The sequence below is a fragment of the Pipistrellus hanaki genome (assembly GCF_964339955.1).
Source record: "Pipistrellus hanaki genome assembly, chromosome: 6".
In the NCBI taxonomy this organism is placed as follows: domain Eukaryota; kingdom Metazoa; phylum Chordata; class Mammalia; order Chiroptera; family Vespertilionidae; genus Pipistrellus; species Pipistrellus hanaki.
Window position 1 is genome coordinate 49,488,528 of NC_140508.1, and position 72,089 is coordinate 49,560,616.

The window sequence follows — 72,089 nt, forward strand, 5'->3', positions numbered from 1 at the left end:
TATTCTGCATTTGACCATCCTATCTCCCTCTTAAAGGACCCTCTGATAACATTGGATCCACCTGACCAAGCTCCCCATTCACACTTCAAGGGAATCTGTAGAGAACTATTTTTCCTCTTACCACAACAGGAGAGAATGATTAACATTGGGGATACTAATCCATGATTTAGATTCACTGTTTTGCAAGGATGCTTGGAACCCATCCTAAATGGTGTTCTGGGATAGCCCCTGAAATCTGGGTACAATTATGTCTTTAGTAAACAAAGTAAAAATGCCAGAGCTTCCTTCACAAGGTATTAAAGGAAAGACAAGGAAACTCAAGCTGTTATTTAAATTACATTGGAGATATTGACAGCAGCCAAAGGAAGCCTTACTTGATTATGCTCTGTGGCAGCGAATTTGCATCACAGCTGAGAAACTCAGACATGCGGGAACATAATGCCCAGAAGATGGCAGTACCTCATGGCTCAAGGTTGCTCAATGAAATCCCAGCCTTGAGAAGCAGGGACACTGGGTCCAATGGCAGGTGGCCCCTCTCAATACAGTGGTAGCTCCCTCCCAGATGCTGAGTTAGATGTAATCTTTATAACAGCCTCTGGCACTTCGTATGTGGCTTTTTATCTGCCAACTGCTTTCTTCTCTACAACCCTCAGCAGGGAGGAGTAGAACATTTGGCCTCTGAAGGGTAAGAGCAGCATAGCCACCATTTTGCCTCAGGGTTCTGAAACCCCTGCTGTCTTTCGTGATAGCACAAAAGAGCCTCACTAATCTTGACATTCTAAAGAACATCATGCTGGTCCACTCCACTGGTGACATCATGCTACTTAGACCTGGTAATCAGAACCTTGCAAATAGCCTAAATGTTCCATCAAACACACGTGTACCAGGAAGTGGGAGATGAAGTCCATGAACTTTCCAGAGAATGCCCTGTCAAGAAAATTCATAGTAAAATAACAGGCTCTCAGTCTTGCTGGGATATCCCCTTGCAAGGTAAAGGTAAATGTACTGTGCGTTGCAACTCCTACCACTGAGCCAGAGGTAAGTGAATGGTTGGCATCTGTGGATTTTGGAGAGAGACTTTCCCAGCTGGTGTTCTCTTTGCACCTGGCTGTGTTCCCAGCCCGTACCCTCCTGGCATTTTCACTTCCTGCATCTGCAGCTCTTTCCAGGCCTCTTCCCTGAGCCCCAATCTGGTTTCCATTTCACAGCAGTTCCAGGGATCCATATTTATTTTCCTAAGCCTCCATGGGTCTTGAGCGGGATGGTGCTTTTATTGCAAACCATCTTTCAGTTTGGCCTTATCAAATGTGAAGTTCATTCTGAGACTCTGTGCCCAAGAGGAACTATCAGAGTGACACCGTTCACTTTGCTAACTAGGTGAAATATTTTGCTAACTGCTTAAAATGTTAACATTGGCAAAGCATTAATCTCAGGGATGGTGAGCGTGCTTTTTTAAATGGCCATTGGCTTCACGATCATTTAATATCCCTGATTCAGATTTGAACCACAGGAAGGGAGTTTTTGGTCTTACCACTTATAACTGATAAAGATTAGCTACATGTTATGCTGACATGTTTAAGAAATTAAAAATAATAGAGAAAATCTTAAAAGTATCTTAAATGATGGAGATCTAAAACTCTTAAATCACATCTAAAAAATAGGATAGGGCAGGGAATGAACAGTTAAACATTGAGGCATTACAAAGCTAATTGGACACATCCTTTTATATTCTTGACGTTCTGCTACTGAACAGCTGACACTGAAAAATAAGTGCTGATTTTACTTACTGTTTTTATAAAGTGATTTTTAGTTTTCTGTTTGAAGTTCAGGACAATCCCATTTCTTTCTTGTGTACAATAATAGATTTTACTGTGCTGATTTATATGCCTATACTTGATTTGGGTTGTATACACAAAGTATTGGTTCATGTGTAGTGTATGATTCTATATAGGTTTTAGAAAAAACTGACTTCACTATTAATTTTTAAAAAATATATTTTATTGATATTTTTACAGAGAGGAAGAGAGATGGATAGAAAGTTAGAAACATTGATGAGAGAGAAACATCAATTAGCTGCCTTTTGCATGCCCCCTACTGGGGATGTGCCTGCAACCAAGGTACACACCCTTAACGGGAATCAAACCTGGGACATTTCAGTCCACAGGCCGAAGCTCTATCCACTGAGCCAAACCAGTTTTGGCGTGACTTCACTATTAATGCCTGCTAATATAAAGTCTCTTTATTTGCTAAAAAAGAAACATCTGTGATTCATTTATTGGACTAATAGATACCTTAAAGTTTTCGAAGGAGAGAGAGAAAGAGAGAGATAGAACCTAACAGGTTCAAAGTGCTCTGAGGAAGGTGTGATTAGGGAGGTCTGATAATGCTAGAGATATCAGTGACATTCCTCACACTGCTAGGCTCTGAAGCAAAGCCAGACCCTTCAAGAAGCAGAGTAACTAGCTGTTTGAGAGTATCTCTTCGTGTTTCTGGTCACTGATAGAGCTGAGCTGCTGCCAGTAGCTCCAGAAGAGAAGAGAATAGGCCATGTTCTCCATGGAGAAATCAGTGATAAAACTTGCACAGAGTGAGGACCTCTTCAGATAATAGCAGGAAGTCCACTCTGGTTAAAGAGAAGTGTTTATGTTGATGAGCATTGAGAGGTGGTGAGAAGTGTGAGTCACATGGTGGAAGATCCTTCATGGTTGCATGCAATATTGGAATTTTGTGGTGAGACAACCAGCATTTTCAACATGAGAAGATAATTAGAGCCTGATCCTGATTTGCTCATTGAACCTACAATAGATACAGATAGCAATCCCCCACCTTCCAGAGAGATAGTTCTTATTGAATTCTATGTAGATTTTAGAAAAAAACACACACATGACATCACTATTCAAAACTTGCCTCAAAATAAGAAAGTAGCCCAATAAATTAAATGAAAAGGAAAAAAAAGAACATAATCCTTCTCCTAAAATTCAACTATTGTTTTGCTCTTTTCATGAGTATAAATATTTGTTCTATATAAGAATATCTGGCTTTTACAAAATAAATTATATATAATTTAGAAAACAGAAATGATATGTAATTCCTAAACTATCTCTCAGTAGACTTTATCTTATCAAGATAATGAAGACTGAAAATAAAAATCACCAACTAGAATTTGGCGATTTTTATTTTCAGTCTTCATTACCTTGATTATTTTTTATTCCAGTATTATTGTCACCAGCCTTGTTTCTGGGGAGATACTCAAGGCCACTGTTTAAAACCTAGACTGAACCTGATGCATATTTTTTATTCTTTGAGACTGATTTCTTACTGTTACCAAGAATGAAACAGGGCAGAAGCTAACTATCTGTTTTATTATTGTAGATAGGTTAAAACTCTCTTTTACCCAATACAAATGATATAGAGGACATTACAGAATTAAAGTTCTTTCAAGCCTGAGAATGACCCAGATAATGGATGAATATTTCTTTAGAATGCACAGAACTGACATTCAGGTGCAGTGAACCATTTGTGAAAGTGCATCTCACGGGTGGACTCTAAACTGAAACCCCACTGGCCGTAGAGGCTGATAACATAGCTGCTAGTCTTCCACATGTGGAAGTGTTAGACAAAAGAAATGTGATATTGAGTACAAACAGGCAATCTCTGGCAGAGTTAAAGAATTAAGTTAATTAAAATTTCACTTTCTAAGGAATTGTTTCTTAATTTAAAACAACATGCACCTTTCCTTTTGTTTTATGTTTAACGTTTAAATAGAATTACAATAGAATTAATTAGACAGAAAAGGATGTTGAATACACATAGTGTGGCAAAACACATCAAACACTGGCTTTGCAGACAAATCCCTGTCTGTTAATTCTTAGCTATGATTTTCCATGTAACTTTTTTTTCCTGTGCTGAATATTAGCCTGAACTTAATCTTTACACTATTTCAAAAACAGAAGAAAAACACCTTGCATTGGCATGGCACTTGGGAAATCTGATGACAGTTAAGACTGACCATTCTGGTTCAGCCAGTGTGGCTCAGTGGTTGAGTATTGACCTATGAACCAGGTGGTCCAGATTCGATTCGGGTCAGGTCACATGCCTGGGCTGTGGGTTCAATCCCCAGTATGGGGAGTACAGGAGGCAGCCAATCAATGATTCCTTCTCATCATTGATGTTTCTATCCCTCTCCCTTCCTCTCTGAGATCAATAAAAATATATTTAAAAGAAAAGACTGACCATTCTCTTTTTATAAATTAAAAACAAAAACAAAATCAGACCACAGAATACAGAAGGAAATTTTGGAACGATTTAAGGCCTAACTTATGGCACTTCAGTTTCAAATATTTTAAGGATTTTCCTTAAAATAGAAGAGAAAGCCAATGTATATTTAAATATTTATTGTTAATAGCTATATTTCTTAGTAAATATACTGATATGCCTGTGCATTTTTAATACTATCAGATTTACTAAAAAAACCACACAAAACAACATGCATGTTTTACCACATTTATTATAAATTGTAGTTAAATAATTCATGTTGGGTTAAAAAACATTGTATTTTATAGAAAATGCATATCTATTCTATTGGGAGCAGTTAAAATGTAAGTTAGTGCAAGTCATCTCCCTAAACAACACCTTCAAATAGCTTTGTACCTTATTTTAAGTAAAAATCAAATTACTTACACATGGAAAGGCCATTCAACTTAAAATGTCTGAGCATTCCCAGTTAATGCCTGTTATTTCAGCATAATTGTTGGTAGTAGTCCTTGGATCCCCCTGTGTATGAGCATTTTATAATCTGACCCTGTTCTCTCTCAGATCTTGACCTCCACTACTCCACCCTTGCTTACTCTTTTTCCGAAGTTTAGGCTTTCTTGCTATTCCTCACCAATATCAGGACCAAATCCACCTCAAGGCCTTTGCACTTGCAGTTTACTCTGTCCAGCATGCTCTTCCCTCTGTGTTTGCAAGGCTCATCCCTCACTTCTCTCAGGTGAAGTCATTGTTGTCCATTGTGGTCACACTATTCAGGAGAGGGAAACTCATGTCAGATTTTTAAAGAGAAAATTTAATTGAAAAACGATTATATATAAAGATTTGTTAACTAGGTAACTGAGAAAGGTGCAGTAACACTGAGGTATCACAGAGGTGGCTACTGCAGGCAGTGCCTGTCACTACAGGTTGGAGAAGAAAGGGATGGATGGGGTTATCAAACTGCAGAAACTTGGAGGGTGAGCCTTCTGGAGCTTGGTCCCAGATGATTAAGAGAATGATTAACTGGTGGTGTCTGTGAGCTTGGAAGAAGGGGGTCCATGGAGTGAGGGTGAGGGGCATCTCTGAGGAGGAGTAACTGGCCCGTGTTGCAAGTACTTCTCTGTGGATATGATAAGACTGGGTCCCTGAGTGCAGGGAAAAAATAAAAACCATGTTCAAATGCAATGGTGTACCTCTGCTGAAGCTGAAGGCCACTGATGGAACTGGGAAGCTGGCAGAAGTAGAAGTCTCTTCTTCCTCCTCCTACCTTAGTTTCCTCTTAGCGCTCTCTATTGGCAGGGTCTTGTAAGGACCTGTTAAACAGAAGTGTGTTTTGCCAAGTTCAGCCCTAGCATTACCTAGTGCCCTGCATGAGGGAAAGGTGGAAACTGAGACATGAAGCTTAATACTTGACACAGCCATCCTTTCTAAAATTCTAGGACATTCCAACATTTCTCAGCCTGCTTTGTTGTTCCCTTTAGTGGAACAACTCATGTAAGTACTCTATATCTTCTTTATTTTCAGTGTTTATTGTTCACCTGTCCTATTAAAATATAAAATCCACAGGGACAGAAATTTATGTATTACTTAATGCTTTACACAACCTGGAAAAATTCCTGGCAGAAAGAAGGCCCTCAAAAAATATTAATAATAACATTAACATAGCAGTTGTTATGTATTAGGTTCTGTTCTATGTACTTAACATATATTTAGGCTCAAAGTAGAATTCTTTACTAATCTATTATCACCCTTATCAATAGCTAAATAAATCAATGTGAAAACTGATAAACATCTTGTGGTAGGTCACATAACTAATATGTTGAAGAGCAAGGGATGGAATTAAGGCAGATGTCTCTAGCTAAATTAAAAATACTAAATGAACTGTGTCAATTATCCACATTTCACAAAGTCTAACTAAAACATTGAAAAGCACTACCTTATGTCAACTATCTGAACAGGCTTAATGATTAAGAAGAGATATTGCTATTGGACTTATTCTCACAATTCTAGCCTTAACTAGATAAATAAATTGGCAATAGTGTATACGTTGAAAGATGTTGCTAACATTAGTGGAAACAGATTTTCTTGGACTTAAATAGGCTTGCCAGAGTAAAAATTTCTTTGGAACTAAGCCCTGACTTAGTTCAGTGAAACAAGAATTCAACTTACAACAGTAGTGCCTTCATTAATGTGATGTCAAATTGTTGGCATTGTTAGCCCAGTCTGCTCAGTATGGTGCAAAGATCTTCTGACCCAAACCTCTATTTTTCTTGTGATTAATATTTTATTAAGCATTAATAAATGCAAAAAAGAGTGCCTAAAAAGAATACAATACCATTCATCTCCACAGTCTCAGAGGGAGATAATCTTTCTTGATATACAGCATATATACACTACTATAATATTTATCTTGGAGATTTTTCCTCAAATTGTAAAACTGTCTCAGGAGAATGGATTTATTTAGAAATAGGGTGCATTTATTAAGCAAATGGAGAAAATAATTCAGTTTCAAATGACCTGAGATGCTTCTTAAAATCTGTTCAATATTTCTTCATCTTTGAGGTGAGGACAGGTTATCCTTGTGCTGTGACTACACTCTTAGAACTAAAGTAGGGCTCTGCTGAAGTGGTTGGATGCACACAGGACCAAAGAGCAGAGCCGAGTCAGGGATCCCCACTGTGGCTTCTGATGTCTTCGTGGGGACACATAAGTGCTGGATTCTCCCAGCACCTTTATTTGCATTTACACATCTGGGTGGAGCTTTTCTGAGCTATGAAGTTTGCATAATTTGCATTAAGTTGAAGAATTATAGATGCACAGATTACTCTGATTGCTCTAGGAATAATAGCTCCCCTTTTCTGAGGAAAAGATACGCACTTAGTGTGTGGATTTTCCATTTAAACTTCCCAATAAATCTGTGAGGGAAGAATCTGAGCTTGGTTGAGGACAAGAAAGTACAAGTTTGTAGAGTTGAAGTAAAGGACCAAGACTGCCAGACAGTTGCTGGTGGAAGTTGTGAAGAAGGCTGACTCCATGGCCTCGCTCTTAGTTTCTGTGCTTAAGATATAAGGTCAAGGGCATCAGGTTAGAGAATGGCAGAGAGAAGTGGAATGAAGGGTCATTAAAATTCAATGGTATTGATGGCATCTCTCTTGCTACAAATATACTCAATACCTCTAATGTAAAAAATATTTTTTGCAGGATGGGATTATTCTCTATTAGAGGAAGCAGATTAGATCCTCTGTGGCAGCTGCTGCGCTGTTTCTTGGGGAGGGATAGCCACATCAAGCATTCCCTGCCAGCACTCCCAAAATGTGGATTGAGCCTTACCATTCACTTTCAAGAAGGTGCCATCCCAATAAATTAACCTACTTTGGCTTTGATATTAGATCCCCTAATGTAATGTGTAGCAATATACCTAGGTGGGTATGACATCCAAAAGATATACATTCTATGGAAGAATCCCTTATTTTCTTTGGACATTGTAAACAACAGTTAATCTAGGCTGGAATAATGAGTATGTGGTCATGGATATATTGGATGGAAGGGAGGGAGAGAGGTATTTTAAAACTCAAATTATAAGGATAAAATGATTTATTCTACAGAATTGAATTCATTGAAATGCATATTTCCCCCCAAATTTAGTTTGCAATTAATATAGGCTTAGCTATCATCAGTCATCAGCTTTGTATATCCACTTCTGAGAAACAGGGTTAATCCTTTGTCAGTGGTTGAATCTCTCCTTTAATGTAAGTCAGAAGCCTTTGTCTTTGAAAATTAGCTCTGGTCTGCCAATTCTCTGTTATTTGTCCTATGGAGGTCTAGGCTGGGATTGAATGATTTTTCACTGGCATTCTGTTATCATTGAGTTCTCAGTTGTTGGAACTGCCCTAAGCTCACTTTACATTGGACTTGACTCCTGTCTGAAATGCTGAGTGAAAGGCTGATGGCTTGCTTTACTTCTTAAACATGGGAAAATGTGCCTGTTCCTCTACTTTCAGCTCTCTCTACCCCAATTTTTCTTTCTGGTGTTTGTGTGTATGTCTATGTGTATTCTCTATCTGTTTGAGAACTCTCTCAACTAGATGTAAAATTATGGTTTATTTGGCCCCTCCCCCTTGTTAGGATGTTGCCTAAGCATTGAACCTGAACTGAAAAGAGGTTCCCCATTATGCTAAGTCATGGCTTGTTCTATACATTTTATCACCATCCTTTGAAAGCAGTATCCTGGGAGCAGCTCTATGCTTACTCAAGAAGACAGCATTAAACAGTGTTATTTATTTTTCTTAAATTTATTTTATTTTGGGAATACCCTCATGTGTACTTTTCAAAATTCCTAAATAGTGTGTTGCAAACAACAGTGTCTTTTTTTTAGATAAAGTTAAAATTTTTATGGCAACTGAGATAGAATAAGAAAATCCAAAGACATTCAATAAACATTTTTAGTTACTATATTTCATCCTGTTTCCATTATTTGTAGAGTAATTCCTAATATATATGAAATAATCATAAATGCTTTGAACTACTTTTCTTGTGTAGATGAAAAGTTTTGTGTTTGGAAATTGTGCCTACTGAACTGCACTCAATGAGTCTCTATGGGCAGGTGTTGGCCCTCAGCCTCAGGTGTCAGCCCTGAACAGCGAGGTGGTAAGTTAGAGAATGTCTATGATTTATTTCACACATACTACACTTGTTCTTTAAGAAAAAAATTTGTGGAAGCCTGTAGAAGTTGTAATGCTTCCTTAAATGAAATCATAATGAATGTACTTGAAAGTATTTAAATGTTGCTTTGTTGAAGTTGAAGGAAACACAGGGTGTTGGTCATGTTTCTGGTCTTCGTGCACAGTGGCTATTTCATTAGTTGCCTTCTTGTGGCTGTTTCAAGTCTACCAGGTGTACCGGTTGATAATACGGATTTTTTCAAGAGCTGGAGTTACACATATGTTGATATATATGTGATTTGATATGTATGCTATTTTGTTGTATTGACAGCCAGTTTCAAAACCTCATAGGTAAAATTTTCTGAAAGTGTCAACATCATAGAAATTTTTATCCTTAAAAATGTCAAATTTCATGCCAAAAATAGAGTATTTGAAAGTTTTTAATTCATTCTTTATTTTGAAGAAAAATGATGCTGAGAGTTATTGTATACTTCAGGAAGCTTAGAGTGAACATGCTCCATTTCAAGATACTTGTGAACACTGGTTTAAACACTTTAAGAGTGATGATTTCAATGTGAAAGACAAAGAACGTTCAGGTCAACCATAAAAGTATGAAGACCAACAATTATAAGCATTATTGGATGAAGATGCATGTCAAACTAAAAAAAAACTTGCATAAAGATTAAACGTTGCTCAGCAAACAATTTCTGATCATTGACAAGCAATGGGAAAGATTTTAAAGGAAGGAAAATGGGTGCCACATCAACTGAATGAAAGACAAATGGAAAAACGAAAAGTCATCAGTAAAATGTTGCTTCAATGGCACGAAAGAAAGTCTTTTTCACATTGAATTGTGACTAGCAATGAAAAGTGGACTTAATTTGAGAATCCCAAATGCACAAAATTATGGGTGGATCCAGGTCAACCATCAATATCGACTGCAAGGCCAAATCGCTTCGGAAAGAAGACAATGCTTGGCATTTGGTGGGATCAGGAAGGTGTGGTGTTTTATGAGCTTCTAAAACCAGATGAAACCATTAATACTGATTGCTACCAATAACAAATAATCAATTTGAACTATGCTTTGATCATAACCAGAATGGGCTAGGAGACATGGCAAAGTAATTTTGTTTCCTGATAACATAAAATCACACACTACAAAATCTGTTAGACACATTAAAAGATCTTGCCAGGGAAATATTAACCCATCTGCTATATTTACCAGACCTTGCTCCTTCAGATTACCACTTGTACTGATCAATAGCACACACACTTTTTGAGCAGCACTTCAAAACATAAGAAGAAGTGGAAAATTGGGTCTCTGAATGGTTTGCCTCAAAACAAAAGTTCTTTTGGGACGGTATCTACAAATTACCTGAAAGATGGGGGAAATGTGTAGCTAGCAATGGCCATTACTTTGAATCAAGCACTTTTGATGTTTCTCTTGAAATTTTGGTGTTTTCTTTGATTACAAAATACGCATTATTAACTTGTACACCTGGCAGTAGTGGCTCTCCCGATTAGTCTGACAGCTGCTGTGATCTTCTTGAAATTGAGAGGATTTAGCCTCCTCCATAAAACCATGGGTGCATTTTCATCACCAGTATATATGTGTAAGTCATGAGAATGGAGTATGTGAAATATTATCACAAGTTTATTTGCCTAACTTTTCATAGGAAGGTGAAAACTTGGTGTTCAAGATGGATCATCTCCAACTTTGTTGACAAACCTGGTTAACATTGTCTTATAGCAATGCTGTAAATATTTCAAACAAAATGAAAGGCTCAGAATTTCTGATAATGTTCATTAAAATTTCTAACCTGATGTATTATATCGGAGCCTCAAATACAATCTGTTGCCAAAACAAGCTTGATAATCTCCTTGGTATATATACTATCCTCTCATAGGAGGCTGCCTTTCTGGGCCTTTTGTATACATGGCCTAACAGACTTCGGTTTTATGTTAAAAATGTAAGGTTAAAAGTCTATTTATCCATAATTGATGCCCCCTTAGCAGAACATTTGGTTAACATTTTAGAAATCTGATGAGCTTGAACATTCAAATGAATATTTCAGTGAATTTTGATCTTGATTTAAAATTCTATTTTGTACATGTCATATTCTCTGAGACCATCATTGCATCTCTGCTATGTTTAAGTCAGAAGCTGCAAATAATTTTGGGGGAAAACCCATGTCCAATTATATATAAAATATTTTCTCATAAATTTGACAATTTTGGTAGATGAAAATGTTATGCTTTCAAATGATGTGATATGCATTATTTATTCCCATAATACTTGTGATAATTTATACATGTAAATGCATATTTGGATAATTCAATAGAAGAAAAAAATAAACATCTGTCAAGACTTGTTAATGTTGTGTAACCCTTGTAAATATTTCAGCATGTCTTTCAAATGTTTCAAGAATAATTGTGCCCATGTTAGGTTATAATGAAGGGTATCAGTAAAATATCTGTCAAGATGAAGTACAGTCTATTCTTCAATAGATTATGGGCTATTTTATGTTGCCATGGCTGATTCTCTACCTTCTTTCTAGTGCTATTTGGATAGACAGTTTCTTCAATGAACCAGGAAGTATAAATTGGAAATATATTGAGCAAATTGTTCAAGGTGTCTTGTTCCAAAGAGAGAATAATTCCTCTGTTAATATTTTATAGCTTCATGCTAATGAGCAGATCCTTCAGCTGGCAAGAGAGCAATTTTGGCCACAGAGTAAGAAGTAACTTTATAACTAGCAGAAGAAATGAACACTGAAAGTCTTTGCAGGAATGTTGTGGGCTTTTTTCATGTTTTCAGTCTGTGCTAATAAGGCCTCCCGCTTGGTTATCAATCTCCTCAGCCCTCACTAGCTCAAGGTTTGATTTTCAAACCTGAAAATCTTCCTTCGTTAAAGGAGAGATGGGATGAGGCGGAGGAACATTAAAGGAAACAGTACAAATGAGGACTGTTAGCAATGATCAAAAGCAAAATGTGAAGAAATGTTAGCAGGAAGAGGGTTATCTTTTTCCAACTCAGGCTAATGATTCCACCCCTCACCCCTCCTTTGGATTCAACTAAGGATTTCACCTCAAAGCCCACGAGGGGGAGGTTTTTATTCTTGTTTTGTTTTTAAATTTCATCTTTAAAATCAAGTTTCTAACATATATTAACCATGTGGAAAGAATAGTGAATTAAAATTCCAAAGGCTGAGCATCTATTTGAGCTGTGCCCCTAACCAGCTGTGTGATTTTGGGAAGTGGCCTGAATTCACCCACACAAATAGCATCATCCCCAGAATGAGATATGGTCACCAGGGTCCTTATCTATAACATGACTTCAGGTTTCTTTGGAATTATGTAACCCTATTAACTGTCTTAAAATGTTGCATTTTCTCTCTGGAGGGTTTATTTACTTATACTTTATTTACTTATGGCTTGGCAAGATGATATAGGATCACTGTCGATTCCATTTAAGTAAATATTTCTTTCTTTTTTTTTAATCAAATGGGTAATAACTCTTCAGCAGTCTTTGCTAGTCTTATGAGCCATGCAACAGAGGCACCTGTCATCAGTCACACTTCATATGAATGCAAATGTTGCTGTTTCTTTGCAGACTTTTATGCTCTAATCATGACCTTGAAGAGAAGTAATGCAATATAACTTTTACATGCTGGATCTTGACCTTGAGAAAAATAAACACACAAAAGATTGATGTTCCTTTTCTCCAAACTTCTTTGAATATGTAACCCCAGATAATCTTGGGAGATCTACTACTAAATATGTCACACAAGATTTCATACAATCTTAATATTTGAGTACTAGTATTGACACTCTAGGGGATGTGAAGATATAGGGCTGCTAGAAGAGTGCAACCTGTGAAACAATATTATACTCTGCTGTCCATCAATTGGATTTCTTCATACTTGAAAATTCTCTGTATATTGGATATTGTTTTATGGTACAGGCAAATTTTATAAAATATATATTTTTAATTGAGGTGCCTATAGTTCTAAGGGTAGATTGAATTTTCCAAAAAATACATGAAATAGGGTTGCTTTTAGGGAATACATTCTTAAATCAATCTGCTAGTAGATGTCAAATGTACATGCAGACCTCAATTCAATTTCATCTGAATAGAATTAGAAAGGCTGAGCATCTTTTTTAACTTTGCCCCTAACTAGCTGTGTGACTTTCGGGAAATCTTTTATTTTATCTGTGTCCCCAAGAGCAGAAAGTGCTGACAGTTGTTTTATTGTTATTATTCTTTAAGGTGTCATTAAAGGCAATGCGTATTAAAACAGACAGCTAAGGTATAAGATAAACAATGACTGTATAGAATAATAATTATTAATATATTATGAATTTATTATTTAACACACCACAGATTATAGAGGACATTTTATAAAGCATTTAGCTATTTTTATGTTTCATTTGTATTTTTTTGCTCTATCTTCAAGTTCAATAATATTTTTTTCTTCTACATGCCTAATTTGTTATTAAACCCATTCAATGTGTTTTTCATCTCACATATTTTAGTTTTCAGCTCACATATTATAGTTTTTCATTTCTAGAAGTTCATTTTGGGTCATTTTCTATCTTTCATGACGCTCCCTAATTTGTTAAGAATCTAAAATACAGTTACTGTGTTAACATTCTTACTTGATAATTCTATGATGTTCCATTCTTGATCTGTTTTTATTGATTGATTTCCCTGCTCACCATGAGTCATATTTTCTAGATTTTTTGCATGTCTGGTAATATTTTCCAGAATTCCAAAGAATGTGAATTTTATACCTTTAAATGCTGGAAACTGTATTTATGCAGAGATTTTTGAGATTTGCTCGGGAACAAAGTTAAATTCCTTAGAAACAATTTTGGTTGTTGAGGGGTCTGGGTTTTAAGATGTGTTTAGTCTAGAACCAATTTTCCCCCAGTCTTGAAGCAAGACTTACCTTATTATAGTATTGTACCAAATGTCTTGGGACTTAACAATTTTCTACAAGATTGGTGGAAATAGACATTGTTGCAATCTCTGTGTGAGCACTGGGCACTGTCATTCCTAATGCTCTCATTTGGTTCTTTGATCTTACGTATTTTTTTTCCTCATGAATGCACTGCCCATTACTTTGATGAATATTTGAAGGATTCTCAATTGATCCTTAGAATTCTCTCTGTTTAGCTCTCTGGAAACATGTTCTGCAATCACTAGCCATCTTAATCTCACTGAACTCTCAGATCCATCACCTCAAGTGTTTACCTTTTCAAGAGAATTCTCAAAAATTATTTGATTGTATAACTGGCCTTGCTCATATTGGTGCCTGTGTCTTTGCTATAAACATACCAGGTAACTGAAAAACATTTGGGACATAACTGAGTTGTTTCACTCACCAAGACCAGACAATGAGAAAGAACAGCACTGTCTAGCATCCATTAATTCACCTCTGGCCAGGAGGCAGCAGACAGTTATTGCTGAGTGTCCTGTGGTTGTATGACTATGGTTGGTTGGGTGGCATTACTGTGGCTATCAGTTACTGATCTACCCTGTAAGAGGATAAAGCAGTTAATGGAGGCAAATGCTATGTTCATAGTACCTGGTGAAGCATAATTCAACTTACATCACACCTTTTGGCACATTTGAGATGATGCACTGGAGTTTTAGAAAAATCTGAGTCATAACTTTTGTAAAAATAAGTGAAGCTGTAACCTGAATCATTTAAGAATTTGTTGACTTGCATGTCTTTGAAAACCAATAATGCAAAATTATTATAAGTAGTAGTAGTTACAAATTAATACAGAATCATATGCAGTTTTTAAAATACTAGAGATCCAATGCATGAAATTTGTGCAAGAGTAGGCCTTCACAGCCTCAGTGCCTGCTGGCTGCCTTGATCTCTCGCAGCCCTGGCTTCATCTGGAAGGTTGTCTAGAAGGACGTTTGGAAGGTCGTTTGGCTGTCTGGTCTAATTAGCATATTATATGCTTTTATTATTATTGATTGTTTACTATGTAAACATCACCACTATGTTTATATGGGGTGATAATCTCATTACCTCCTGTGGAATTGCTACTCTTCCCCTGATTAATAGGACTAATTCATGAAAATTTCTCTTTCTTTGCTATCATAGAAAATAATATAACATATTTCCCTTGCATTTTAAATAGGACCATGGGATATGACAGTTAAGGAATCTGATTATCAAAATGATTTAGTAATTTGCTCTAGGTTTATCTTGGTGATAAAGTCACTGCAGCCAAGTTTTTGTTTATTTTTATTATTTGGCTTTTTCATGCTTCATCTTTCTACCATTTCTTTTCTGTCTTTCTGCCTATAGCATTTTGGAGTTGTACTTTTATTAAACAGTATTTAGCTTTGGGTAATGATTTGTTTTTCATATGTTCTTCAGAAACTCTTTAAAAGTTTTCTTTATTTGCATAGACTCTTATTACCTTACTCCCATATCCCATTAAATAAAATTCTTTTCTTAATGTATTCATTTAATTGCCAAGAATGTTAGTAATATTTTGTAAATGTTCTCAGTATTGTAACAAATTTGATTTTTCTTTAATTTTCACTGCCATGTGATTAATTCAATTACCGCAACTCACAACTAAAATGCTTTTTAAAATACTAGTACATGCTGTGTATTTGTTTTTAAAAAGTTTTAAAAATTAGTATATTATGCTATAAAAATTGCATATATTTTAATGAATATTGTGTTCTCATCCTCATGTGTTCAATTACATTTCAAAGTAGAAAGCCCTTATAATGTTACCAGGAGAAAACTCAATCTAAAAAACTTATAAAAAGTGATGGATAACATAAGGTAAACATTATTTGAGAGATATAAATGAATTAACAAAAGAAGTAAGAGAAATTCTCCAGAGCCAGCAGCAGAGATGAGCTAGCTAGAAAGCCAGAATGGGAAGAAGTCTCAATGACTTCAGCTATCCTGGGGCACTGCCAGGCTCAGCATCAAAGAGGCTGTCATTGTCATATGATGGGGACGTGGGGAGGGGCAGGCAGGAAACAGGCTTTGAACTTTTGCAAAGAATCAAGGTTTGACTGAAATTCTCTCACACAGCCAGTCTCACTGAAGGGCTATAACTTCAGTGAAAAAAAAAAACAAAAACAAAAAACGAACTTGAAAATCATTCTAGTCACTGTCAAAGACAGACAGTATGAAATCTTTTCTGACTTCAACCGACTGCTGAATGGGATAAAAATCACACCTAAGAATTGGTAACAACAGGTCTGCTTTCAATTTAATGTTGAAATATACAGTTTCTCTGTGTTGCAGGAAACTTCAAGCTAAAAATGTAATATGAGGGATGCTGGGTTTCAAATAACCTTAGGACCCCTGGCAAAACAAATGTAAAATTATGTAGAGAAGCACACTGCTTTCTCAGGCTAATTCAAATCCCTTGAGAAGAAAGCCTCCAGGTTTAGGGACCAGCAAAACAACAAATGGCAGAAACAACACAAGTTCTCAGTTGTTGAATCAGGACCTATAGATGTTAGTTCATATGTTTAAATTATCAAAGATATCAAAATGGAACTGAGCACATAGAAATAGACCAGATCAAAAACAGACAAGGCAGAAAAAAGAATTTATAAAATGAAATAATTATGTAATATAATTATATGTTACTAATTATCCTATCTAATAAAAGGGTAATATGCAAATTAACCATCACTCCATCACAATGATGGCAGAGCCCATAGCCACAAGATGGTGGCGCACAGTCCCCTCAGCCTCGCCTGAGTTCCCCAGTCCTGGGGGGCTGCTGCTGAGATCAGGCAGCGTGATGGCCTCGCAGAATGCTTGCTTCATCACCACAGCAATGCCCTGGCTATGCAGGGCCTCTGGGGATAGGGGGGCTGGCCCACAGCCTCCATGGCTGAACACAGGCCCAGAGAGGTGACGGCCGGCCCACCTCCCACGGAAGCAGCACAGCTCCCTCCTGCCTCCCATGGAAGACACACGGATCCCATGGAAGCAATGTGGTTCTCAGTGGTGTGCTGCAGTTCCCGCTGGCTCCTGCAGAAGCAGAGGGAGGCCTACAGTACGCAATATCATGCAATAGGCTACTAGAATCATTATAATTATACTAAAGGTTCAGTGCATGAAATTCAAGCACTGGTGGGGGGTTCCCTCAGCCCTGACTGTACTCTCTCACAGTCCAAGACCCCTTGGGGGATGTCCACCTGCCAGTTTAGGCCTAATCCCCCAGAGGGCCTAAACTGGCAGGTAGACATCCCTCTCGCATTCCAGGGCTCTCACAGTCCAGGACTTCTTGCTCCTTACCACCTGCCTACAGCAGAGTTAGGAGAGGCTAATGACACTTCAGCTGTTCTTACCAGCCATGAAACCAGCTTCTGGCTGAGTAGCACTCCCCCTTGAGGGAGCACACTGACCACCAGGGGGCGACTCCTATGTTCAGCGTCTGCCCCCTGGTGGTCAGTGTGCATTATAGTGACCGATCATTCTGGTCATTTTGCTGTAATGGTGGCATAGGCTTTTATTATATAGATATGAATGCTTATATAATTGTATAATTATTATTTATGTATATTTACATTCTTTGAAAGATATACTCTTTCCAATGTAGTGGCTGGATTAACCAGCAGATTAGATAGTACACAGCTAAAAAGTGAGTTGGTAAACTAGAAGATAGACAGAGACATGATAAATAGAAAAGTAAGTTTAAAAGATGAGTACAAATTTAAGAGTGTTGCAGAAAGGAAAGTATGATTCAAAAACACAATGTGTGAAAAATTTTAGAAGTAATGAAAGGCATGAATAGTACTTGATTTTTAAACTCTTCACAAATGAAATACTCAAAAATGTGTACAAAATTATGCATAAGATGCCAAATGCACATAGATGTAATTATATGTACATTAAACATACATATACACATTAATGTACAAATATGTACATATATGTATTCATATATATATATTAAATACCTGTCAAAAGAAAATGGCAAATTACATGTGCTATGTTCATAAAGTAAACATACTAGAGATCAATGGATTGATATTGGATTTATAGGAGATATGTGACTGCATGTATCAACATGGCTAAAGTGTAAAAGATTATTGAAACAAAAAAGAGCAAATTGCAGACACTATGGAAAGGAAGACACTATGAAAATTTCCAAAATTATAATATCCTGTTGTCTTGTTTTGGAATAATATATGTGAATTAGCATCTCAAACATATTGAAAAGAAGGACAAATGCCAAATTCAGCACCAGTCCTAACCTAATATGTGGTGTGTGGGGATTTGTGTTTACTGAAATAATCAAAGAATAAAATCACAGTGTTTTTTAATGCTCTCATTCTTTTCCTGGTAGAGAGAGAGAGTGTGTGTGTGTGTGTGTGTGTGTGTGTGTGTGTGTGTGTGTATGTTTACATTATCTTCTATGCCGTTAGGTGTGACATAGTTAATCACTTTATACAGTCCTGGAGATAGTAGCTTGAAGTAGACAACACTTGAAGTTTGCTCCAAGAGGAGGATATGAGATAGAGTAAAAAACAACAGAGGGTTGTTGTTTTTAACATGTCTGTATGAAGGGAATGGCCCATTTCAAAACTGAATTCTTGAGCATGTGGAAGAATCCAGAGCACAAGGGGCTCCTCCTTTAGCTAGGAGCTCTCCCCTTGACTAATTATCATGGCAGCTGCCATCCTGTCTGCCCAGGGCCTCTCAGTTTCACCCAAGGGCATTTCTGTCCATCATTTTGTGAAATTCTGGTAAGGTAGCCAATGTACATGCATTTCATTTGATATTACAAGCTGCAAGTATACAATCCAAGTTAGGTCGAGTTTTTAGGCTAAGGCTAGACCTACAATGATTCAACTGTTTACAAAAACATAAAGGTTTTTTTTTTTTGTTTTTTTCTTTTTTTCTCTCCCACATAAAAATCCAAGCTGGTCTGCTTTGCAAGGTCATTCAGAGACCTAGGGTGTTTGCCTCTTGTCTACCCTCCATGAACTAGGGCCTTAACCTTGCCTGTTGGAAAAAGCTGAGTTTCAGACACACTTACGTTACAGCTAAAGAGATGGTGGCAGGAACAGGAGGCATCAGGACAGGATGGGGAAGGTCCAGATCACTCACCCTAGAGGAGCATCTTGTCGGGTGGCCATGTGCGGCAGGTAGAAATAGCTGAGTGCTGCAGTCAGGAGTTTGAGAAGCAGATCTTTGTTGGGCAACTTATGCTCCTCATCTCACTAAGTCCATTCAGTTTTCTCCCGGACTATAAATCTTGACATCATGACAAAGCAGTTTAGGAGTGCTGAGAATAAACGGAACTCAAGTTTCTGGTTCATAGATCCTTGCAGAGCTCTGATTCCAGTCTTTTCTGATGTGAGGCATTTCTGCTTTCCCTAAATTCTTTTAGCCTCGTCAATATGTACTTTCTATTATTCAAGTTAGTCAGATTTGCTTTATGTGGTTTATGTAATAAGAATTACAAACAGAACATAAAAAGTAAGTGACTCTTTTTAATGTACAATGTATTGGGGTTCTATCTGTAGACAAAACATTTGAATGTACATATAGAACTTCCAATATAAAAAAATGCCCCATTAACTAAATACTGCACTTGTTTTGAAATAATAGGTTTAAAAAAAAACAAAAAAACCCACAAAAACCAATGGTCATTGATATAGTTTTATCACTTTCTACTGTGTTTGTGTTCAGTTGTAACTTAATTAAACCTCTAATTTATATATATATATATATAAACTTAAGTGTATGTGCAAACATATTTTAAAAATGTAACGTAAGTAACTTTATTGCCAACTTAATTTGACTTTCAGCTTCCATGTTACTGAATTACTGTATAGCTTTTTGTATATCAGATCTATTGGAAAAGAAGCTTTCTTTATAGAAAACTTAATTATATATTTTTAGTTCGGGTATTTAAGTTATTCACTATAATGAAATAGATGTCTACTTAATTGCCAAATTATAAAATTTATACTTACATTCTCAGAATAAAAAATATAGGTCCCTTAGGACTTGTATGTTGTATATTTTGAAACACAAGCATTTTACTTATCTACTCTAAAAATAAGGACCTTTATCATTGGGGGATATATACTTTTTATTTATGTATAATTTTTATCATCAGATGAGGAATGATGCTACTTCACTGAAATTGCTCTAAACTGACACATATTTCAATATTAAGTGATGTTTTAATAATTTGTAAATGGTTTATACCACAAGAACAGTAGAGGTTTATTGAGTCCTACGATTTATGATTTATGTGTTTTTTTCTGGGGAATCTGCCATGATATTGATGAACTAAAGTTCAAAGATTAGATAAACACTAAGAAAATGAGCATCTAGACATCTAGTAAGGTAGGAACATATTTTCTGTTCTAAAATAATACAGTTATTTGAATTGGAGAAGGTTAAGTTTAATTAAGAAAAACAAAACCAGTTATTTTCTGTCCAATTCTTCTCTAAGTTAGAGAAAAAATAGTTTCTGAATTCTTAGCTAAAGGGGGTTGTAAATAAAGGCACCAATAAAAATAGTTTTAAAATGAATTAGTAATAATTTTTCTCCTCTCTTCAAATGATCATAGTGAACTAAATTATGAAAATATCACTGATCTCTACAAACTCAGTTTTAAACTAAAATCTAAAAGTCTTTTAAGCAATCACACACGAAGGGTTACAAATATAAATTCTTTTGTTAATTTCAATATAAGTTGTTATCATTTGATTGGATAACTTTATAATTTTAGTATATTAAACCACTTTAAATGCAAATTCAAATGACTAGATGCAATTATTTGCATGCATTTATTGTTATTCAGTACATAAATATGTGGAAACTTAAAAATAAATATTAACCTACTTTTTAAAATATTTTTTCTCACTTTCTGATATTAAAAAATATATGACCCTTCAATTTAAGCTATTGTTTGGGAAGGGGAAAATGTGACCATATTAAATTTGCTCAAATTTGGAATTGCATAAAAAATAAAATCCAATACTGATGTGAATATACTTTGAATAAAAATACTATTTACTTGAAGGGCATTTGGCTGAAGAAATTGATAAATGAACTTGTTAGACATACTATCAACAGCAGCTTTTACATCCACTTGATACAAAGTTCTTTCAGGAGTTTTCTAAGAAAAGTAAGATGCCTTTTGGATGGATGGGTTCATCCAAAATTTTTATTTTGATTCAGAGTTTCAGTATTATAATAAGCTGAGCGCATCTTAGGAACTTTATATTTTTCAAATTGTGGCTCATATTTAACATGAATCTTGGCTTACTCCCAATTTCTGACTCAATATATTAATAAATCATATAATGTTCATATATAGTATATTTTTCCCCAAATCATTAATATAATTGACAGCACATTTTTATATGCCTTCCTGTCCTCTTCTGGGAAGTATACATGAAAGAATGTCAAGAATATGAGAAGCTTGAAAAGTTCAATGGTGTCTTAAACTCACTGTACTGAAACTGATCATTGATAGAGAACAAGGTATCTCTGCAGTTAATATCATGAGTTTGGCATGAAATTCACCTTCTATTAATAATGAAAAAATGTCTTTGTTGAACCAAATTCTGTTTAGTAGGGTGTGATTTATATGCCTGGTTTAAAAGAACACCTTAGTGAGTGCAGTAGGTTATCATAATAGTTGAGAATAGTTTTTGCTTGCTTTTCAGAGATAATGCCAAACAAGTTTTAAATTATTTTTCAGGAATTTCTCATGGAAGCACAGATAAGGCCTCCTAAATAAGAACACAGGACTAGTGAAATTTAGGAGGAATATTTTTGTTATTGATGGGTAAAGGAAACCCCAATGTTGTCTCCAATAATAAAAGGCACATCATGGTCTTTGATAATTCCACCCACCAAAAATGTTTGCAGTGATTTCTTTATATCAAGGATCAAAGCTCTCAAACAATATTCAATTTTCCCCAAATGTGTTTCTATGTGGTCCTTCAGAGCATTTCTACCTATAACCCTGGAGGTTACCACCTGTTCTCCACTTTTTCAGATTTTATCTTAACAGGTGATATAGCGGAGAGGTGAGGCTGCTGGATCACATTAGGACAAAACACCATCACTTGTGGTTTTGAAGTTCTGGGTAGAAAACCAAAGACATGGAAGTAGATGGTCCTTTTGCAAAGACTTGGTTTTGTAAATGATAAGTAATAGTAGTTGGTTTTTAGAAACAAATTTATTTTAAGTAGAGAGGAAAATATCTAATGATATAATAGCAAATACCTTCATTGTCCTGGTATCTCCATGCCAGGTAAATATCTAATGAACAAAATGAATTTATCAACAAAATAAGACCTAAAGTATGGAGGAATGGGACAAACTGACATATCTCGATGCGGGGTTGAGGGGATGAGAAGAGATAAACCAAAGAACTTATATGCTTATAAGCATAGACCATGAATATGGGCAGTAGGATAGTGGATACCTGAAGTGGTAGGTAGAGGCTGGGAGGAAGGGGATAAAGGGGGAAAGTAGGAGATATATGAATTACTATCAACTATAAAAATACATTAAAAATATTTCAAGTACTCTGGCAGTTTCTCAGATGTAGTCACTATTCCCCTCTCATTTATCTCTCATCTGATATAATAACTAAGCCATGTTATACTGAATTTTTCAGTGTTAAGAAAAAGGTGAAAATACAGATTTTTTGGATGTTTCCTAGTAAATGTATGAGATATTCAGTTGTACTTAAATCTGAAAAATACATAAGAAATGCTGTTTCCCTGACATAATTCGAGCATGTCCTTTATTTGTGGTTATATAGATTTGGCCCCTCTATATATTTATTAGGATTTTATAATATCTTGGCTTAGCATTTAGAAAGCAAGATTACTGTGTTATTATTTGAGGATTGTTTGGGAATAATAATAACACTCTGTATGCAGGAGCAGCATTTAAGGCATTTTATCACTATTTTCATTGCAGTTATGCTTTCCTTTAATTTCCCACTAGAAATAAGTTTTTCAGCTTTAAAAATTACAGAGATATAGACAAATATATGATGACATGTTTTGCCCAATTATTTCTAGGGTTTCAGATGATAATTTCAAGATAGAGACACATACGCACACAAGGAATGAATTCATTGGAATAATTCTTCCATGAGCTTTCTTTTCTGGCACCAACAGCTAATTATTGCTTCTATTCAGACTGATTCCCTTAAGCTAATAAAGATGACCTCATGCCCTTTTAGATATCATCCCTGACATAAATTTGACTCATTTAATTGCAAAAATAGTATTTTTGCTTTTCCTTAGAAAACAGTGTGATTTTATATTTGCATATTTACCACTTCAAGGATTTCTGCAGCGGAGGTGAAGATTCTGCATAGACATATAAAAAGCATCAGTAACAAAACAAGAAAAAAGCATCTTAGGAGCAACCAGTAAATGTCTTGGTGTTTCTAACAGGGCAGTGTCCAGAATATCTTCATAAACACAGTTGTGTTGAATCACACTGAGTTCTTCTTGGATTCTTTCTTCATGGTCAACATGAAGAAAGCTCATGGATTCTTTCTTCATGGTCAATATGTCTGATGCCCATTGTGTTGCCCAAACTCTAGGATGGATGAGTCAGTGCTGAAGTGGTAGGCTAAATCAGACTCATTGGTAACCTTGCATCTCTTTTTAGTTAAACTATTTTCATAACTTCACTTTTGCATCGTCTTTTCTGAAAACAGTCTTAATCTAATAAAATTGTTTTCAAATATACTTCTTGATGTTTCTCTAAAGTCTATGTACTTTTATTCTTGTTGTAAAGTATGTATTGCATTTAATGTATTTCTCATCTGTTAGCATTCGATTAAGCTATAGCATATTCTGACTTCCGTCTTTGATATATCATGTAGGTGATGCAATAATAACAAATGGGGTCAAATATATGGTGATTATGGTAACTAGACTTGGATGGTGAGCACACTATAGTATATACAGATATTAAATTATAATCTTATACACCTGAAACTTACATGACATCAAACAATGTTACCTCACTTAAAAAGGGAACAAAACAAAAACTGAAATAACAACAGAAAACCTTAAGAGAGGAAGTGTAATGATATCAGTGTTGGGATCAGTGGGGCAGAACCACTGATCTTAGAGGAATATTAAGCAGGTCATTCAGAGCCTGAGTAACTACATCAAAACCCACCCACTCCTGCTTTCCTCTTGTCAGGTACACCTTGTTTTGTGCTCCTTCATGGACATTTTGTACTTCTAAGTCCAGTCCCACCTACATTCTCTGGTTCACCTAGTATCCTCCCATGTTCCAGGTTTCTACCTCACCTACTATATGCCCCATTCTTCACTGAGTGATTCTGCTCCTCTCTCACCACTTTTCAGGAGAAAGACTGAGAGACACACACTGACTTCATGCAGCCACAGTTTGCTTCTACAGCCCCAGCTAATGGCTTGTTGGAAATCCTGCGCTCGCGCCACCCCCACTTTCTGCCCCCACCCCCGCAGTAGCCATGATTTGCATTTTTTGAATAGAGCGTTCTGCTCTCTATATAGCCTGCTATGTGCTATCTATTGAACAATTTCAAAACCAGGCCAGATGCTTTGTTTCTTAATAAAGTTGGATGAATATCATTGATCCACATAAGAAACCCACATGTCAAGGGCATACAACTGTACTAAGTGCTGAAAAGAGAAAAAAAATGTACATATACTTGCCTCCAAGGGTTTTACAGTATGCTGGGGGTTGGGATATCAAATATGTATCTGCTCTTTCATGTCCTATTCCTCACTGCCCCATGAACACCAAGTTCTGTATCCCGGGAAATATTTTTCAAGGCAAGAACTACCAGATATTTTTTTCAACTTTGAATATTGACTTACAATAATCCATTTTCCTCCAAGGTCTGATACATGATCTTGCTAGTATTTAAAAGTTTACAAGATGGAATTGGTTGAGTAAATATATTCTATATGAAGATGATATCATTTCAACATTCCTGATCATGGACTTTGGACTGTTTTTTGTAGTGTCTAAAATATTAGGGGGAAACAGAATAAATATTAGAAAGAATTGAATTTGCTCTACTTAATAATATCATATTTATTTATATTTTATAGATATTAAAGTTCAAATTTCATGATCAATGACTTAAAACAGGGGTGGGAAGTGTCCGGTCAGCAGGCCATATAAGACCCTCAAAATCATTTGGTCTGGCCCTGCATTAGGGGTGAGATAATTAAATGTTTGACCAAATAGGGCAGGCTAATTTTTAAGTAGATGATTTTGTATGGCCTGGGAATGATGTGGTAAATATCCATATGGCCCTTGGCAGAAAGAATGTTCCCCACTCCTCTCTTAAAAGTACTATTTCCTTTGCAACCACTAATATCATGTTTACTAGTAATGTGTAGCAGTTTATAGATACTCTGCAGTGAGAGTCTGGGCTCATTCTGGCTCCAACATTGACTGGTGTGTATGCGCTCTTAGTAAAAATGCTTCCTTTTCTCCTTGATTCCCTCATATTTAAAAATCTTAGGTAGATTCATAACCTAATTGATCTCCAATGCTTCATCAATCAAGGACTGAACATCAGCTTCACTGGGTTATTGATTGGATGAAATAAGAGGGCACATGTTTTCTGCTCGGAAAGTGCGGAAAGCATGGCACATGCTTCAGAACTTCTGCAAACACATCCCTCTCCCCACCTCCTGTCTTCCCTCCCCCACTTTGCCCCAGCCCAGCGTGTGGCATTTTTGAAGAGAGCTAGAAGCAGCTAAGACATGGATGTGTGGCGTTTGCACAAGCCTTCCTCACATGTAATTACCACGCTTCCCGATGGGCTTGCTTGGCAGCTTCTAATGCACAGAGCGGCTGGTTTCATTAGGGTGATATTTTCCCTTCCCCTTTCCTCCTCATCTTTCATAAATCCTGTCAAGATGCACAGGAAAGTTTCTGTGGACTTCCCTGCGGATCCCGAGGGTGTCAGAGGATTAAGTATGAAATAAAATTGCTATTTTTCCCTTTTCAACACAAGAGCCATCCATTCAACCGAGAGAGACGCAGCCGCCTCTCCCAGAGCACCTCGGCGTGCAGAGAAATATTGGTATTCGAATTAGAGCCTAATCAGGAGAAGCAGAGCAAGTGACGTGTCTCAGCCTCGTCTTTTCTGCAGCCAATTACCCCCGACTCCCAGTGTTCATGTCTTCCATGCACTTGCTTTAATTAGCACTTTAATAGCCCCGGCTTCGGAGAGTGGGTCCGGGAGAGAACTTCTCCCAAAGCTGCCAAATGGTCACAAGCAGGAGGTGATTAAGTCGAGACTGAAGCAGGCTTCTCTGTGTCACGGTGCTCTCCCCAGGATGGGCTCCCCATAACTCCTGACCGCAGGGATGTGATCTGTCGGTAAATGCATCTGAGCAACTTGCCTGGCACCATTAACCACTGTCTGCATGCTGTCGATTGGATCAATTTCCATAATAAGGGTATTGACTCTCCATTAAGCACTGGTTTATGTTGGATGGGGAAGAGAAATATTTGTGCAGAGATTATTGTTTTATTAGCCTTCAGCCAGGAAGGAAAACAACACACCACTGTGCTTCAACTTTTTTATTAGCTCTTCACGTCTTAATTATGGATGGGGCTCACTGGAATATACTTTGTTTAGAGATTTAACCTTTTTCATCGCATACACGGGATTCAATTTCATGCAAGTTGTGTTGATAGCCAATAATTAAAACAAGGAAGAAAACCTTATTTCAATGCATCTCATGGGAGTTGATGTAGTAACTTCCTTAATGCAGTGTTAAGAAACACAGCTTCTATGGAAATTTGGTGATTCATTCTTCTAAAACTGGGTAGGTTTATTTTATTTATTTTTGTATTTAACATCAGGAGTTATATTACAATAAATGTGATAAGAAGTCACTATTGTGGGTATTTTTTTTTTGGAGGACATAAAATAATGATGTACTTCACTGTCAATGTCATTTTATATACAGGAGAGAGTCTTCTATTTAATACTTGTTTCTCCATAAAATACAACTTGCATTAAACAACTGCATTACTCCTTTGGTTTAAGGAATTATTCTACCTAACTTCTTTGAGTCAATTTTTTTTCTCCTAGTCGGTACCAACAAAATACAACATATTTAATTAAAAATGTTTTGAAGTGGGAGAAATATTAATATACTAAAATCCTCTCAGGCAAAGTTCAAATGGTCCAATGGAGATCTTTAAAGATTAATTACATTCAGTACCTGCTAAAAACAAATCAATTGCTTTGCCAAAATGAGAAAAGCCTGCAAGGTGGGTGGTTGAAAAGTGCTGTCATCAGGGCTATCCCCTGCCTCGTGGCAGTTGTAGTTATGGGCTGTGTGTGCCCTCCAGATCCTCTGGGCAGGAAACATGGGGGATGAGGTTCAGACAAAGGGGTGGAGTTAAGTATTGGTCATAGTAAAATCTTTTCAATATAGACTACTCTCCTGTTTTTCCTGATTTTGAAATTACAACTTGTTCACACAAAACAAAACAAAACAAAACAAAATAAAAAACAGATTTAAAGGAAAGCATGAATATGATGTGTTAATGTTTAGTGTAGTCAAGAAGATATTTTCATGGACATGTATACACAGAATATGCACACATGCACATACACATGATTCTGTGTGAATAGAATATTTTCTTTTGTGGGGAGGCATTATAGAATCTGTGAGGAAGTGTTCCCCTTACAGATTTGAGTGTTTCTGCAAATGAGGATATTTTCTTAGCATAACCATTGCATGCTCATCAAATCAGGAAAGTGGATATGATACTATGAGCTGATCTGCAGACCACACACAGATTTCACCCACTGTTCTGAGAGTGTCCTTCCTAGCAAAGCTCCAGGTCATTCTAGCATTCAGTGTCAGGTCCTTGTCTTGTTAAATCAGAAACAGTTTCTTGGTCATTTTAAATATTACAAATAGTGGCCATCTATTCATAGAAAACTTTTCAGTTTAATTGAATTTATTTTGGCAAGAAAATGCAGAAGAATATGTTCTTCTCAGTGCATTATTTCATGAGGTATGAGGTCAACTTGCTCCATCACACTGGTGATGTCAGCTTTGGCCAAGGTGCTGAATGTCAGGTGTGTCCTTTGACAAGTTAACACTTTCTCTTTGTAAATCGTAAGTTGTGGGTGATTTAATATAAAGTCTCACCCTTCAAACTTTCCTCTGTCTTTTTACCATCCATTGAGGATTCTTGCTTTAATTATTATTGGGATGATAGACAGATTGTGGTTTTCTAGTTATAGTATTCTTCCTCTAGTTGTCAGTTGGTTTTTACTATAAGGAAAAAGCTTCCATTCCCTCTACTGCAGGTAACAGCCCTTTGCTCGTTAAGTAAATTAAGTTACTAATTAAGTGCAGAATCATGGGTCCTCATTTTTGTGATGTGCTGTCACAGATGTGGCTCCTGGGAGCACATTCAGTGTGGCTTCTGCACTGTTGGGCATGTGTCTATGAACATGTAACAACATGTTTTGGAATCCCTGTGTATTTTCCCATCCTATTTGAAATTGGTCATTTCCCTGAGGTTCTTTTGGTGGAGAATGAAATTAAGAAACCAAGACCTGGGCTCTGGGTGGATCATTTGCACTTGGGTGTAATTGTTTCTAGGCCCTTTAAAAAGCTTACAAATCCAGGGGGAAAAACGATATATGTCTATTCATATACAGAAATGAACATTTTACTGGGGTTTATGTGTTTCTGCAACATACAATCACAATATTCTATTGATAGGTACTGAACACTATGCATTCAAACAGATATCTCTAATTCCAATCAAACACAAGGTTGATTATAGAATTCCACATATCTATCTATATTTGTTACTCTCCGTTAGTGAGGAGGAAACTTGCTCCCAGTATCAACAATATATATAGTTACCAGTATTGGCTTAATTTTAGGATACACAAGGAAATATAGTTTTAGGATTGGCAGCCTATGCCTCTGCAAAATAAATGTATAGGCACTATTTTAAAAACTGTATTTATCTTTTCAAATTGTAATAAAATTACTATTTTGTAGAACATAAAATGTTTAATATGGAAGAAAAACTTTAAGTTATTTGTGGGAAGAGATTAGTTTTTACATAATTTGTATCCCCTAAGTAAACAGACAGAATCTTATCTAATAAAAGAGAAGCATGCAAATTGACCGTGCCTCCATTACATCTACCAACCACGCCCACCAGCCAATAAGGAGAGAGTATGCAAATAAACTGAACCAAGATGGTGGTTACTTTGCATATCCAGGCACAGAGTAAAGACTGAAGACTGGGTGCAAGGAAGCTAAGCACTGCAGAAGGGAGCGAAGCTGTGGAGAAGCAAGGAAGGGGGGTTGGGAAGAAGAGAAGAAAGCAGGTGGGGATGGGGAGAAGGCAGAAGGGAGGCAAGCAGGTGGAGCAGGGGAGAAGGCAGGGCACAGAGACCACAACAGGAAGCCCTATTACAGGGATCTTCCTGCAACTGGCCTCTAGTGTTATATAACAGAATTTGTAGAAGAAAGGTTGTTTTTCCAATATAAGTCTAAACTTTGTGGTAGAAGGTTAATCTCTGTTTTCAATGTAGAAGGCTTTTAAGATGTAGAGAATCAAACTGGAGGGATGTTGGGACAGGCGATGAGGTTGATCCTTTTGGGAAGGGACTTTGCATGGCTTGCTCTCAGCTGCCTCCTATGATGATGGACCAGGCTTGACTGCCAGTTTGCTCTGAGAAACTCTTACTCCTCTGCAGCAGAACAGCCAGATAAGGGTCATCACAGACACTGAGTTATTTAAAAAACATTCTACACAGTGCCCAGCACATTGTACTTGAGATATAAGCTTCTGTAACATAAAAATAATAAATACAAGATACAATAAGGTAAGTATGCTCAACTCCTTAAAAGAAAAGGAAACAGAAATAAAGACAAGATTCAAACTGTACAAAATAGATGTTAGAATTTACTTAAATTTATAGACTTGGGAAAAAAATAGACACTGGCATAATTGAAACTTCAGTGATTGAATTAAAGTCATTTAGGAAATGGAATTACAGACTAGCAAATTGGAAAACAGCACTGAAGAAGCCACATAAAATGCACAACCTGGGGAGGTCCATTCACACTCAGAGATTTATATATTTATCACATATTCTGGCAAATGACAGCCATATATCTTGTTACAGCAGAGCCCTCACATTGTGACAATGTTATGAAAGGAAAATAAGTGTTTTGAGAAATGGATGCCATTTAAAATTTTGCACAAAGGTAAGTTGGAAGTGCTGTGACTGGGGAGCATGAAGCTCATTAAATAATATACCCATGAACATTACCCACTGTGCTCCTAGGCAAACAGGATACTTACCTAATTAAAATAATTGCCAGGTTTTTTTTTTTTTTTTAATGACCCCAACTCAAAGAACTCAATATGAAGATGTAGCAGGAAAAATATAATTAGAAAGGTATAAGGTGGGAGACAGAAGTATATGTTGGATCATATGCAGAGGGAAAAAAGGGTAAGGAAAATAAATAGCTAAACATGAATATATTTTTAAAATAGAGACTGTGGCCAAGAATTTTCTTTCCGTTATATCGTCAGCACTTTGAAAGCGAGACTGATAAATAAACAATCCAACATTCACGGCCCCCTGTTTTGAGAGGAAGCATTAAATTAGTAAAAATATTTTTCACCTCACATAGCATTGTTTTTCTCTTCACATGAAAACCTGTCTGAATGTTTTATTTTTAAGTATAACTATTTAACTGTCAAAGAAAAAAACAAATGTGCTCTAGCTAAAATAAACAGGAAAAGGGAGCCTTACTTTTCAGGGAAATTGCACTTTGCCAGATGTCTCCATAAATGGGGATAGAAAGAGACATGACTTAGGGTGGTGAGCGTGCAGTGCAGTGTGCAGATGATGTATTATGGAACTGCGCTCTTGAAACCTGTGTGGTGTTTTCAATCTGACCCTAGTAAATTCAATTAAAAAATGATCTGTGTGACAGTACCCATTTCAATCAGGGTTCTCAAATGTGACTAGTTCATGGAGAGCTTTGGGGAATGCATGTATGGGAAGAACAAGTCTCATGGCCATTGGCATTAACATATACAATGTAAATTATGTGGGTATTTAGAGTCCCATTCTAATGAATTTAACGTATTTAAAAAAAGTGTCCCCAGTTACAAAGGCATTATCGCCACCCCACCCCAAGATGCAGTGTGCTACAAATCAACAACATATCAACCAAAAGGCTAAAATTAAGTTTCATTACTGCAACTTATTTAAGTTGACTCTTTGAAATATATTTTAATTTCTCTTTATTTCACATCCCTTTGTCACTAACAGGGATATCATTGCATTAAGTAAATTAGTGAAATAATTAATATTAAATGATTCAGTAGTGCTTCTCAAATATGAGGAGTATTATTGATTAATAAAGAAATGGCTGCCTGGCCACTATAGTATAGTGGTTGAGCATTGACCTGTGAACCAGGAGGTCACAGTTCGATTCCTGGTTGGGGCACATGCCTGAGTTGCTGGCTCGACCCCATGCAGAGGACAGCTGATTGATGATTCTCATCATTGATGTTTCTCTCTCTCTCTCTCCCTTCCTTTCTGAAATCATATATATATATATATATATATATATATATATATATATATAAAATGGTGAATAATATCTGCTTTGTTTAGGCATGATTAAGAGAGTTTCAGAGACTCATGCAAGGATCTAAAGCACATGACATGATATCGATGTCAATGCTGAGATTGGTACTAAAGAAAGCACATTTACTTCAATTCAATTAGGTGTAGTCTGTACTCATTGTGATTTTCCCATAAAGTTGAGCACCATCCTATGCATTGGACAATATTGCTACTACCCTAAGGAGAATGTTTCTCAAAATTCCATTAGTATCATAGATGTGCTTTTAATGGTCTAATTGAGAAAGCAGTGTAAGTAGAAACTGACACATTTACTCCCTGAATACCTATTGCTTGTCAGTGTCTAGGTACATTACTACTGCTGGAGAGAGAAAAAAACAATATCCTGTCCTTAAAGGTCTGTGTGAACATAAAAACCAAAATGTCCTTTTTCATTTTTAGTTCCTAAATAGGTAAGTCCTTAAAGTGAGACAGTAAACACTGGTCATGTGCATAAGAGTTAACTGTGCTCCTCAGTGTTTACTGCCAAAGTGATAGTTGAGAATCTATAGAGATTCCTTCTTAGGCTGGGTTTTATTTGATGATAAGATGTCAACAGGCATGTTCTAGAATAGGAAGGCCTGAGTTTCACATTGCAATTGCTTCCAAAAACTGTGACACATCTATACAATGGAATACTATGCAGCTATAAAAAAGAAAGAATTTTTACTATTTGCAACAGCATTGTTGGAACTAGAGAGCATTATGCTAAGCAAAATAAGCCAATGAAATGATATCACTCATATGTGGAATCTAAAGAACAACATAAACTGATGAACAAAAATAGACCCAGCAACATAGAAACATTGAACAGACTGTCAAGCCCCAGAGGAAAGGCAGGAGAAAGGTATGGGGGTGGGAGAAGTCAAGCAATGAACTCATATGTGTATATGCATAATCCATAGACAAAGACAATTGGGAGTTGAAGGTCTGAGGGTCTGGGAGAGGTCAATGGGGGAAATAGGGATATATGTAATACTTTCAATAATAAAGATTACTGGTAAAATAAAAAAGGGGAGAGGAAATATCATACCTGAGTCAGGTCCTGGGTAGGCAGCAGCAGATGGCATTACTATAAGTGCCTCAATGGGAACATACTTTTTTCCATCTTCTGTGACTTTCTTGAGCAGAATCTGCCAATAACTTGATTTATCCAGAGAGTCTATCATTTCAAGCAATAGATGCAAGTGTCATCAATCATTTCCCCTGGCCAGTAGGCTAGACCCCAGTGCCAGTGTCTAAATGTAACAACATATCACTCTGCGCAACCAACTCTCTGTTCTCTCTCCTGATTAAAGTTCATAACTCGATCCAAGAAAAATTAAAAATGACACCACGCTAAAAGGACTGCACTTTATTATATAAAAGCATTAAGTTAATAATGTCTGTCAGAAGTCAGAAGTAATGCAATAAAAAAGGACATGTGTATTGAGATTATCTAGAAGACACTACAAACATCCCATTTTAAAATCAGTTTTATGCATAGGAGTTCTGAACAATTTTTTTGGGGGGGGAGGGATATTAAATAATCACGTCCTGCTTAAGGGCTCATTTACTAGATGACACTCTTTTACCTGACACTTGAGAGAAGAGGGGATAGGAAACTCATTTCTGATTCAGTCAACTGAGTCACTATTTTAAAATCTCCAGTGCAGTTCATTTCATACCTGGACTGAGATCTTATGATAGACTCGTTAGGTTCTAGGTTGCCATGGCAACAAGTCATTATTTCCCAAAGTAATTTGACACATCTCAAGATTTTGGCCCTTCTGTATTCCTATCTGGTGCTACAAAGAAAAAGTGATAGTTAACTTTAGAACTATTTCTAGTACAGGCAGCAAGGGAAGATGACAATACTTTTTTATTTTTTTCAAAATTGCTAGCCCTAGAGAAAGCTTAATTGAGATTTTTAGGCAAAGTAGTCTTTGGGGACATAAATCATACTGAGACCACATTTATTTATTTTTTTAATCTTGTAGGCTCTGAAGGAAAATTCATATATGATTAGTTGCATTTTTTTTCAATTAAAACTAAACACAATTAAATGTAATCCATAAGCCACTTGATGCTTCATCTTCTAGTTAAAATGACATGACAACAAGCCAGCTATCATGTTTACCCACACTGCCTTAGCTAATGACCCACTTCGTACCTTAAAGGCTTAGAGGTAAGGATCAGAGTAGATGTTATATAAGGAATAATTTTGATGATAACTGACAAGTTCACTTGGAAATCACCTCATAGTTACCCAGGCATCAAGGCTATCTGCTATTTTCTCAATCTTTAAGAAGTGAAATAATTGGCTAAACTATATTCTGTTATCTAAATATATTAACTCATTAATTCATCATGTGTAAGGTATTGTACTAGATATTTCTTTATCCTTTTTAAATCCATAATTCTGTGTTGCTGATGGTATAAATCTATTGTATAAATGTGTCTTTTGTATAAATCTATTGTGTAAATGTGTGTCTTTAGACTCAGTACATTAAATACATTTTTTATTGTTAATATGTGAGAACTAGAATTTTAATATAGTCTTTTATGATTGAAGTGTTAGGATTGTTGCCATGGTGATATGTCTTCCAAGCATCCCTTTATTGACTCTGATTAATTATGTTGTTACCTCATGATTCTGTGAGAATGGAGCCCTAGGCAGGTGTATTTTGCTGAGTAGAGAGGGAAAAGGGAAGTTTAAAGAAAAACAGGGACAGTTCCTGAGTAGAGTGCTCTAATGGGGATGCTGATCACTGGTCATCAGCCCATAACTTGGCTTTTGAAAAGCAGGCTATCTACAGGGGCATAGGAGACCAGGGAAGAGGTATCTGCCAAGGAGTGACATTACTTCTGCAATAAAACAATATTGACTTATTACCAACTTACCAAGAATAAATACAACCATTGCAAAGTATTATATATATTTTTGAAAGATATGTTTGACCTAAGTAAAAAAACAACAACACAGGAATCATTATGATATGACCCCAACAAGTCATTATTTATGGAAAAGACTCTTTTTGTAATAGAGGTAAACTTATTTTCTTGCTAGACTGTCAGATTTATGATGCCACTGTTAAGTCAGCATCCAGTTTAATATTCTCACATATGCCTGGCACACAACAGAGGCTCAGTGACTTAATAAATTGAGAGAACTGGAAAATTCTCTTGGTCCCTTTCTAGGTGACAGTATATACTTCAGTAGCAAAAGAAGAGGAGAATACCTATAATACTTGTACTTATTGGTATGTATCCTGTCACATACCTCATATTCTTAGGCCTTTCTTCCCTAACTACATTGTAAGCTGTGCTAGGAAAGTGGTGATGTTTATTCTATCTAGTGTCATTAAATGCAGGCAAATCACAACAATATTATAAACATTTATGAAACTAATTGATAAAATTTTATTTTGTTTTCTATGGTTTGAAAAAGAAGGGAGCCCTGCTGGTGTGGCTTACCTGTGAACCAGGCGGTCAGGGTTTGATTCCTGATCCAGGCATATGCTTGGGTTTTGGGCTCAGTCCCCAGTGGGGGTTGTGCAGGAGACAGCCAATCGATAATGATGATGATTCTCTCATTATTGATGTTTCCATCTCTCTTTCCCTCTCCTTTTCTTTCTGAAATCAATAAATATATGTATATAAAGAGAGAAGGGAAATGTTTTAAATATGAGAAACTCTTTATTATACCATATCACTATTTTGTTTTTAGTTTGATGAAGTGGCAAATAATAAAATGAGACCAAAGATAGCATCATAAGTCAAAGATTGACTAAGTTGAAAAATATACCATTTTATAGTTGCATATTGAAAATTTATCTATTGGCTCTTAGATATGCAAAATATATTACTTTATTCAATAAAAATAGAAAAACAAACCTCACAAAGGTCTAGAAAATCTACCTAATAAATGAATAATCAATTCTTTAATGAGTACAAATTAGATATTTTTCTTTGACATTCCTTTTTAAATCTATAACATGATTGAAATGATTTATTGTGACTTTATTTTTCTTTAAACAATGTTTTATCATCTATATCTATATAGCTAACAATCATATATCTATACATATATAGTATACACATATAACTGCTATCAAATTATAAGTGTATCATGGGTGATATCTCTAGATGTTTTTCACTTTCTATATCCTTAGGAAAACATTGTATGTTTTTTATCTTGGTTACTGTTTTCACTTATTGAAAACAGTACAAATTTGTGAAATTTTTAATGGTCTTGGGAGGTTGTGGTGATTAGTAATGCAGAGAAGATATTACTTTATATGTAGAGAAATAATAAAATGGACAATACATAAAAATTAAAAAATACTCTTAAACATTGGTGGTCTTACAATACATAAACTTTCAATGAGGAACATACGTTTAGTTTCTCTTTCACTGTAGATATGAATCATTATTACAAAGGAAAATTGTGCAGAAAAATGCCTGTTCTTGAAACAGTCTTTACCAAGGTATCATAAGTATCAAAGTAGTAATATAATGGAAATAAGTGGAAATTTAACTCATGAATGGAAAATAAATGGGGGCAATAAACAAACCAGATGTTAGTATACTTTCTGGCTAGTTGGTACCCATTTATAAATACATTAAAAGATAGGAAAGATGGAAGGGAATGATTATGTTTGTGAAGAATAAAATATTAATTTAGAATAGTACTCTCCTGTCTGCATGGCTATTTCATGAATAAATAGCAAGAACCCTTTGTGTTTAATCAGTTTTTGACATAAAACTTAAATATATTCCCTGTGTGTAGGTACATGTCTCTTGAATATGGCTACTTAGTATGAGAGAAGTCAGTGGGGACAGTGAGGGGAAGGAATATGCTTATGGAATGTGGTTAGCTCCTCTGCTAGTGTTGGGAGGAAACTATGATTTACTAATGTTAATAATTTTTATATTTAAAAAAATACACAGTACCTGGATAGAGCATTTAGAAAAATTGACCAAGTGCTCTTGCAGTATGAATCTTCTCACAATTTTTGAAAAGTGCCATACTACATTAAATACACTTCAGTATAATGATGCAACTTTTTAAAAGGCATTTGTTTTTCCATCTGTGCCTGTGGGAAGCATCCATTGAATACTGAATAACAGATGCTCTATGTAATCTTAGTAGATAAAATCAACTCTTGATTACCATTGCTGTGAAGACATATTTTTGTGTCCAAGAGCTCTACAATCAGATTTTCCATATGTGCGACCAACTGAACAAATACTTTGATGCCATGATCAATTTTCTGTTCAGATGTCAACAAAATTTATATTATAACAATTCACTTCATATCCAGTAACAGCCTGTGCCAGCTTGAGCTTTGGGTAGAGAGCAGCATCCTGAAACTAAAGCTTAGCATGTGATAGAAAGAAGAAGTAATTTGATATATACAAGTGGATATTCCCAGTAACAGAGTCATTATTTCAAAAAGCATCTTATTCTACTTATGCTTTATCTAAACTTTATTTTTAATTGATTAACAGCTTCTCAAAGTCTCTCAAAGGGACTTAGAACTTAACTTTAAAATGACTCTGGGCTCTGGCCTATCACTGTAAGCATTAATCCTTGTCCTGCTGGGCCGTGGAGGCTTCAAAGGCTGTGTTCCTACAACTGTGGCTTGTCGTCTGTCTTCTCTCTGCTTCTGTTTGTCACCTTTTCCCACAGATGCCAGAGCATACATGCTTCCGATGCAGAGTTGCTTTGGACATGATTGTCTCAGAGAAGCCCTGATGGTGGCTTATTTCTTCGATGAAAGTCCAGGTACTTTCAGAAAAGATTTCACTGCCCGCAGTCACTTGTGTCACCATCATGAGGAGGCAGGGTGGTGTCTTATAGATCTGAGCTGGCATGAGATATGATACAAAAAAAAGGGATATTCAGAGAAACCACTAGTTTCTTATTTAGTCTGAGTAAGTAGTGATGATGATAATATAAGCTAATATTTATTGATGCTTATTGTTTATTCATTCAAAAATTATTGCTTGAGCACCAAATACTTGCCAAGCACTGTTACTCTAGGCGCTGTAAATTCAGGGCAAAAAATCAAATGAAATATCTCTCCTGGTAGAGTTTAAATTCTGTTATTAGGGGACAGACAGTGGGTGTATACTGGAGAACTGGGAAGGGAACAAACTCTTTGGAGTAATTAAATCTCCATGAATGTTGATTCCACCAGTGACTTCCTCTGGAACAAAACAGTTAAACTTGGAGCTTCAGCCTCCTCCTTAACGAGTAAGGTTATATGGTCTCAAGTAAGAGTTTTTCTTGACTTTTCTCAAATAATGTGGGTTTATTTAAACATACAGGGAGGAAAAATAAGGGAATGAAGGAGAAAAAAAATGAGACATATGGTAGACCTCAGGCTGACTACACAGAACTTTCAGAACTGGAACATATCACTATGCTTCCAGAAAATTAATTTTCTTCTCTACCAGCCATATGTAGACTCTCCATTGTGGCAGATACAACCAGCCCATTGAAGCAGTTTTTAACCCCTCCTCATTTGCCAGGTTATACTATTAATAATTGAAATCTTAAAGAGTAATATTTTCATTGTAATTTGAATGACTGAGATACAGTTCTTGCCGAAACTGGTTTGGCTAAGTGGATAGAGCTTCGGTCTGTGGACTGAAAGGTCCTGGGTTCGATTCCGGCCAAGGGCATGTACATTGGTTGCGGGCACGTCCCCAATAGGGGGTGTGCAGGAGGCGGCTGGTCGATGTTTCTCTCTCATCGATATTTCTAGCTCTCTATCCCTCTCTCTTCCTCACTGTAAAAAATCAATAAAATATATATATTTAAAAAAAGAGAGAGAGAGATACAGTTCTGGAGGTTACAGGGAAAGCCCTTGCTTTCATGACAAGCATCCTCTCTTTACTCATTTCTTCTTGATGGATGCTGCTGTGGGAGAATTAAAGAGACCCGGGCTCTTTCTGAGACATTCCTATTCTTCAGAGACTGAACTGACATCAGGGAGAAGGCATCTCCAGGCTTCTTGTTCCATGAGAAACATAGACTTCTGTGTGTTTTACTTATTCTGTGTTAGCCCTTTAGTTATTGGCACCTCTTTCTGCCGCCATTCTGACACCCTGTACTTTGAATACCTTCTCTCAGCATTTATGAGTGGCAAGTATGGAAAACATATGTAAAGATTTTTGTGATTTTTTAATCTACTTGCTCCGTGCTGAGCACGGGGGAGGACCTGTCAGATGGAAGGTGAGACACAAGCTCATCTTTGAGAGAAGTTGGGTGCTGGGTGTGCAGATTAAGTCCTTCCCCCTGGATAGTGCTGATAACCATAGAATCTCTTCCTTCTCTGGGGGAGGAGACTCTAGGGAGAGGTTGTCCTGTATCTCCCAGCAGCCTCAGTGAGTCTGTTTTGTGTACTTCCAGGATGCAGAAGTTTTTTAAATAGTTTCTGGATTTCTCACAGAGGGAATTTTTCTTTGAAATTGGGGAGAATTCATATGTTTTGGGGGTAAGAGCGTCCAGGGTTTCTTATTGTATCAGATGGCAGGTGCACTCTTACATGAAAGTATTTTAATTCCACATAAAAATGTGAGAGATGAAAACCATGTGACCTCAGGAAATGGAATTTATTTTTTGTAGAGCATTTTCTTTTTTTTTCTTTTCTTCTTTTTTAAAAATATATTTTATTGAAATTTTACAGAGAGGAAAGGAGAGAGATAGAGAGCCAGAAACATCGATGAGAGAGAAACATCGACCAGCCGCCTTCTGCACACCCCCTACCGGGGATGTGCCCGCAACCAAGGTACATGCCCTTGACCGGAATCAAACCCAGGACCTTTCAGTCCGCAGACCAATGCTCTACCACTGAGCCAAACCGGTTTTGGCGTGTAAAGCATTTTCTAATGGAGAAATGATTCTAACCCTGATTCCCTGGCAACTTCGACTTCGCTTCCTTCCTGTTCACAATGGGATGTCTTTGCGAGATTTTTCTAACACAGTGGCTTCCTACATTATGGACTCAGTGATGTAGATTGTAATGTATTTTCTCTGTCCTAAATATTTCTAGGGTGTGATTGCACATTCTCTTGCTGTCTTTACAAAATCATTACATACCACGTGGAGCTCTGAATACCATCCATAAATATTCCTAGATATCTTAAAAATGTTTACCAAAAAGAGCTCTTTTTCACATATCTAAATGTATTTAGTCAAATGATAGTGCCAGTTTACAAAGAAACAAAACAAAACAAAAGCAAAACACACATATATAAATGACCAGACCCTGACAGCTTGAAATCTAGCAAGGCTTAGCATCATCTTCGCTAATTGCTGCCATTGCAAATTAAGGGAAGCCTTTTAAATCTCTCAACAGTGGTTGTGCGACTTTCTAAGATAGGAATTTCTAGGCAGAACATAGCAGATGCGATCCTTAATATGCAGCTGCACATGCTTCAAAGCTCTGAGTTCTGTGAGTCTTTCTGGACAGCATTATATGTTTCCTTGCCAAAATAGATCAGTGAGCCTCCCAGCAAAGAAACAATGGAATAGTCCAGTGTAAACGGGTCTTATCCTGTCTACCAAAACTTGAAGATATATTCCCTTAGAAAACCTTCCTATTTTTTTACAAAACATATGGCTTAACTATTATTATAGATTCCAGGCCTGAAATTATTTTACATTATTAATTTTTGCTAAAGAGTACTTAAAATTTTAAGTTTTTATATAAGAACTGATCTATTATTTCATGTAAATGATCATTTTTTTTAGAAAGAGAGTAAGTACATTATATAGAATTTATTTTAAAAAAACCCCAAAATTAATATAATGTAATTTCTGAGGAACTTGCATTTAAATAGCTAGTTTAAAATAGGCATACATACATGTGTACATGTTTGTATATGTGTGTCTACACAAAAGTGCATTATTCATGTATGTGTGTGTCTATGCACACCAACACCTATATATATGTTTGTATTGCTATACATACAAATATATGTACACATACATACAATAACAAAGACACAGAATTAATCAAATGAGTTCTATTAAATTGATATTTTCCGTTACATATTTGGCTGAGACCCAGCTTCTAAGTAGTGCTTGAAAATCTACTTTGAGATGTTACTAGTATATTATCTATTGGGAATCTGCAGAGAGAGAGGCTCTAGTCTGTTTCCATTCATGGAAGGGAGTTTTTTTTCATCCACTTTCTGCACAAACAACTAAAAGCAAAAAAATCCATGGAGAACGGGTAGGACTAGTAAGGTGGCAACCACTGAAATGATTTATATATAATACAGTAGAGAAAATAAGCCCCCAAGTTAATGTGGTGATGGAAGGAGATTTGACTTTGGGTGTCAGAACACAAGACACATAATAAAATATACAGATGATATATCATATAATTGTATACTTGAAGCTTGTATAATTGTATTAATCAATGTAACCCCAATGAATGAATAAAACAAAGAAGAAAGCCCATGAAGGAGATATTCCTGGTTTCTGTTTTATCTACAGTCATGTTACAGGCTGTCAGGCAACATTTGAGTTTTCATTCAAAATGTTAAGATCTAGACCTTTTCTGATTAACAACACCCTTTGTTGTCACTCTGGTCAGAACCAATGTCACACCTTTCCCTGATTATTGCAATAGTTTCTTAGCTCTTATTTTTGTGCAATTTTGTTCTTTTGCCCCTGATTTTTGGTTGACTTTTTTTCATTTCAAAAGTTGTCTTATACACTGGAAAATACAGGTAATTTGGGAAACAGAGATTATAAGGGTATGTTTGGAAACAGTTGAAATTGGAGTTCCTGCTTCTTACTGGCTTCATTCAGCAACATTTCATGATTTTCTTTAGAAGAATCAGAATCCTGGACACAATATTGACTGAGTTGAATTGGTTCAGTGTTGCAGTTGACTTGAGTTTCTTTTGTGTGTGTCTTTAGGGAAAAGAAAACTTTATTGATAAATAGGTTACGGTGGAATAAATAGAGTGATGGTTTGTTGAAGAATAATATCTCAAGCAGAATCTCAGTCTTTGTCTACCTGAGCCTCTAGCTCTAGCTCCTGCTTTCTTGCTGAATACTTTGGACCATGAGGTACTCGTGGGCATGCCAGGCCTTCTTTAGCCCCTGGGAACATTTGTCTTCCTGGCCAGTTGGGCAGTCACCAACTTGGTAAAAAGGGATGATTAGCAAGTCTGGATTTACATATCCTTGACTCCTATAACTATCTATAATCAAAATGCTTGGAACTCTTGCCTGACTTCCTTCTAATTAAGAATGGCATAATTTATTTATTCTGCATAGGTAGAATATTTTAAGAAATCAAAATTCTACTGAGATATCCTTTCCTTTTGCCAAAAGCTAAATTTTTGTGCCTCAATCTGTCCTAGCATCATACAATGGAATATCATAAAGAGAATGAAATGAATTAATTAGAACTATAATCTTGTTTTAGAGGAATTTCTATTATATAATAATAATTGAGAAAAGCAGATTCATAACTGTAAACATGATATGATTCTATTTTTATAAAACACTAGAAGCCTAATGGACAAAGATTCATGCTAGAATGGACTTTACCTGGCTGCCGGCACTGCCTTTCTACTCCGGTCCAGCCCTTTCAGATCAGGCCCTGGAGCCACCTCTTTCTACTCCGGCCATGCCTTCCCACACTGTCCAGAGGCCCTGACAGACTGGGGGTGGGGCAGAATGCCTGAGTCATCGCCATGGCGACAAAGCAAGCATTCTGCCCCCATCACTTGGGTGCCTATGTGTGCAAATTAGGCATCATCTTTGTTGGGTTAGTTTGCATATCACTCCTGATTGGCTGGTGGCGTAGCAGAGGTACAGTCAATTTACATGTTTGTCTATTATTAGGTAAGATGACAAAATATATGTGTGTATCTCTGAGAAAGAACATACCGGTACAATTATATAAGATGAAAGTAAGTTATTCAAGGATACGCATCTGGAAAAGATAAGAACAGTAGCAGATGAATAAAGTAAAACAAAGGTATTTGTAATTACAAAAAAACAATACATAAAATAGCCCACTTAAATGGAATGATATGCTAAGAGCCATGTGTGTAGGTTTGCCCTTTCTATGTGGTAGTCCTGTTTCCTGTTCTGTACTTTCATGAGATGAAGTCTATCTCTGCTTAACTCCCCTGTTACTTTCTGGATATCTGTACCTGAATTCCTCACCCAACACAACTCCTCAAGAACATAAAGCATTAAAAAGAGAAATCTATTTTTTATTTTATTTTTTATTGTTTAAAGTATTACATATGCCTCCCTTTTCCCCTCACTGACCTTTTCCCAGATGTCCCCCTTCCCCCCAGCACATGCCCTCACGCTTCTACTGTCTGTGTCCATGGTTATGCTTATATGCATGCATACAAGTCTTTTGGTTGATCTCCCCCCTCACCACCACTTCTCTGACTTCCCTCTGATATTGGACAGTCTGTTTGATGCTTCCATGTCTCTAGATTTATTTTAGTTCATCAATCTATATTGTTCATTATATTCCACAAATGAGTGAAATCATGTGATATTTCAATTCATGATGGGACACATTTCTAAAGTCAACTTTACTTTGTACATGCATATCCCTGTCTTCAGCATTTATGCTCACATTTCTCATTTCCACAACAATTACATTCTTGTATTTGGAGCAAGTAAAAAACACTTTAGGTCTTTAGTTCTTACTGGCAAGTCTCTTATGTGGTGTTAAGAAGATAAAATTAGCACTGCCCAATTTCTCAGTGGTTAGAGACTTGGACTGCTTACTGAAGGGTCTCAAGTTCAATTCTGGGGACGATCACATCCCCTGCACCTGTGGGGAGCAACCAGTTTGTCTATGTGTCTCTCATATCAGAGATACATTGATGTTTTCCTCTCTCCACCTCCTCCTTCATTTCTATTCTCTTTCAAAATCAATGGAAAAATATCCTTAGGTGAATTAAAAAAATAAGGTAAAATTATGCAATGAAGTAGAACCCTACAGTCTCTTTTACCTGTTACTTATTCTTTCAGTAAGCATTTTGTTGTCATTTTCAATGACTAATATTTTTTAAAGTCTCATTGTTTTAATAAAAGACACCCTGTTACCTTTTAATGTTGTTTTAAAACACCAAGCTTGTAATTTATTTAAGCAACTCTAGGAAATTGATACATTCTCCTTGGCTTTCATGACAAAAGTTAATTGTAATTAGCTCTGGCATTACCTTGTATAATAGTACATGGATCAATTTACCCTAATCATAGGGTTGTGTAAAAGAAAGATTCATAATTTAGAGTCCATATAATTTTCTCCAAAACTTTGACAATTAATATTGGAGAAATGTACTCCCTAAACATGATACAGAATTTTCAATCCATGCTATCAGACATATGGAAAATTTTTGTTTAGAATTCTACATTCAAGAACTGACTTTTCCAATTCATGATAAGAACTATATTTGTCTGGAAATTCTTTTGTGTTATTAAAAGTTGGCTCAATTGTAACTCTAATTACAGATCTCCCCTTTTTTGCCCCATTGGCCCCCTCCTCCCCATCTCCCAGTTCCACTTTAATGAGTGGAAGAAATGGACAGGAAACAAGGAAACACGAGATGCAAACAAAAAGATGAGAAGGAATAATGGGGTGTGTGAAAAAAGACAAGCCAGAGTGTATGGCTTGATTAAGGTTGGGTTGATAGGGAAGTCTCCATTGCAGGTGACTGGAGCTGAGACCTTCATGAGGCACAAGCACTCTGAGCTGAAGAAATGATGAATCTTAAAATCCTAAGGCAGGTCCAACTCTACCAGGTACTATAATAAGAAAAATAAAAGTATAGATCTTGAAGAAGACTGTGGATGAAATTGGAGGAGTGGGCTGGGTACAAATCACAGAGGGTGTTGGATAGGCATGTGACAAGTTTAGCTTTTATTAATGGAGTGGTCTGGAAGATTCAAATGGGAAACATGGGGCTTGACCTGACTCAGTTTTACAAAATCACTCTTGGAGTTATTTGGGAAATGCATGGTGTGTGAGGTCCAAATGGCTCAGAACAAGGTGGAGCCAGTAGAGGCTTCTCAGACAGTGATTGGAGGTTGTGTCTTTAACTTCTGATAGTGGAACTGGGTCAGGACAGGAGACTTAAGAAAGCAAACAACTGAGAAAAATTCCAGAATTTTTTAGTTTAAGCAAGTTGATGAATGGTAGTTCCATTTACTAATGTGTGGATGTGTCTTCCTAGGAGCTGCAGTGTTAAAAGTTCTGTGCTTATGAACATTCCTTGGTCAAGAGAAGACCCTGAGATGAGATGTGGGATTAATTCAGAGCCAACCACACCCACACAAAAGTGTTATCGATTCGTATTGTTTGTATTTTGGATTGCCAGTGAAATGCTCCTTTATGTGTATTAAAATATAACAAAAATAAGATATTATAGCAACAATACAATAAAATTATGAAATAATTCCACCAGTGGGGGGAAAAAGTTCTCATTCAAGGCTAAAACAGCAATGAGAGCTGCTGGCAGGAGCCCTCGGGCAAGTGAGGAGATGAAACAGAGATACTTCACTGAGAAAAAAACTTCCAAGGAGGAAGGTTATAGGCCCGGCACCCCAGTCAGAGCTTAAAGGTCATGTATTGACAAGTTCAGCAATATTTATGGAGGTCAGTGAGACAGTGGAAAAGTCTTGGACTCCAGCCTCAGGGCAAAGCCTTGCTCATTGTGCACCTGCGAGGAGAAAGGCAGGCTTTCCTGGGTGAATCCCAGCTCCACAGCCTCCCCCCAACTTCCTGCCCCTCCGCACGCACACCAGCTTAGTTTCTGAACTCTTCTGTACCCTGTAAAAAGGCCTCATTTCCACATTTAGGAAGGAATCTTTGGTCGGCTGGTGCACAATCATTAAACATTGCTCTTTCATTAAGATTCAAAGACAATTAAGCCTTACCTTTATATCATCAAGTGCTAGATCTTTTGGTTGTTGTAGGAACACAGACTACCAAGGTCTCACTGATGGTGCTAGACAAGGTCCTGAATATCAGGTAAGCATTCCTTTTTCTCACCTTTAACCTGTGATCCTAATGGTAGGTGCTAACATGGAGATGATGGATAAACATTGCTGCATACACATTTCTAATATATGCATGGTAGAACATATAAAGTCTAAATGCTAATTTAAAGGGCACACAACATATTAATATCCATACTAATAAAAAGGTAATATGCTAATTAGACTAGATAGATGAGACATCTTCTGGATGTCTGACTTCCTTCCGGACAAAGCCACAGTGGTGGGGGCCAAGGCAGAGGCAGTTAGAGGCAATCAGGCCACCAGAGAAGCAAGCAGTTAGGGGTGAGATTAGGCTGGAAGGGGAGGGCATTTGGGGGTAATGGAGCAGGCAGGGGAACTGTTAGGGGCAATCAGGTAGGCAGGCAGGTGAGTGGTTAGGAGCCAGCAGTCTCAGATTGTGAGAAGTATGCCCAACTGGCTCCTGTGTATACACCATGAACTTTCTAAACTGGCAGTCAGACATCCCCAAAAGGGTCCCAGATTGGAGAGGGTGCAGGATGGGCTGTGAGACACCTCCCTCCACCAGTGCATGAATTTCGTGTACCAGGCCTCTAGTCCTTAATAAATGAGGTACTTTTATAGATAAAATTAGATGATTAAAAAGTAATATGTAAGAAATTTAACAGGCAATTGATTTACATAAGGCTTAAAAAGCTATTAAGCATATATTTTTAGAAAGTAAAGATATATAATTAAAGTAGTAGTGTATGCTGTATTTTACCCAGAGTTTAGTGAAAACTTATAACCCTTTAACAAGGAATATAGGCATTTCTATGTATAACCAATTAATTGTAAAATAAGTGTAATAAACAACATTAATATTTTTCTTTTAACCCATAGTCTAACCTCTAGGAATTTATCCAGAATAAATACCCACAAATATTCAAAACCATGAGCACAATCACAGTCATAACATTTTAAACCTCTGATAATGCAAATTTTCAAACATGTGCAAAATTAGAGAGAATATGATGTACCCATCATGTACTCATCACACAACTGCATCAAATATCAATATTTTGCTAAATTTAACTATTCATGTAGCAGACTAATAAATCTCAGAGGAAAGGTAGGTTTGGGGGATTGGGAGAGATTAACCAAAGAACTTGTATGCATATATGCATTACCCATGAACACTAGTGTGGTGAGGGCCTGAGGTGGTGGGGAAGAGGGTCAGTGGAGGGAGAGGAAGGGGACATCTGTAATACTTTCAAAAATGAAGATCAACGAAAAATACATCAAAATTGAAAAGAGAGCGTTAGTGTCGTAAAACCTACACCATGGCTCATGCCTGGCATCCCAAGCTTGAGTCCAGATCATTTCTTTATGTTGAATTACTTACACTTGGAGCAATTGCTCTTGATATTCATTGTTGGTCAAATGTCAAATGCCACAGTAGTCAGTCATCTATTTGCTAAGTGATGTTGGAAAGGAAATGCCACTGACACAGTGAAATTAAATGGGCGCTAAATAGCGTGACATATTGTTATGATACCTGAGTCCTGCAAAGTATTTATTTTGCACTTCACTATCACCTGCTGGAAGTTAATTATGTTAACTTAAAGTTTAAAGAATGTATAATAATATTACATGACTTTTTCTAGCAGCAGGTAGAAATAAAAAGTGTCTGAATAATCATTGTAGTAATTGTTCTTTATAAGAAACTGCTGAATATTGCATGAAACATAATTGTGGTTGTATAAGTATAATGCCATTTGATGAGGGTATATGTTACATTTAAATTTTCTTAATGATTCAAGAAGTAAAATTGAATGTTATTCTTGAAAACTAGATCTGCTTTAGAATAAGAGTGTATAACAAATAATTTAATTGTAACATTTGGTATAACATTCATAGCTGGGAGTATTGAATAAAGCAAACTACAGCTGTGTTAAGTGTGGTGAACACATCTGCAGTTGTTAGTATGGATTACCTGTTTACCTTATGTATAAACCCAGTTAGTTATAGTAAACCTGTTATTTTTAAGGATATAGAGCTGATATTAGGAAAGTATCAACTAAACAATTGCTTTCTTAGATGAAAATGTAAGTAAATCTAGTAGTCACTTTTGGAAGGAGAAATGTCATCTCTTCCTTACTTAAAAGCTTCGTAGTGTCCCCTTTAGAACTTGGAGTCAAAGGAAGCGTCAGACCTACAGGTTCTCGCTCTGAGAGAGTTTCATTCGATCTGAAGAGAATCTTCTTGGCACTGGAAGCAAAGAGTTACCCACAGAGATAAACTAAGTCAGTGTTCTGACTGTGACTGTCAGTCTGTCAGAGTAAACGTTTTTAACCACCGAATTTTTCAAACAACTCAGCATGCTCTGATTTTGTGCTTAGAAAATTCATTCTAATTTTGTCTCTTTTCATTTTCTCACAGACAGAGATTGCATGGATCAGAAGGTCTATTTGTATAATGTTTAATGGCTCTTTATCTACAAGTTAATAAAATGGTTGGTGTGTTGACTTTCCCTTATAGTTTTGGTGAGTTTGGTCACAGTATCTATGTCCACAAGGTCACCCCCATCCTTGATGCATTTACTATTGAAATCTAAGTCTACAGTGCAAACAGGTCTCTGATGTGGTGACTGGACTCTTGTAGGGACTGTTAAGGTGGCCAGATTCCTGGAGCTAAGACTTCTTTCCAGCAGAGGAGGGTGTCTTGGTTGCAACTTGTGCTGAGATGTTGATCCCCAAGCACCTAGATGCATCTGGGCAGCCTTATCTTTAATGGTAAACTATGTCTTCTGTGTCTTCCTAGGGGTTGTATGGAAAATCTTCTTCTATTTAAGATGAAACATGTACAAGTTGGCAAAAAAATTTCAAAATCATGTATTTACACAGCATCACACCATAATGGCTTCATTATGTGGTACTATTCTTTTAATTTTAATATTTGCTATTGTTTTAGAAGTACAAAAATGTATAACTAATACTAGTAACCACCCCTCAGGTAACTTTACCTAGCTTAAGAAATGAAACATTACAGTTACAGTTGAAGTCCCTTTTTCTATTCACCTTCCATCTTAGCCCCCTCCCAAATGTATCCTTATAGCTAAACACTCACTTGTGTTTGATCTTTTTCATTCCTGTGTGTGCTTTTAAACTGTCATATCCTAGAGATGTATTTATAATACATGGATTCTTTTGTTTTTTGGGAGAATTGGATGGTTTCCCTGTTCTAAATTTTGTTGATTTTTATCATGTTCCTTCCATCTTCGGTGTTTTGCTTGTAATGGCTAAAAGCTTACCTGAGAGAATCTTTGAGCAGCTAAGTTGTGGGCACATCCCAAAATGTAGGTGTACTCTTGCTCCTGTGGTGAATCCAAGAGTGATACCAGATGACTACATTTATGTAACTCTTTGTTAATTTGTTTGTTTTATTGTAACTAAACTGAAGGCAAGTGTTCAGTGTTGTACTTTATGTAGGAACTTCAGTTCCAACATCTGGCCAGGTGATAACTCAAGGTGCTCTCTCCCATCCATGAGGCTTTTAAAACCCAAAGTCTGGCCCTAACTGGTTTGTTTCAGTGGATAGAGCATAAGCCTATGAACTGAAAGGCCCCAAGTTTAATTCTGGTCAAGGGCATGTACCTTGCTTGCAGGCACATCCCCAGTAAGAGGTGTGCAGGAGGCAGCTGATCAATGTTTCTCTCTCATCGATGTTTCTAACTCTCTATCCCTCTCCCTTCCTTTCTGTAAAAACTCAATAAAATATATTTAAAAAAAAAATAAAACCCAAAGTCCGAGATTGTTGAATCCACATCTCACCATCATCCAGCATCAGTTCAGATTTATTGCCATGACCTTCTTTGTTGTTCTTGTCCCTTTGCATTTCTCCTAATTTTCATATGAATTCAGCTTATTACACTTGATCAAGCTATACTGGCTATAGAAAGATTTTTTGGGGGGGAGGGGGAAGCTATAAATTCTGCCATATAAGTTGAAATGGAAGTTGCTTACTGTTTATTTGTTAAAGAAAAAGCACATCAATAATCACATTGCAATAAAATTTTAAAAGATTTTATAAGCTGTGCTCACTACAACTATGAACATAAAATTATTTGCTTCTTTTATGCTATCCTGAAACAGAAATAATATAGACTTTATTTTATAAAATATGTTTCTAGAAGAGCAATATTTCAATAGTGAATTAATAGACCGTATTTAAAACATAATTCTAATATATAATAAATTTAAAGGACAGTAACAAAATTTTTAAAATACATTTTATCTGATATCTTGTTATATGAAATATAACAATCTTGAAGCAAATTTATATGTTTTTATAAAACTTGTAACATATTTAGTCAGTTTTGTGTATTTTTTAAATTTCAAGGTGTTTTTTACTGTTTGATATAGACTTATAGAGAATAATGAGATTATTATTATATAATAATGCCTTGAAATTATATAATTATTATATAATAATGCCATGAAAATTATTGATTCTTTCAGATATACCTATACCTTTATGATTTAACAATATATTTCATAGCCAAAATGCAAAGACTTTTAAAAAAATCTTTTAATAATAACCAAATATTCATGAGAGTACTACACTAATATTGGAATCACTAGTTGATTGAATATGCAGGATTTTTTACAAAGATTTTTGTAGAATTCTTAGGATAGTGGGTTGTTAAGCAGCTAACTATTTTATTGAGATAATTTTTTGTATATCTTATATAGTCACATCTTTTATGTTAGATGACTTCAACAATTTGACCATTTTTAGCAAATTACATTGGTGATTCCTCTGGGAGAAAAAAAAAGAGCCATTCATATGATTCCTAATTTACAGAAAATAATTAAAAGCTAAATACATCATACTAATGTATATTTCTTTTATGGTGACATAATCAATTTGTTATTGCAGTAATTTTTTATTTGCTATTTTGTCATTTTCAAAGATTTCCCCCCACAAATTGTAGGCAGTATATAAATATATATGTTAATATATTTGCCTCTAAATTGTGTATAGATATATTATGGGTAATATAAATATATCAACTGATACAAAGACAGAAAAATGTAGATAGAATTATTATAGGTAAAGGTATATATACTTCTTGACTGTTAATTGAGTAACATATTATTTGGAAGATTCTAGAAAGACTGACCAAATAGAAAAAAAAAATCCGTATAGCCTGAAATGATAGCTGATGTGCTTATTTCTAGTTCATTGGAAAATTCATTTTAGTGGATAAGCCTATTTAGATCCACTTGGTTAGCTGTTGCAGAAAAGTAATCTTCAGATTCATCAACCATGGTCTTTAAATAAGATAAGATACAAAGACCTATACATAGCTTGGAAAGCAATATTAATGCTGAGCATAGCACTATGAATAACAAATGTTAAGTGTCAGCTCAACCTTTACAAATGCTTAGCCACAGTGCTTCTCACAGATAGCCATGATGATGGTAAAACACAAGAGTTCCCAATTAAATTATGTTGGTTTTATTAGGAAATGAATTGAATTCATTAATTTATGCACATTGAAATATAATAAGTATGACATCTCCAGTAAATTGCCAAGCCACTAATAATAACCAACAGACATTTTGGATTTCAACAACTAAGTGATGCTTTTTAAATGGTGATAGAAGTGGGCTCAGAGGAGCAATTACTTATATTCTAACCTTTTTTTTAAATAACAAAGTGCTATGTGAAAATAGGCTCTAATTCAGTGTTCAAATACATTTTTAAGGCTTTTTTTTTAAACTATAGACAGTTTTAAATTGCATCTCTTCTTCAGCATAATATCTAATTTTACACAGTTGCTAAATATAAATGATTTTTCCTGATCAAATTATATGAGGATGAATAATTTTATACTATATAATTGGTGAGGTGGATAATTCAATAAGTCTATTTGCCACAGTTGACTTCTTTTCACAAGTAGAATTTCTATAATGAGCAAGAGAGTTACCTCTAAACAGCTGCTAAATAGCAATAGCATTAAAAAATTAATCAGTAAATTAATTAAACATTCTCTGGATATAAAACATGTTACATACTGGAAAATGTAAGTGTTTGACAACATTTGTAATGCTTTCATCAAAGGAGTGTAGAAAATATGACTCTTTTTCTTGTAAATATAAGCTGCTGATTAATGAAAACATCCTATTTAAAAGTTCCCTTCTTATTTTTTCAGCAATTAAAGATGTTTTTATTGTTCTTACAAAAGTATTCAAATAGTTTCAATAATAGTTACTGTCAATTAAACTAGTAAGAATATTGTGTCTAAGCCCCTCCTCCATTTCTTATTTTACTTTTATTTCCCTTTCCACTAAAGTTTTTCCAGAAGTGTACCCAAGAAATGCACTTATGACATAATTTTTTTTATTTCTTGCAAATATAATTATATGTACACATGTATACAATGATTATGCTAATTAGATAATTATAGATCATGATTCACATTTGTACATTATCCACACATTATTGCATACTTTGTCCTCCTCCTTAAGTAAAATCTAGCTGGGATAAATCCCCTCCATTTTACTACCTAAACTTTTAATGGATATTCCCCAAGGACTATCTTTCATAGTTCTATGATCTGCATGATTTACACTTAGCTTTGGACTATTCTTGCTAACTTTAAGATTTGTTTGCTTCTAAGTGTATTGAATCATGTAACATTGTAAGATTGGAACTAGAGGTCAATGACTGTCTCTTAGCCTTTTGGCTAAATACATTTTATTCATCAGAGCCTTTTATTTTATTTTTTTCAGGTCCATTCCATGCTAGGCATGTGTGAAAATTCTATTCCATAAAGATAACTGGAAATACTCTCAGTCAAAGGATCCTGTTTGGTAGGTCATAATACGCAAGGCTAATTTTCTTCCTTGCCTGACCTGCTACTCCATTAATGTTGACTTTGGCCATGAGTCCTGCTTTGGCCCATAGGATGTTAGCAGATAAAATGTAAGCAGAGGCCTAAAATGTCTTTGCAGACAGGCTTGTGCTCCTTTGTGATTCTACTATGCAATGAAAAGAGCTTCTTCTCAGTATGGAGGGAAGGATGGCTAGCTTAAGCAATACAGATCACAGGACTATGAATGATAGCCATGGGGAGACGCCATTAAAAATTCAGACAATAAAATGGGAGGTACTGCCTTGGCTAGATTTTACTTAAGGAAGAGGACAAAAATGCAATAATGCATGGATGATGTACAAGTATGAGTCAATATCTATAGTTATCTAATGAGCCTCATCATTGTATCCATGTATGCATCTAATTATATTTGCAATTAGATAAAAAAAAAAAACTGCTATCATTAGTGCATTTCTTGTGTATTCTTTTGGAAAAACTTAGACGAGTATGACTATCATTGAATACATTGGCTATTTTTTTCTCATTTTAAAAGAAATTATAGTTTTAAGTGTTACAGATATCCTCTTCTTCCTTCTCCCCACCCCCCCACCCCCCAGCCACTGCCTCCATTAACCTCCTGCTCCTTCCCCCCACAGGCCTTCATCACACCATTATCTGTGTTCATGGGTTATGCATATATGCATATAAGTTCTTTGGTTAATCTCTTCCCACTTCCACCCACACCCTCAACTTCCCTTTAGTAGTTTTGATAAGAAAAAGCTGGAGCAGACCTAAGTACACCTGCAAAGAAGGACCAAGTCTAGCTGAACTTTAACTTGAAGGAGAGTTGCCCAGCATGGCCTGGTGAGCTCAGCCAGTCTCCAGCTCACCCACACATGACTGAGAGAGAATAAACACTTATTTGGTTCTAAACCCCAGAGAACTGTGAGGGATTGTTATGAAGTGGTTTCGTGGAAATAGCTGACTGATGCATCCTGGCTCCGGCCCCAGCTGATTAGAAAGTAAGTTTAGTGTCTTCGCCTCTTCCCACATGTACTATTAGTATTTCTGAGAATTTCATGAGGAGGTTTCAAAAGTATTTATATGTCTTTCTGCCAGGTGTCAATCTCTATAATTAGGTAATTACAGATATTATCTGTTACATAGACTGCTCCTCTCCCTAGAGGATCTGATTCTTGGTTTTATTCTCTGGGTCTTCCCTTCCCTTTTATTTGAGGTATTATGGATATGCAGCTGAACACTTTTCTCAGCCTGCTTCCAGCCAGCCGAATCAAGGATTCCAACATCTCCTTTGAATTCATACTCTCTGTTTCTTTCAGTCGAAGAAGGTGATGCCTTTGCTAACACTATTTTTCTCAAGAACTGCCCTGGGTTGGTTGGTTGGAGCATTGTCACATACACCAAAAGGCTGAGGGTTCGAATCCTGGTCAGGGCACATAACCAGATTGCAGGTTTTATCCTTGGTTGGGTGCATGTGGAAGGCAACCAATTAATATTTCACTCTCACATCCAAGTTTTCCCCTCCCTCCTGCTTCTCTCTCTCTAAAAATCAACAAAAATAAAATCAAACCAAAAACATATCCTTGGGTGAGGATTAAAAAAAAAAAGAAGAAGAACGCTGAATTTTACTGCATCAAATAGAAGTTATACACCCCAAATCTCTTTGAGGTTATCTATTCTGCTGAAATAGCTGAGGGACAACACCTTTAGGCATCCCAAGAGGTATTAAATACCTTTTAATATCTCCTCAAAGTCTAGCAGTTTTGGGCACATGATATATTCCCAATAAATACTTGGGAAATACATTAAGAAGTATAGCTATGTAAAACATATTAAGTATACAGACTACCCTGTTTTCCCAAAAATAAGACAGTGTCTTATATTAATTTTTGCTCCCAAAGATGCGCTAGGTCTTATTTTCAGGGGCTGTCTTATTTTCGGGGAAACACAGTATGTGTTTTCGACAGTCTTATAATTTTAGTCAATAGTTTAATTTTTGATTTATATAAGTTGCACAGCCAATAAGAACACTACTTTTTGTTTAAATGATTAATGAAAATTAAATATTAAAAGTACAGCACTTCTTTTTCAATTCCTAGAACTCAGCTCCACATATTTAATGCAGTTCAAGCTCAGAAGGTACTAATGCCTTAAGACATAGTGAGATAAGTCAGATGGAGGAATGGCAGCCTGATGCTAAGTCCAGAATGAGATAAAACATTCTGTAAAACCTTACCTCAAGCATGGGAACCTGAAGTCTCTGAGTCAAGGACATTTTCACAAATTGCTGGCTTGTGACTTAGGTAGTCAGACTTGTTAACTTTGATGTACTTGCATTTCATTTTTTGGGGCCCTTTTTAGAATGGGGATGAGAGTGAATTCGTATTTCATGTTTTTTTGGAGGGGTAGGAAGATTATGTGTGTGTGTGTGTGTGTGTATTAATATAAATAAATGGCTTCAAAAAGTCTTCAACAAGTGGATATGGAAGTACTATTTATGATTAGTGATTACTGCAGGCACTGCCAGCTCCCAGAGAAGAGGGAGACACTGTCTACCGAACTTACCCACTACAAACAAACTGCTTTTCTCATAAGGGTGCATTTCCTGTTGCTGATGCTCCTTGTTTTAATTCTGTTTCTACCAATCAGAGGCAAGTAAAGCCCTAATGCATTAAAGACAAATACAATAAATTTAGGTTTTTATTTTTATCTTAAATTTATGCTGAAGGGCTTATAGGAGCCATACAATTTCTTAGAGCAATGAACTTCAAACTGGCAATATTGGAAATCATTAGGGGAATTAATTTCTCTATCCTTGACTTCCATATATACCATTTCCTAAAATCTGCCAAGAACATCCCTGAGTTCTCCTAGTTTTCCCTTTCACCTCCTTTCTAAATCAACCTGATTTATCCTGCTTTATAAAAGAATATTTCTCTTCTGAATCTTACAAGAGTGCATTGTCCTGGATAGTTGGTTCTCCAGGAACCAAACAAAGTTGATATGAGAAGGATTTGTTTTTAGGACAAGTTTTAAAACCACAACAAAAAACTTTATAGGGGATAGCACTCATCACTTTAGGCAAAAAAAAAAAAAAAAAAAAATACTGCAAAAACTATCTCCTCTTTCTAAATTATCTGTTAATTACTATTTATCCCTTCCTTCCTTCCTTCCTTCCTTCCTTCCTTCCTTCCTTCCTTCCTTCCTTCCTTCCTTCCTTCCACTCTATCTGCCATCTATATTCCTTCTATATGTATATATAAGACTTAGACATTAAGATGGATGGTAGGCTGAAAAATTACCTCCAGAAATGCCCAGGTCTGAAGTCCCAAGACTGTGAATATGTTAATTTATAAGGGGAATTAAGATTGTAGATGGAAAAAAAAATTGCTAGTCATCTGGGCTCAATCAAATCTCATAATTATTTGAAAAGGGAGGCAGAAGAGAAGGCCTTATTGAGAGAGAGAGATGTGAAGACATACTCTTGGCAGTGAATATGGAAGATGGGGCCACAAGTCAGAGAATGTGGGAAACCTCTGGAAGCTGGAAAAAGGAAAGGAAAGGATGTCCCTCTAGACTCCCTGGAAGCAACACAGCCCTACTGACACCTTGAGTTTAGGCCAATGAGACCCACTTTGGTATTTTGACTTACATAACTGTAAGATATACATTTGTGCTATGTTAAGCCATTAATTATATGGTCATTTGTCAAAGCAGCAATGAGAAACTAATATACTTATTGGAAATGAAAACAAGAACAGGTATTGTTTGCCTTAATTGTCAATCAAATAAATAAAATGTCCATAAGAAAATATTTTTTCAACATACCTATAAAACAATGTCAAAACAGCAACAACAAAATTACCAGAAACTTCCCTCATATATATGCATAATGCCCAACATTATTTCTCCTCAGGTAAGTGGACATAATTAGCAATTTTATGCATATGTTCTGGGAAGGTAAATTGTTACATCTCAGGAGAGCATTTGTTAATGTTCATTTTCTTCAATTTAGCAATTTCACTCTCCTGGATTCCTTCTTATACAAATATAGTAAAATAAAAGGGTTTACTTAAATTGTTTGTATTAAAAATTAAAAAATAATCTAAGTATACAAGAGTGGAATACATATCCTATATAATAAAAAGGTAATATGCAAATTGACCAAATGGCAGAACAACCGAACAATTAATCAAAGCATAATATGCTAATTATATGCTAAGGCTGCTCAACTGATCACTATGATGTGCACTGACCACCAGGGGCCAGACAGGCAATTGGTAGACTGGTTGCTATGATATCCACTGACCATCAGGGGGCAGATGCTCTAACTGGGGTCCAGCCTATCAGGACTGAGCAAGATGGGCCAGATATGCCCTGGAGACCTCCTGTAGTCCCTCCCCAGCCCAATCTTGCACTGGTGGGGTCCCTTAGCCTGGCCTGCACCCTCTAGCAATCTGGGACCCCTCGGGAATGTTGGAGAGCTGGTTCCTCCCAAGGGGAGTGGCTGATCCTGCAGGCCACTCCTCTTGGGAGGGCACCAGACACAGGACTCATGGCTGGTGAGCACTGCTGCAGCAGCACAAGCCTTTTCCGATTGATTGTGGCAGGCACAGTGGGGCCGGGATGAGCAGGAGCAGCAGGTAGGAGCTGCAGGTGATGTTAGACTGCAGGTTTTGGCCAGATCCTTACAGGCCACTGAGAGTGACACCCCCCCCCTCCCCCCCAATCCATGAATTCGTGCACTGGGCCTCTAGTAATATTATGGTTTAGTTCTAGAATTGTGCTCAAGTCATATGTATTTATAACATGAAAACAAATTTGATAAATTATATAGTTTATGTCCGTCAAACAAAATTTCTTACTTTGTAAGAAGAAATCCCAACTTCCTGTTCTGTTTTCTGTGTGTGTGTGCATATGCATATGTGTGTCTACTGGTTTTCTTTTCTGCCTTTGGGTATCTTCCTTTTATTTCTTTCTTTGGTCTCTGTGCATTTCTGCATATGGGAATGCCCAGAGGGAGAAGGAGAGGAAGACAGGAATTTTCTTTTTAAATTATTCTATAATTTTCTATAACGCTTTTACTATCTTTGTTGTATAGAAAAGGCCATTACGATAAGGTGTTTATCACTGCAGCATCATGCCTCGTTGAATTGTCCAGGAAGAGTGCTTTAGGAACATAAGCGAATGGGCACGCCATCCTTGGCATCACCATCTTTTAAAAGGATGGCAGAGTAAATGGTGTCTCTCAGGAAATCTGTGACCGAGGCATTGGTGTCCTGAGAAAGGACCCCGAGACAGATGCACTGCGAATTAGAGAACTAGGATTTTCAGGAAAAATAAAGTGAAGAGCAATGCCAAAAGATTTATGGAAGACCAACCTCGTAATCTCTGAAGATACACTTGGGTGTGTTCAGTGAGGAAGAGTAGTGCCAAGAGTGTAACAAAACGAAACATAGACAGAAGATAGGTGAAAACCACAAGGAAGAAGTAGTAAAGGAGCAGCATCCCCTGGCTCTCCCAAAACCCTGTCTACCTCTGCCCTTCCCCAGCCACTTCCACCTTCAGCAGAAGGAACCTGGCCATCTGACCATGCTTTTCAACCTTATATAAATGCAGTCGTGCACTAAGTATTCTTTTTCTTTTTGTCTTCTTTTGCTCAGTATTAAGTTTGTGAGGTCTATCCATGATTTTGCGTAAATCTCTCCATGTGTAGGATGTGTGTATTGTGATATGCATGTAAAAGAGATAGATCTTTTTGTATTATAGGAATATATTAATATATTTGTAGTAAGGTTAATTGAAAATATCAGGGAGTCAGAGGGAAAAATGCAAAGAATACTGAAACAAGCCAGAGGACCCAGGTTACCTTTCTGACACCACCCTTCCACAGGTACATGAAGATGGACAATTAGAGGATCAAATCCCAGTTATTAATGTTATTTTCAACTGGCTTTTGCATGTCCTAATTCCACTAGCAAGATCAGATTATGTATAGAACTCATTGAGCTGTAAATATTTGATGATTCTTTATCCTGTGGTTCTAGGAACTTTAGACCTAAATTAAACTTGCTCTTTTGCATTTTTATCATATATCCTCTATGACTTGTAAATTAGCCAGCAAAAGCCAATTTAGAGGCTGGCCTTATGATAAATTATATTTGTAATAACAACCTAATAAAGCAGAAGTTTTTGACTATCCCTTCAAAGGACAGAATAAATATTTCAGTAAATGCTCCAGCACCAATTAGAGCTCTGGGAGGGAAGAGTGCTCTTGGCAGGTCGGCAACTTGCTTTGTTTGGTCTCCGCTTTGCCTTGATCTCTTTCTGCCTCCCTGTTCTTTCTCACTGGCCTTCCTTTATTCTTTATTCAATGAGCATTGAGTGCTCACTTCCCGGAAGTCAAGCCAGTTATGGAGGGGTGCGGACACTAATGAGGCAGGACATCATGGAGATCACAGGAGCATGAAGGAGACAGATAAATAGGCAGAGACCTCACAGGTGATGTGATGGAAGTTTAATGACTGAGCTGTAGTTCACTCTGCTTTTAACCTGTTTGCTCTTGGGCATTAAAAAAAAAAAAAAAAAAAAAAAAAAAAAAAAAAAAAAAAAAAGCAAAACCATTGAAATCTTTTGTTAAGAACAATTAAGCACAAAAGAAATGCATTCAACATCAACTATGAGCCAGAGGCTATCCCTGACCTTTGACTGTGGAAGATGATACATTGTAAGCAAATGTTCACTCCCATCTCCACCCCTCAACTCCACGGAAGGGATGTGTTTGTCATCTCTGATGGTGTTTGAGGTTGGCCTTGTGATTGCGCAGGAATGACTTACTGGGCACCTGAATTCCCACGCCTGTTTTTGGAAGCTTCTAATCTCTGCCCTAAAGAGCGTGCTATTCAGGTAGGAATCACTCCTTTGCCAGGGCCACCAAATGAGATCGACCCAGCGGAGCTGCTCCAGCCTACTGCTGATCCACACCCTGAGAGACAGGAGCTCCACTAAATGCAGGTGAGCATGGGAACAAAGGCCTCTGAGATCCTGCCTTTCGCTGCTCATAGGAAAGCTGACACAGAGGTGCACGCTGACCCTGTCTGTGCGGAGCTAGCATTCTGACACATAATTTGCATGTGGTCAGTCTTGTAGGGGAGATCTGCTTTGAAGACACATAGGAGTGATACCTGAGCTGAGTCCAAAGGTATAATATAAAAGTAGTCAGTCAGCTTATTTCAGAGGGAAGGGCAGAAGTAGAGGTTAACCAAAGAGCTTATATGCGTATATGCGTAGCCCATGGACACAGAGTGCTGAAAGGATCTGGAATGGAGGGGAGGGGGTCAAAAGGAAAAAATGGGGAGGACGTCTATAATACTTTCAACAATAAAGTTTAAAATGAACAAATAAAAGCAGTCAGGGAAGAGCAGCTTGGACTGAATTCATTTGAGTGGGATAACAACAACAAAAATTACTAACAGAAGGACCAGATTCTGCAAAGCATGAAAACTAATCTGTACCTCAAGCTGTTTGGTGATGTTCATGTAAGACAAGGAGTACCTTAGGATGAGATAAACCTAGGGCAGTGGTCGGCAAACTCATTAGTCAACAGAGCCAAATATCAGCAGTACAACGATTGACATTTCTTTTGAGAACCAAATTTTTTAAATTTAAACTTCTTCTAACGCCACTTCTTCAAAATAGACTCACTCAGGCCATGGTATTTTGTGGAAGAGCCACACTCACGGGGCCAAACAGCCGCATGTGGCACGTGAGCTGCAATTTGCCAACCACCGACCTAGGGCAAGGGAGTGAGCAGAGTTGAGAGAACTAGCTACCCCATCACGCACATTGAACAATGATCAGCATCTGTTTCTCATCTTTTCTTCTCAGAGAGTGTTTTAAAGAAAACCACAGTGTTGTTTCACCCTTAAGGCTAAATGATGGCTTTAATCATGGAAATCAGGAGGATGTCTAATGACACTTACACAAACTGAGTTTTGGGGACTATGAATGCGTTGTGGGAAGATTTACTTCTATAATACCAAAAATAATATTAAAATGTGTTTTTTTTAAAGGCCTATTAGTGCATAATTCATTTGATGAGATCAAATATTTAAACAGTAAAATAATCAGTCAATTTGATTAAATAATGCGGTTTGATTCCTGATTTAATTTACCATGGTTTGTTTGTGGTTGAATAAAAATAGTCACAAAATGCTCCCATAGAAATGTGGTATTGGCTCATCATCCTCTGCATGGGATGGCTGCTGTTTTCAGGACTAAAATTATTCTAATTTCACTGTTTCCCAATTATCATCTTCTTCTTTTTGATAGTTTTTTTAGAACTAATTTTTTTATTGTTTGAAACATTACAAATAGTAGTACATATGTCTCCTTTCCTCCTCCCTTCCTCCAGCCTCCCCTATTCCCCAACATATGCCTTCACCTGCCCCCCACCCAATGTCTTGTATCCATTGGTTATGTTTGTATGCATGCATACAAGTCCTTCGGTTGATCTCTTATAGACACCCCCCCCCCTCCCGCTCCCAATCTCTCTTGCCTTCCCACTATAGTTTGACAGTTTGTTCAATGGTTCTTTATCTTTAACTATTTTTCCCCATTTCTTTTTTTCTTTTTAAATCTTGCAACTGCAGACTAGAAATAAACATATAAAAACAAAAAATGTTTGAGTCCCAATTTCAATGTCCAACAGTTCTGAGACCCAGTTTCAATGTCAAATAGTTCCTTATGTGTACATGTCAGCAGTGATATATGGATAATGAACAGATAGTGGCAATGCAGGTTCGACCCTCTCTGGTTTGGTCCTGGGCAACCTGCATCAAGGCATAGCTGCTGACTGCTATTGTGGCCAGGCGTTGTCAGTGTCTTCCATCACTGGACTGTTTATGTTATCTATTGCTGACAACTCCAGGGAAGATGCCCTATTGCATATCATTATTTATCTCTTGTCTTCTCCAGAACAGAAACATTCCCCTGTCTTCCCTTATCTTTCATGACCTGGACACTTGAACATAATTCATTTTGCAGACTTCTCCAGTCAGAACCCTTTCCTAATTATTTGGGAAATGAGAGAGAGAGTCTAGCTTAATTGTTCACTGTCAATCTGGATGTGATGACTCTTGTACCACCCCACAGAGAGATGTGAAGAAGAATGTATGAAAGTTCTTATGATGTGATATAATCTCAGAAGACACAATTATCCCTGGAGTCCCCAGACATGGATGCTAGCTTAGACACTTTGCTTATGCTTATTTACCTGGGTGTCTGTCAGTTGAAATACTGCGATAAACACTGGTGACAGGATATCGTACATTGCAAGTGATAGGCAGCAAAGACTTTGCTGAGGTTAGGTGAAAGCTCCTTTACTCCCAGCAAGGGTGCTATCAGTCCTTGTTTTGGGCAGTGAGGTAGCTAATTAAGCCGTCCCTCGCTGTCCTTTGGAACTTAGATCATGAGTGGACTGGAAGTTGGGGGTTTAGGAGCAGAAAGATGTTGTAGTGTCATAGTGTGCTATCTTAATTTTGAGTCATTCTTTACACTTTAGTGGAAGTAAAAATCTTCCATTTAGCTACACTCTTAGAACAAAGTGATAGCATATAATTTTCTTAAGAGAGGATCGTCTTCCAAAACCATCAGTCCATGAGCCATCAGAGTCAGATTCTTGTGAATCTTATGAAATTAAAGTGGTCAAATTTTCTGTCTCCAAATTTTCTGAAGCTAAAGTTAGCAAATAAAAAAGGAGGGATAAGACAAAAGATGCGAAAATGTCAGAGGATAAGAACCTCAATATCAGAAAGGGCATGAAACCTCAGGCCTCTCCTAAACCCCTCTAACTCTGTTTTTCCTCCCTAATGTCCCATTTGAAAGCATCATCCCCTGTGATGGAGCCAAGATGCAGAGCCATTCTTGACTTTTCTCAGCCAAGTCTCTCACGTGACTCTTGAGAGTAGAAACAAGGTTGAGCATTTAAGTTAAAACACAGAGCCTGCTGTTAAGAAACACAATGTTAATATTAGGAATTAACATTATTGGACATATTTTCAAATATTACTTTCTAGGAATAGCAATCCCTAAGAGATCATTGGAGATAATATCCAAAAATTATATATTTTCATTTACTTATTTGAACTTATTGGTACTCTTTACTTTGTCATGTATTTCTATATTGGTTAATATCTTTTTAACTTGTGAAGTCAATTTCATCTCCCCTTTTATTCAATTTTTTAAATTGTTATTTTATTTTATTTTTGTCATTTTATTTTAAAAATTCCATTTGTACATGCTCTCCATAAAGTTCTATTGGAAAAATGCAAAACATTTTTGTGTTAGGATTCCTTTATATGCTGTTATTTAGAGGTGAAGCAATTTATTTTTCTCCTTTCTTTGTAATTCCTCCTGAAAATTATTAGAAACTTACTTTCCTATGAATCATTGCTCTATGTTAAATCCTGTATCTTCCATAGTATGTGTATGTAATATTATGCATTTTTAAATTATGTGTGTATATTTCCTTTTAAACAGCCACACTGAAGGAAATTAGGCAGCTCGAATTACTAGTTTGGTGTTGGTATCTGTTTTGTAGATTTTCATATTCCACAATATAATTTGTTGGAAGCAACATTTTCAGAACTGAATAAGTCAGATAATACATAATAATTCCATATTCTGATGATCACCATGAAAACTGAAATAATTATCAAAATGCATCACCAAGAATGGAGCTAATTTTCAGAAATTTCTGTTGTTTGAAGATATTCCACACATTTTTCTCTTCTGATACCAAAAATCACCCTCATGTTTATATACTTTCCATTTCTAAATAAGACAAACACAGAATATGAATTTGAAAAGTTAAAGGCACAATATCCTTAATCCTATATAATAAAACCTTAATATGCAAATTAACCCAACAGTGGAATGACAGGTCACTATGACGTGCACTTACAACCAGAGGGCAGATGCTCAATTCAGGAGCTGCTCCCGGGTGGTCAGTGTGCTCCCAAAAAGGGAGGCACTGCTCAGCCAGAAGCTGGGCTCTTGCTGCTCCTTAGAGCTGCCTTGGAGGCAGGACCCTCTTCGGCCTCTGCTGTAGGTGACAGTAAAGGAGCAAGGGGTCCAGACTGCAAGAGGGTTCAGGCTGGGCTGAGGGGATTCCCCTCCCCCAATACACACACAGTACATGAAAATTTTGTGCACCAGGCCTCTAGTTCTATCATGATTTGATATTCAAAATCAATTAGCAATTGTTGATGCATTATATTTTATATATATTTTACAAATTTCTTCATTCATTTAACAAAAATATATATAAAGCTACAACTATGATCCAATCTCTATTGTAGGTTTACATTCTAATGTTTTCTGTTTTAGTTGATATTTATTCTGCTCCCATATTTTTCATTTAAGAGTTGAATTGATAGAAATTTCTAAGGGTATTATAAATGGTGATAGGTATATTTTTTTATAGAGGTTAGAAATTTAATGCTTATTTTTTTAAAATACATTTTATTGATATTCTACAGAGAGGAAGAGAAAGGGACAGAGAGTCAGAAATATCAATGAGAGAGAATCATCGATCAGCTGCCTCTTGCACACCCCCCACCGGGGATGTGTCCGCAACCAAGGCACATGCCCTTGACTGGAATCGAACTTGGGACCCCCCAGTCCGCAGGCCGACGCTCTATCCACCGAGCCAAATCGGTTTCGGCTTTAATGCTTATTTTTGGAACAGTGAGATTACTTGGATTCTTTGAAATAACTCATTGTTAGGAAATTAAACCATAATAGTAATTTGGGAAAGTTGTGATGAATCTTAAAATTCAAAGGCACAATTTAAAAATGTTATCCTAAAAAGTTATGGGAATTACTGAAAACTCGAGTAGGGGAAAATGGACAAAGGCCTGTTTTAGGAAGTTTAATTGAGTAGGAAACTAAAGAATGAGTGCTGCTAGAAGACTGGTAACAGATGATACATTTTAAAAAGAATTTCAAAATCACATTCAAGACAAAGGCAGTTCCTTCTTTGGAGGATTAAAAAGAAGAGGTTGTGATATATTATGTAGGAAGGTTCTGAATGAAGAATAAATGAGAATTTCTAATTATCTGAATTTAAAGAAAAAACAAACATTCTGAGATTTTGTGCATGGATTATTAAAAAAAATGAGTGTGCCATCTTAAAAATATTGTGTCAAGAGAATAAAGGTTTGATTGATTTTAGAGAAATAAATAATAAACAGTTTTTACAAATGCCTATATAGTTGCTCAAGTATTTTCCCTTCATCGTTTCATTTGGAAGTCATAGCTAACTCTATTGAAAAATAAGATTCAGACCCTTATATATTTTAAAACCAGATTAATATAATGACATAAAAGGTGTTTTAACTTGGCAGAAAATGATCAACTGTTTAATAAAAAATAAATTAAGGCAAATGTCAATGGAATAAATTTTTCTTTTTTAAAAATATATTTTTATTGCTTTCAGAGAAGCAAGGGAGAGGGAGGGAAAGATAGACATACCAATGATGAGAGAGAATCATTGATTGGCTGCCTCCTGCACAGCCCACACTGGGGATAGAGCCCTCAACCCAGGCATGAACTCTGACTGGGAATCAAACCATGATATCCTGGTTCATAGGTTGATGCTCAATCACTGAGCGACACCAACAGGGCACATTTTTTTTTTTTTTAATACATGAGCATATTTGTTTAACTCTTTTTCCGCAAATACCCAGGGTTTTACAGCTAAGTCAATATTGACTTAATGTAAGGTAATTATAATTGTTATATTCTAATTACAAAGTATATGTTAACTTAAAGACTCCAAATAATGTTTTTTTTGGAGAAGGGCAGGGGGTGAAGAAAGAGTAAAACCATGGAGTGCTTACATGGTGCTCAGGAGTCAGGAAAAAGGGATCAGTTTCCAAGGAAGAGAAGCAGTGTGCCAACAGGGGCAGAAGTAGGTCTGAGAGTCTGTGGGGCCCTGGGAATCACTCGCCCAGAAACAGACAAAGAGAAATAGTCTAAGCACTCAGTACACCATTTGCCTCATGAATAAATCTGCTCAACAAAAATAGATTCTTTTCTTTTTCATCTTTTCCTCCCCTTCTCTTATTATTATTATTTTTGTGTGTCATACATATTCCATGATCAGACTATGGAATCAATCTGGAAAAGAAGCTAATCCCTCTTTAGATTTCTTTAGCTGCATATCTCTTAAATTACCTCCAGTATGTCTGTATCCAAATGTATTCAAAGTCTAAATTGATCACCTCTTTTGCGGTTAGAACACTAATCTGTATTCACCCTTTATTTCAAAGAATTTAGTTTCAAAACAAAAACAAAACTGCCTTTCTACTGTAGAGAGGGACAGAGTTCAAAGCCATGAAATTATATTTGATCTTCAGATTCTATCTCATTAGCTCCTCCTTCGTTCTGCATCAATGCTCAAACTAAACTAAAACTGTTCTGTGAGTTTTTTTCCCTTGCTCACTCGTTTGCCCTCATCAGTTCTTTGATTTAGTTTAACCACATTCTAAAATAATAATAATAATAATAATAATAATAATAATAATAGTTTATTTATTATTTCAATGTTATTGTTATTTTGTTTTGAGTTATTTCAGCGTATTCCAAGTTATGTTAGAATAATTTTTGATATTGCAAATATGACAAAAATTATAAAATTATAATGCTAAGTTTTGTCACTTGATACTTTTTTATACTTTTAGTATGAGGAGTATAAAAATCAATCGACTTCTGACTCAGAGATATTTTATCGTGTAGAGTACTACATGTATTTCTTTAAGTCAAAACATTTCACTTTTCTAAACCTTTCAAATATGTGTTGCATAAAAGGAACACAGTTTTCTAAAGCTATAATTCAAGTCTATTACCCTGCCATTATGCATTCTACTTTTTCTTAATCATCTGTAGAAAAATAGGTTTTAGGCAGGCTTTTGAGGAAGGAAGATCTTTCATGGAAAATTAGAAAAGCCTTCTAAATATTGTTTATTATTTTAGAATATATTTTTTATAAATATAATTCATCTCAATCACTTTTATAGGGTAATTTTGAAATAAAATGCATTAGAATAATTTAAAGCTAGAACATTTAAAAATTTAACAATGAAAGGATTTCAGATAACTTATAGAAAGTTGAGGTGTTATAATAAAATAATCACATATTAATTAATTTGCCTAGGGATCTTAAAAAAGAGAGTTTCTATTCCCTATGCCCTCTAACTAGTGTGTTTCCACAAGAATTATATTGAAAGATTCTTGAAAATTCAGTGCTCTTTCCCAGTTATGGGCATAAGGTGGACTGTTGAAAGTTAGTTTTCTGTGTGAGAAGAGGCGAGTCAATTAACAAGAACTTGATTGCTGTTAGTGATTGTTTTTCAACATATAAATATGTGAAATAGCATTCAAAAGATTTTGTGTTCACTTGTGATGTTGCTGAGGAGAGCAATTGTAGCTGGCAAGGGATTATGGAAAGTGGGGACTATAAAATTAAAGATATGGGCCATTTTGGTGATGAAATATTACAACTGCCCAATGAAACTTTACTCCCTCTGATTCTCCCACTGAATGACAGAGGGAATAAAACTTGGTAGCCACTGCTCAATTGAAGAACTAAGGAGTACTATTGTACTTTATCCTCATGAGGGTGCTGTTTTATTAACTGCCCCTTTTGGAATGGGTGAAGGTGTGTGGGCAGATCAAGGGTGTGGAGTATGAATATGCAGAAAATAGCACGTGACTCACCTTCCAAAATTAGAATATCCACACTACTGAAACAATTTAGGTAGGTCATCTGATGCTCATGACTGAGTAACCCCATATGATAAGCATCTGATTCTAACATGCAGATCTCCTGCTACAAGAAATCCTTCATGCTTGCCAGCTTCATCCGGCTTTCTGTTTGGAGGACAAAAAGTCATAAACTGTAACCTACTTACTTTTAAAAGTCCCATATATAAACTTTTATGATGAGCAAAATCTCTGAGCTCTTCACAAAGAGGAGACCCCCACAATATATGGAATGGTTGCTGAGTAGAATTTTTCAGGTAATACATAAGAAACAGTAAAAAAAAAAAAAAAAAAAAAAAAAAAAAAGATGGTGGGATTGCTACAAAAACCTATCTGATACTGTATAATGGAAAAAGGGAATATACTTGGGTCAGGGGACTGCTTCATGGAGGGTTATGTCAAATCCTCTCTGTTTATTCTAGCTTGGGTGAATTAAAAAGCAGTGATGCTGGCCCTGCCCAATGAGGCTCACTTGGTTGGGTGTTGTCCCTTGCTGGTTCCATTTCAGGTCAGACACATGCCTGGGTTGAGGCCCCATTCCCAGTGTGCGTGTGCACACACAAGAGACAGCAAACCAATGTTTCTCACATTGATGTTTCTCTCTCTCCCTCTGTCTCTAAAATCAATTAAAAAAATCTTTAAAAAAAGTGATGCTGAATGATATTAAGAGTTACTAGAGCAGGACGTTGAATTTAGTCTACCTGTGAAGGTAGTAAAACTTAGAAATGTAGAGCTTACTGTGATGAATGACACATGTGATGCTCAATACCAATGCAGTCTAATAGATATATCTATTGTATTTATAATACAAGGTAGATTTGTTATGTAGGTGAATCAATTAATTTTCTTCAAAATTCTTTACAGCAGTGTTTCCCAAACTTTTGATACATGTGTACCCTTTCTATAATTTTCATAATGCTGAGTACCCCTCGTACTCATGAGAACGTAGAATTAGGCGCAGCTAAGCATAGTGCAGTGTATATCCCCACCAAACTCCAGTGCAACGCGTACCCCCACCAAACTCTTCCCGTACCCCTGGGGGTACGTGTACCACACTTTGGGAAACACTGCTTTACATAAATGCAAAGAAACCAAGCCATTCTCTTATTTATATGCCCTAATTTGCTCTGAAATAGACAACGTACTCCTCATCATACATCTCATTGTGTAGTGTTCTCTATTTTTTACCCCAAAATTTTAAAATACAGTAATAAACACTGGATGTATATAGGGATTAAAATTACCCTATGTGTCTATTTTATACCTCTGGCTATATGGCTGGCTATTGTTCCTGGCTCAAATTTAGATTTATAGTTTTAGGTAGAATACTTAAAAGTAAATTCTAATTAACATATTGCTCATATTTACTAGCTTTGGAATATATTAATTTTCATATTATGGTACTTTCAGCTTATAGGTACTCTCAATAACAGTTTAAACAATTAAGTAGATAAAAGGTAGCTTTTAAAATGCTGAGCAGCATTATTGCTATATAGTGTTTCAGATAAAATGTAATCATTTGTTTAACTAACATGAATCTCTAGCACTTGCGTGATAGCTTGCTATTAAAAATAAAAGAAAATTCTAAAGATGCATACTCCCTTTCATATATATAAAGGGAGTATGCATCTTTAGAATTATTATATAATTTTATTTTTGTATACCTATATTTTAAATAATAACACATTTTAATTATGTGAATCTAGGCTCCTCTACAGAGTTGATACAGTTAAGATTTTACTAGACCTCAATATATAGAAAAATAGCCCCTTTAATGATTATATTACTTTTAATAGTCTTTTTTATGTAACTACAATTAAAAACGGTTGTCTCTGATATGAGTATTCTAAAAACACCTTATGAGAGTTAGGGGAACATATTTATTATTAAATATATGATGTACAGTTTTGCTCATACATAATAACATACTCAATAAAGAATTATCAAAATATCAACTTGATTATTGATAAGTTGGTGGCCTTATGTTTGATGGCTTTGTTTTTGTGTGCAGCAACAATAACAAATTCAGCCTCTCTATCACTGACATTGCTGAAAGCAATATAAGCAGAATGTGTGCCTCACGTGGGCAGCCAGCTCCTTAAAAAGAAAAAGCAATAAGGATTTACATGAGCATGCCCAGTTCCTTCACTCAAACTTGTCTTCCAAAAAGGTCTTTTCCTGGAGTGAGAGGGAGGCCAGAAGTAGACAATCCTAGAGTAGATAGTTCTTCCATTTGAGGAAACATCAGGAATCTGGAACACATTCTTCTCCTGTGGTTGAAGGATTGAAATACCCAATGAATAGTATTTTAATGTGCCCACCACTTTTCCCAAGAAACACCAATTTCATTCATGGAAATAAAGTCTCCGTTTTTAAAATCCCTTTAGTCTAATTTCATAGGATCTTTCTTTCAGAGAGAATTTGGTGCATGTAAAAATTGTGATATCTCACAGTTATGTATGAAATTTCTTCTTGGCAGCACAATGAATGACATTTTACAGAGCAAATTTATTTTAGGGCCATAAAAATAAAAAAAGTAGTCTTTTTTTTGTAAAAACTTAAGGTTTTAAAAGTATGTTACTTAATATTTGAGGGAGATTCTGAAAGCATGATATTTAAGTGCATAATGAAGAATTCATCATTATGGCAGTAAAGTTAATGACATATGTTTTAACCTTTGCCAGATTCTTGATGGAAAAATATTAAAAGGAAATAACAAACTCAAATAATGTGAACTTTACCAGGCCTGGAAACTTAAAGAAATGTTTCCATTAGTATTATGTGATAATAATTCATAAGATGTGTTTCAAGCAAATTATAAGGCACTTAATGTATAGTGACTAATTTAATTCTTTACTCATCATGGAGGTAAATGTGACCTAAAGAAGCTATATAAAAGTTGAGATCTTTAACTACATAACCTATTTCTTAAAATACTATTGCAGACTAAAGTTTTTCACATACTGTGAGATTATAATGGTTAAAAATAATGTATTTTTCTAAAATGCATGCTTATAGTTTTAACTATAGTTAACTTTTTATTATTTATGGTTCTTCATAGTATGTTAAAATGCTAGGAATATTATTTTTATATGCAGCTTTGAAAGAGTTTATATAAACAATTTGACCATTAAAAATTCAATGTGGCCCTATTAAGTCCAATGACCTAAAATATCTGCTTTTATTACTGTTTTTAATCAAAGACTTTTCTACCAGTATCATCAAGAGACATATACAAAGATACCGAATATAATCTTGCCACTCTTTTCTTTATGGGGCACATTAAAAACCAGTGAGACAGCAAATAACATTAAGTAATTTGAAACATTTCTCTGAATTGTCCTAGAAATATCACAATGCTCATTCTCATTGGTTTCCTTTTTAATTTGTACATTATCCATTAATTCTTTGTGGGAGTGGTTTGCAGCCTTATTTTTGCAAGTTAGCCATTAATGAGTAGTCCTCATTCTGCTTGCTCTTTCTTTCTCCATGGTGCTTAATGGTTGCAGGCCATTTCATCATATCATAGCCCAGCATTTTGCTGCCTAACATTGCCACTTCTAAAAAGTGTAAATTTTTACACTTATTTTACTTGTGTTTTTTAATAATTTAAGCAATAGGGTTAGAAATGTATTAAATATTTATAAAAATTAATTATTAACAAAATCATGTTAAGTGAGACCAGTTTCACATTCCCTCTCCTCTCTTGCCTGAAATGTTGGCTTTCTGGTGGAAAGTTCTCCCAATCTGTATTCTTTCTCAAACATCTCAAAAAACGATTCCAGCTGTGAACCATGAGCTCTGTGTCAGCCCCATCAGGAGAATCCCAGGACCGTATTTAAAATTCTGCACTCTCCCTCTTATGTCACAGGGGTCACAGATTCAGCATATCCACAAATATCTCATCATGTCCCAGTTTCTTGTAACCCAGTGCATGCTTATTGGTCTTGTTCTGTGTATCATATATCCGCACTAAAATAAACAAATAAATAAATAATAAATCCAGGAATTTTAGAATCATCTTTTATAACTTCCTCTCTGTTTATCCATATCCAATTGGTCTTTAAGCCTTATTTGTTCCACTTTGTAAACATCTTTTTATTGTGATTATCATGATTCTATTTTGGAATCTCATTTCATACTTTAGTGGCATAAATAGCCTCCGATGTAAATAGCAAATAGCTTTTCTATGTTTGCATGATGGTACCTTACATGTCTCTCTGTGATGGCATCTTGTAGATAAGTGAAAGACCATTTGCTTTATGCTTTTTATAAAAGACAGAAACGTAGATGCTGCATGATGTGTTGGGATCTGAGGATGTTTTTGAAAATTGTGCTTCTGTGGCCACTACTGAGGTGCCAGCTCGGTACAGTGGTTGGTACCATGCTAACAGGATTCTCCACCAGGGTCAGATCTGAAAGAAGGAAATTCTCACAATGATATGTGGTCCCTTCACTTTACCCCACAAAGAAGCAGTATTTTCTGCTTGTTTCAGAAGATGGTTTTTAAGGGGATAAAAATATAATCTGCACATTTTGGATTATTTTGTTGTGTTACAACCTTCTGGTTTATTTGTTTATCTCTATCTCTATATCTCTATCTCTATCTCTATCTCTATCTCTATCTCTATCTCTATCTCTATCTCTATCTCTATCTATCTCTATCTCTATCTCTATCTCTTTATTTGTTTATCTCTATCTCTATCTCTATCTCAGTGATTCCCA